The sequence below is a fragment of the Armigeres subalbatus genome, chromosome 2 (genome assembly GCF_024139115.2).
Source record: "Armigeres subalbatus isolate Guangzhou_Male chromosome 2, GZ_Asu_2, whole genome shotgun sequence".
In the NCBI taxonomy this organism is placed as follows: Eukaryota; Metazoa; Arthropoda; class Insecta; order Diptera; family Culicidae; genus Armigeres; species Armigeres subalbatus.
In genome coordinates this window covers 37,034,519-37,086,341 of record NC_085140.1, presented here as the reverse complement: position 1 = coordinate 37,086,341, position 51,823 = coordinate 37,034,519, and the positions used below count along the sequence as shown (strand labels likewise).

General features: G+C 36.5%; 1 protein-coding gene across 2 annotated transcripts; it reads right to left on the bottom strand.

Annotated features, from left to right (window-relative positions):
- Window positions 1–9,291: 9,291 nt before the first annotated feature.
- Window positions 9,292–35,239, bottom strand: LOC134214257 (mucin-2-like). 2 transcript variants are annotated; one of them, XM_062693664.1, is made up of 3 exons: window positions 34,963–35,239; window positions 12,813–12,984; window positions 9,292–12,755 (listed from the first exon to the last, which is right to left on the bottom strand). In XM_062693664.1, exons 1-3 carry the CDS (start codon window positions 34,963–34,965, stop codon window positions 10,267–10,269), a joined length of 2,664 nt encoding a protein of 887 aa, XP_062549648.1. In that variant the 5' UTR covers window positions 34,966–35,239; the 3' UTR covers window positions 9,292–10,266. The 2 variants fall into 2 exon arrangements, with proteins under 2 accessions (XP_062549648.1, XP_062549650.1); XM_062693666.1 differs by lacking the exon at window positions 34,963–35,239 and adding an exon at window positions 25,728–25,746.
- Window positions 35,240–51,823: the final 16,584 nt, after the last annotated feature.

Genomic DNA, 51,823 nt, shown 5'->3' with positions numbered 1-51,823 from the left:
AGGAATTTCCGCACGAATTCCTGGAGGAACTTCCGAAGAAATTCCTTGAGGAACTTCCGGAGGAATTCCTGGATGAACTTCGATTTCCTGGAGGAACTTTCGGACGACATCCTGGAGTAACTTTCGAAGGAATTCTTTGAGGAACTTCCAGAGCAATTCCTGGAAGGTTTTTGGAGGATTTAAAAAAAACTAATATAAACAAAATCCCATTACAAATGTGTGTCCTGAAATAATTACTTCCGAAGGCATTTCTCAAGGAACTTCCGTAGGAATTCTTGGAGGAATTTGCGGAGAAATTCCTGCAGGAACTTCTGTAGGAACCCCTGGCGGAACTTCCGAAGGAATTCCTGTAGGAACTTTCGAATGAAATTCTGGAGGAATATCCGAAAAAAAAATCGTGGAGGAATTGAGTTTCTGACGGAATTCTTGGAGGAACTTGCGCAGGAATCCAGGAGGAAATTCTGGAGGAGTTCTTAGAGAAACCTGCGGAGGAATGCTAGAAAGAACTTCCGACGGAATCTGGAGAAACTTCCTAAATAATTTCTTTAGGAATTTCCGGAGGACTCTAATTTGTGTTTTTATCGGAATTATGTACAACATAAAGGATAGCTTCTGGAGGATTTTCCGGAGAAACTCCTGGACGAACTTCCGGAGGACTTTTTGGAGAAACTATCTAAAGAAATTTTGGAGGACTTTCTGGAGGAATTCCTGGGAGGATCTTTCGGATTTGTTTCTTGAATGGATTAATATAATATTTGTTTAACCCTTTCAAGCACAAATTTTTCTAAGCGGTATTACCCAGTAAATTTAATATGTTTCATTTGTTTTCGTGATAAACAATGAAGAACTGACAAAACAAGTTGAAAAATATTTTTTCGAGCTGTACTAGATCATCCAAACTGTCCTTGAGTCTGGAATTTGCGATCTACAGTTACCATGCGAGCTTTTTTCGTCATTCTAAAATAAAAAAATGTTTTTCTAATTCTGTTTGTACTTTGTTTTTGTTTTTTTTTTAATTTTATATCGTTATTATTATTTTCATATTCAAATGGAACACAATTTTGTTACTCTCTTCGAGCGGGATTCGAACTCGCGCTCTTGCCACCTGACGCTGAAGTTGTCATCGCCCTTACCAACTACCCCATAAGAGAGAAGTGGTAGTGGGAATAATTTCAGTGGGAAAAATTTGCAATCATGCAAAACCATTGCAAAAAATGCAATCATCACAAACGTCATACCCAGGTGCAATGAAACAGCTACAGTAGTGCCACTTTAAAGCACCCATAGAGCATTGTGCAATGAAATAATAAAAAGTAGACAAACTATGTAACTAGTGATTGGGTAATGACAAATGCTTTTGTCAGTGATCGGAATAGTACAAAAATTTATGTACCGATTTCTATTCTATACTGTAAAGTTCATTGGACAAATAGTCCCCCTTCAAGTACATTCATTTTAACCTGAAATACTGCCGCATAATTACTTAGTTTTCAACAAACTTCATCGTAAACTATTGAGAAATTGTTTTCCAAGTCGTGAGTGTGACCCTGGTGGGAATATCTGCCGATACCCTAATATAGAGTCGTTGAAAAAGAATAACTTAATATTAGTTCTAAAGATTGTCCAATTGTATATGGTTCCATATTGGAAAACGTTCGACGTATGAACACTAAATGCTTTAAAGTGGCACTAATGTAGCTGTTTCATTGCACTTCACGAAAAACAACATTGTGCATTCAAAATGCTATTATAAGACTATGCCTCTCATGATTGCTTTGAGAATGCTTATTTAGAACAGCCAGGTTTTCGAAATGCTTATATACAGCATGGAGCATATGCAATGCAAGTATAATGCTGCTATAGTGCTTACTTTAATGCTTATTGGTTACCTGGGTATCCATAACAAATTCATGAAGATCAGAAGACATGGTCAGATGATTTTGGGATATCCCATCCCATCCCATCTGGGTAATCGAAACCGACCTTGAGCTCAGAACTTGTGTTCTGCAGCCGCGAAGCTAGCTTTTTCGGCACTAGAAGCATGGATAAGTATTCAACTCTGTCCATAACATATTCCAAAATACCAGAAGACATGGTAATATGGTTTTGGGATATCCTGAGTTATCCAAACCGTCCTTGAGTTCAGAACTTGCGATCTACAACTACCACTCTAACTTTTTTCGTCGTACCAAACTTGGATATGTATTCAACCATATCCATACATATTAGACCTCTTCATGTTTTCAATAAGTATCAAAAATTCAACCGGTCAACCCCAAATCACAATTCTTATGTTAATATAAGCCTCCTGTCAAATTTTCAGCTAATTCGGATAAAATTTCGAGGTGGCTCAAGTCGATTTAGTGTTTTTGGGCTATTTTCAATTTTGAAATAAATCTAAATCTAAGATATAAAAGCCAAAAACCATCGCATCAACCTCTTTGGTGTGCTCTACAAGTCTTGTGAAAGTTGCGATTCGTTCCGTTCATGTTTTGACCATGTTAAAGTGATTTTCAAGCTTATAAGTCTATAAAAACACTGTTTCCACTTAAAGTCATTGTTTTACAATATTCTTGAATTTATGACAAATCATTGCTAATTTAAAATATTTATTTTCCTCTTTTTTCCCTGGACATTTGAGTAATACAACTTCTAATGTCCGATTAACCGTTAAATTCTTAAAAATCAGAAGCTGAACATTAATCATAAATTTGCACGTTGGGATTTCGTCAAACAAATTGTTCGAACAAAGAAGCTTTAAATTCACTTGTTACTACGACGCACTAAATGCTAAAAGCATACAGACATATGGTGAAATGAACCAAATTTGGAAGTCGTTTGTTGCAAGCGTCAAATATCATATGATTTGATTTAAGTTTTGTTCGAATAACTTGTTTAAGGTAATACTAGCGTGCAAATTTATGACAAATGTTCAGCTTTTGATTTTTAAGAATTTAACGGTAAATCGAACATTAACAATTATAATACTCAAATATCCAGTGAAAAAAGAGGAAAATAAATATAATAAATTAGCAATGATTTGTCATAAATGCAAGAATTTTGTAGAACAACGACTTTAAGGGGGAAGAGTGTTTTTATGCACTTTAAAGCTTGAAAATCACTTTAACATGGCCAAAACGTGAACGGAACGAATCATAATATTCACAAGACTTGTAGAGCACACCAAAAGCTTCCATATAGAAATTGTTGCGATGATTTTCGGCGTTTATATCTCTTGTTAGATTTTTTTCGAAATTGAAAATAGGCCAAAAACACTAAATCGACTTGAGCCACCTCGAAATTTTATCCGAATTAGCTGAAAATTTAACAGGAGGCTTATTTCAGCATAAGAATTGTTATTTAGGGCTGACCGGTTAAATTTTTGATACTTTTTGAAAACATGAAGAGGTCTAATACATATTCATAAAGATCGACCATGTCTCCGGTCAGATGGTTTTTGGATATCATGGGTCCTCAAAACCGACCTTGAGTTCAGAACTTGCGATCTACAGCCACGACGCTAGCTTTTCTCGTCACTAGAAACTTGGATATGTATACAAGATGTCTATAACATATTCCAGAAGACCAGGAGACATGGTAAGTAGGTTTTGGGACATTCTGGGTTATCCAAACCGATCTAGCGCTCAGAACTTGCGATCTACAGCAACCACTCTAGCTCTCTAGCTTTTTTGGCTTGAATGTAAGCGTGAATATGTATTCAACCATATCCATAATACATTCCTGAAGATCAAGGGACATGTTTAGCTGGTTTTGGGATATCCTGGGTCATCCAAACTGTCTTTGAGTTCAGAACTTGCGATCTACAGACACAACAGAAGAATTTAAAAATCTGTTCGTTCAACTATAACGCTGTCACAGTGCAAACATGCTTCATACTGGCTTATAGAGCCTGGCTTATATAACTTTATATTGCCGAAAAGGCGAAATAGAATGCTAATAGTTACTTTGGGTTTCCGTCACTCAAAGCTCCAATATATCGGCACCAACATTTCAAAAGGGCGTAACTGCTTTTGAAATAAGAACTGCTCACGTCGCTAGTGGGCTAATTTGAACCCACGCACGCAATACTCTATTCTTTCATTAGATTGCGTGAGTGGGTACAAATCAGCCATCCAGCGACGTAAGGAGCTCTTGTTTACAAAAACAGTTTCCCAGAAGATGTGATGAGCCAATTTGACCATATTTCGAGACATTATGAGATAAGAAATGCTACCTTGAAAGCTTAATATCGTAGATTCTATGCTAAACGACAATTTGAATGACCTGGAATATTCCAAAATGGTGTCTATTAACCTTCCAGGAAATATTGTACTCATGGTTTTATACATACTAAAAATATATGTGACAAAAAATGCTTTTTAGATGCAGTAGATTAATAGTCCCGAACTCAAGGGTAGTTTTAGTGACATACAGTATAAACAACAATCAGTAGATATCTCGCTTAACTTTTCAAAAGGGCCTAAGTAACATTTTTTTCATGAATTAATTTGAGTACTGCAATCGAAAGCTTTCATGTTTTTCTGTTGATTGCGCTATTCAAATTAATTCATGAAAAAAATGTTACTTAGGTCCTTTTGAAAAGTTAAGCGAGATATATACAAGGATAATAACTTCGAAAAATTTTTTTCAGGAATGTATTATTTTTATTCGTTTTTGCCTTTCTCGTATACTAAGTATACGGTAAAGGCTATATGATCACTCCAAAAACAAACTTTTTATAGGAGACTCGGAGACCCATAGTGTTATATACCGATCGACTCAGTTCGACGAATTGAGGTGATGTCTGTGTGTATGTGTGTGTGTGTGTGTATGTGTGTTCGTCTGTGCGCACCCACGTACCAAAATGTAGCAAAAGTGTCACTCATTTTTCGGGCACTTATCCTCAACCGATTTCCTCGCTACAAGTTGCATTCGACGCAGAATTGTGTCCCATTATTTCCTATTGAAAATTGGCCAGATCGGACTATGGGATCGAAAGTTATGGCCAAAATACTTTTTGCCTTTCTCGTATACTAAGTATACGGTAAAGGCTATATGATCACTCCAAAAACAAACTTTTTATAGGAGACTCGGAGACCCATAGTGTTATATACCGATCGACTCAGTTCGACGAATTGAGGTGATGTCTGTGTGTATGTGTGTGTGTGTGTGTGTATGTGTGTTCGTCTGTGCGCACCCACGTACCAAAATGTAGCAAAAGTGTCACTCATTTTTCGGGCACTTATCCTCAACCGATTTCCTCGCAACAAGTTGCATTCGACGCAGAATTATGTTCCATTGTTTCCTATTGAAAATTGGCCAGATCGGACTATGGGATCGAAAGTTATGGCCAAAATACTTTTTTTACGGAATAATCGCGTAAAAAAGTGTCACTCATTTTTCGGGCACTTATCCTCAACCGATTTCCTCGCAACAAGTTGCATTCGACGCAGAATTGTGTCCCATTATTTCCTATTGAAAATTGGCCAGATCGGACTATGGGATCGAAAGTTATGGCCAAAATACTTTTTTTACGGAATAATCGCGTAAAAAAGTGTCACTCATTTTTCGGGCACTTATCCTCAACCGATTCCCTCGCAACAAGTTGCATTCGACGCAGAATTGTGTTCCATTATTTCCTATTGAAAATTGGCCAGATCGGACTATGGGATCGAAAGTTATGGCCAAAATACTTTTTTTACGGAATAATCGCGTAAAAAAGTGTCACTCATTTTTCGGGCACTTATTCTCAACCGATTTCCTCGCAACAAGTTGCATTCGACGCAAAATTGTAACCCATTGTTTCCTATTGAAAATTGGCCAGATCGGACTATGGGATCGAAAGTTATGGCCAAAATACTTTTTTTACGGAATAATCGCGTAAAAAAGTGTCACTCATTTTTCGGGCACTTATCCTCAACCGATTTCCTCGCAACAAGTTGCATTCGACGCAAAATTGTGTCCCATTGTTTCCTATTGAAAATTGGCCAGATCGGACTATGAGATCGAAAGTTATGGCCAAAATACTTTTTTCACGGAATAATCGCGTAAAAAAGTGTCACTCATTTTTCGAGCACTTATCCTCAACCGATTTCCTCGCTACAAGTTGCATTCGACGCAGACTTGTGTCCCATTGTTTCCTATTGAAAATTGGCCAGATCGGACTATGGGATCGAAAGTTATGGCCAAAATACTTTTTGCCTTTCTCGTATACTAAGTATACGGTAAAGGCTATATGATCACTCCAAAAACAAACTTTTTATAGGAGACTCGGAGACCCATAGTGTTATATACCGATCGACTCAGTTCGACGAATTGAGGTGATGTCTGTGTGTATGTGTGTGTGTGTGTGTGTGTGTGTATGTGTGTTCGTCTGTGCGCACCCACGTACCAAAATGTAGCAAAAGTGTCACTCATTTTTCGGGCACTTATCCTCAACCGATTTCCTCGCTACAAGTTGCATTCGACGCAGAATTGTGTCCCATTATTTCCTATTGAAAATTGGCCAGATCGGACTATGGGATCGGAAGTTATGACCAAAATACTTTTTGCCTTTCTCGTATACTAAGTATACGGTAAAGGCTATATGATCGCTCCAAAAACAAACTTTTTATAGAAGGCCCGGAGACCCATAGTGTTATATACCGATCGACTCAGCTCGACGAATTGAGGTGATGTCTGTGTGTATGTGTGTGTGTGTGTGTATGTGTGTTCGTCTGTGCGCACCGACCCAAAAAAAATGTCACTCATTTTTCAGGTACTTATCCTTAACCCATTTACTCGCAACAAGTTGCATTCGACGCAGGACACTCTGCCATTATTTCCTATTGAAAATTGGTCAGATCGGACTATGGGCTCGGAAGCTATGGCCAAAATATCACATTTATTACAGAAAAAAATGTCACTCATTTTTCAGGCACATATCCTTAGTCGATTTACTCGCAACAAATTGCATTCGACGCAAGATACTCTACCATTGTTTCCTATTGAAAATTGGGCAGATCTGACTATGGGCTCAAAAGTTATGGCCAAAATACTATTTTTATAATGCACGAGAAAGGCACTATTACCGATAGGTGGTTTAATCAGGGTTTTTAGAAACTACATACGTGCACGTCTTTGAAGAGCAATTATGGAGTGCTGCGCACAGTTTTCGCACTAGGAGTTGAGTTTTACCAAAAACTATTAATCTGTATCGAAGAAATCGAAAGATTCGGTCCAATTTGTTCAAAAACAGTTTATTGTTATTTTCTCGAAATTGGGTATAATGGCTATATCTAGGAACTTTTTTCAAATGGCCGTACATGATTCTAACCTTGATTTTTGGAACGGCGACTGTGCTCATCAATTAAACTATTTTGGTGAAGTTATGTACCTGTAAAAGAATAGATTCCGATCTATCTGGTAGTAACTTTAGCTGAACGAATTATGCTGAATTGGGAGAGTATTAGCCATGTCATATTTCAATATTTCAAGGTCAAATACAGTTACGCCTATTTGAAAAAAAGTTCCTAGATATGTAGTTTCTCAAACAAATGATTCATTTAGAAACTTTGAGTGAGCTGTAAATTTCAAGTCTCGAAATTAAGCATAGTTTGCAAGTCTCATATAATCTAAAAAATATCTTACGATATCCGTAGTCCTCCCAGAAGGTGTAATGGATATAATTGAATGCATATTGAAACTTTGAGTACCGAAAAGAGTTTCTAAGTAAAAGCTCATCTCATGAACTCAAGAACTGTCCAGAATATCTCAAAACTATCTTACGATATCTGTTGACCACTCAAGAGATGTGATGGATATAAATGAATGCATGTTGAAGCTTTTAGTAATGAAAAAGGATTTTCTTGCAGCTGTAGATCTCAAGTTCCGAACTCAAGGACAGTTTGGATTACCCAGAATATCTCAAAACTATCTTACCATATCCGTTGACCTCCCGGGAGGTGTAATGGATATAATTGTATGGATATTGAAGCTTTCAGTACTGAAAAGAGGAAAATGTGATGAGAGAAATGAGAGAAAAGATGTGATGGATATAAATGAATGCATGTTGAAGCTTTTAGTAATGAAAAAGGATTTTCTTGCAGCTGTAGATCTCAAGTCTCGAACTCAATGACAGTTTGGATTTCCCAGAATATCTCAAAACTATCTTACGATATTCTTTGACTTCCCGGGAGGTGTAATGGACATAATTGAATGCATATTGAAGCTTTCAGTACTGAAAAACTATTTTCTTGCAGCTGTAGATTTCAAGTCCTGAAATCAAGGAAAGTTTTGATGGCCTAGGATGTCCAAAGAAATTGAAAAATTGTTTATTGTACATCACAGTAACTCTACGGATATGTTTGAATAGAAATCTTATTTAGGAGCAACACAATCCACTGCCAATACACCTCAAATTTTATTTTTCGTAACTTCATCATGTTCATGACGTTCTAGCTTATTGTTGGGCCTTGATCCCCCTTGCCTGATATTTGTACCTGATAGGGGAGTTAATTTCAAGCAATTTTGTTGTTCACTTTTATCCATCGTGTGATTTTATACATCCATTTTTCTATTGGGGTCATATATGACCCCGTGGGCCTGAAAGGGTTAAAGATATAAACCTTTGTCAAATGGGATTCTCGATTTTTGAAAGTACACTTGGTTGTTAAATCAGATAAAATACTATAATAAATAGAGCTTCATTGGATTCTGAGATGATTAGAATTTTTACTGGTTTAATTTCGGATGAAAACACACCAAAAACCAATTCGAGCAAGAAAAAGTTTTTGTTAGAAAAACTTTTTTTTTGTCTTTATTTAGGAGACTTTCAGAAAAACTTTTTTCCTTAAAAGTGCCATCTATATTGAGACAAAATTTCGTCCAAATCAAAAGGGATGCTTTTTTTGCAAATCGACTTTTAATTTTAAAAATCGATTTTTTTTTCAGTATATGCCTCAATTTGGATTTTTTCCAATATTTTTATTTAAAAACTTGACTGATTTTGCGATAGTCACCCATACAAATAAGTGTTTTTGTAGGATGCGTCGTTTTACGATTATATCCTTTTGAAAAAAAATGTCACATTCCACAATTTTGAATAATCAGCACCTAAATGCAAGTTGATGACATTTCAATCAATTGTTTTTCAGATGTTTCGAAACAAAAACTGCTATTATTTTAAACAATTCGACCTAGTGTGTAAGTTTTTTACGAGTGGTTCGAAAAATTCGATACTTAGTATATGAAAATTTCAACATATTTGTAGCGCACCGCCAAAATTTCAGCTCAATCGGTCATTGGGGTAAAAAGTTACAAAAGCTTGTCAAACTGAGCCAATTTGTATGAAAATCGGCCTCCGCCGCCATTATTCTGAACACAGGGGTACGTATCTATTTCGTTCCCAACCATAAAACTTTTTCATTGTTTTGTTATCAGAAGTAAATGGAAGAACTAAGAGATTCCTGATTTTCAAAGGGTTTCATAATATATGATGCATGTAGGTACCATGCAAAAAAATGTTTTGTGATTTATGCAAATTGAGAAGTTGAAAAACAGAATATCAGAAATAACTTCGAAATTCAGAAATTAATTCAACAACGGACAGAACATTTACCCATAAACTAAAGGTACCCCAAGAAAGCATTTTCCTAATAGCGATTTGTGAAGCTTTCGTTAGAAAACCTTGAAATCGTTGCGTCTACCTACTTTTCGCCTAGTAATACTAATTTTAGATAAAAAAAATCAAATATCATATATGATGAAACCAACGTAAGCCACGCCAATGCATTTTCTTTCCCATCAAGCGCAAAAATGAGAAGAAAAAAATGTCCATCACTAATCACCTCAAAAAGCAGCATCGAACTGCTGTGACCCCAACGTACGCATTCGATTCGCGTTCGGAGAACCAACGACATATTGCATAACATCGTCACTTCAGCGGGTACCGCCAATAAGCTCATCTTCTGTGCTAAGTGTGCCAATCACTGCCAGTGTCTCCAAAATGTGAGACCAAAATAAAAAATAATGAATGTTGATTATGTTGATAGCAGAGTGGGAGAATTGTAGAACTAAAAAATGAAGAAACAGCAAATAAATTAATTATGCCTGATCGTGTGTTTTCAGTTTGATGATTGTCATGTCAGTCCCCGCATTACGGTTCAAGTTGGAGCAGTCTTCTAAGTCACTGAAATTCCGATGAGAAACAAAATGATTTGATGGTACATATTTCAACGTGAAGGGTACACCCCCGAAACATAACATTACTCAGCTAATTGATTAAACCTAGGTACGAAAAGGAACATTGGGGACTTTGTAGTGGTAACCGTTTTCATCGAGCGTATGCGACGGCACCACCGGAGCTGGCAACCGGTCGTTCGGTACTTGGTAGCTATAGCCCTCACTAGTGGATTCTACCAGGGCTACCCTTGGTTGGAGTTCGGATCCATCGGCTTCCGATTCTGGCACGGAACTGTTAGGATCGCTAGGTTGTGGCGTGGAGTCACCAACCACGATCCGTAGATCCGGACTGTTCGTTTTGTATGGCGGCAGATATCCATTGTTGGTATTACTGCCTGGAACTAGACCATTGATAGCAGTTATCATATCCATGACATTGACTGGCGCTTGAGGTTGATAAGGTTCGTGTGGAGATGGCGGAGTAGTTAGATTAACTATCAGACTGTCTGGTAGGATAGAAGGTTGATCGGGTTGGAAATCTGTAACACTTGGCGTTGGAAGGGATTCAATTGTAGCGTTAATCGCCGGTGGGTAATACTGGCTGGTTGAATTTTCGTCTTCTGGTGGAAGATATTCGGGAGCAGCAGTTGACGTGGAAACGTAATCGGACTCTACGGAAGAAGATGTAGTTGGCTGTCCTGAAGCTGGGAAGTATCCCGCACCAAGCGATTCGCTGGACGGAGTACCCGTCTGATAGTCGACAGCAGGAACAGTCGTTTGGGAAACAGCAGTGATATTGATTTCGGGAACTGCAGTAGTAGTGAACCCTTGGAAACCTGGATATCCACCAAATGTGGTTATTTCATGTTCAACAGTGCCAACATGATTTTCTACAGTTGTACCTTCTTGGAAAACTGAAGTAGTTGAAGTTTGCCGATCTACTTCAGGATAACCAGACGAAGTTGTAGTGTCACGATCGAGATATCCCGAAGAGGAAGACATTCCTTCACTGGGACTCGAATAACTCGGTGAAGCCGTTGTTTCGCGATCGTATACCGGGTAACTAGATACGGTTGTTGATTCTTGTATTGACACTGGATAACCAGAGGTTGTGGTTTCTTGACTTAAACTTGAGTACCCTAAAGTAGTGGTGTCACTATTTACAAATGTGGAGGTTTGAGGGTACGCGCCAGAAGTTGTAGATTCACCGAAACCGCCTCCTACAGCAGCAGCTTCACCCAATGGTTTCTCAGAAGTGTCACCATCTGGAGGCAGATATTCGGGAGCAGACGTAGATGACACTTGTCCGGGTACAACGGACTGTGTCACCACTTCCTCCAGTGGAGTGACGGGTTGTTCGGTTTGCTCAGGAGTTTGTGGAACACTTGGGAAATTAGGAACTACCAATTCTGGACGCGGTTTCGGTGGAATGAAAGCTCCATCAATTGTTTTTTGAGTGGTGGTTGTAGGCTGTGTTGTGGTAGCGAGTTCGTTGATATCAATAGGCTCACCAAGAACTTCGTTCAGGTTGGGTGGAAGAATTGGTGCGCTGGGTTGTGTACTTTCGGTTGTAAGAGGGGATACGATTTCAGGATTTTCAGTTGTAGAGGATGAAACAGGACCGTGTGTGTATCCACTGAAGTTTTCTTCTGTAGTTGTTTGAACTGTCATCGAATTTGTAGTTTCTCCAATCAACCCGGTCGATGAAGTGCTAGGTGAGAAAGTTGAGCTAGGACCATAGGAATATCCGCTAAACTGGGTTGTTGGTTGATTATCAGAATCTTGTGAGTAAACTGTTGAAGATAGAGTAGGCCCAGCTGTAGATCCTGTCGATGATTCTTGGTCGGGTAAAAATGTTGAACTTGTATGTGGGTATCCAGATGACGTGGAATCTTCATTGGGCAGGAATGGGGAAGAACTTGAACCTTGAGGATAACCGGAGAATTCATTCTCAGTGGTTGTTTGAGATTCGGGATAGCTGGTCGATGATGTTTCTTGTGATATAGGAATTTGCGTTGATGTTATGTGACCATCCGGCAGATTTTCTAAGCTCGTACTTGATCCTTGCGGATAAGCACTCGAAGATGGAATTGGCTTTAAAGTTGATGTTTGAGGATAACCGGTGAACATATCACCGGATGTGGATCCTGGCGAGCTATAACCATTCTGTGCGGACTGTGCCGGACCACTTGGTGAAAAGGGTTGCTCAGGTCGTATGGTAGATGAGCTCTGTGGTCCCTCAGGACTTCCTGCTATGTCTAGTAATTCCGGAGAACTGGTTGACCCACGTTCTGTGGTTACTACATCAGGTGCTATTCCTGGGTATGATGGTACACTTGGAGCTCCAGAAACCGCCAACGCCTCATCTGCTGGAATTTGAGGACCCTGTGCCACAGGTGGTAGGTATGCTGGAGCTTGAGTAGACACTGGCTTGATAAGATTTGCATCTGGATTTATCGGAAAATCGAACGGATCTGAAGGTTTTTCATATGTATAACCAAAGTCAACACTTTTTTTAAACGGAGATGGTTTCACAGCATTTCTAAATGATCGGCTTCCCGTTTGTCTACTTCCACCAAAATTCGATGATCTACCTTTAAAAAAATGGATATCATTCAATGCTACTGAAATATCAAATACACTGTACTCACTCGCAATTCTGGCACCAAATTCACTGCCAAATCCCAACTGTTGACTGAGATATTCCAGCGGATTAAAGGTCTTGCTGTTCTGGCGTTGAGCTTCCTTCTTCAATATATGTGAAACGTCGGGTCGCCCAAGGCCGTGTTCCACCAGACATGCCACTATCAAGAGTTTCCACATCTGGAAATAGAGTTAAAGCACGTGAAAACTAAAATTAACAAACGGATACTTGGACCTATTGAAGCACTTCTAGAATAATGATAGTTCAAAGCATCGAGCTCCATACAGTACAAATTACATCAATAGTTTTCCATGCCACCAACCGAGGCTTCGACGATGTGTGCGTGTAGTGGCCTTTTAACCTTCCGGGACTGTTGTAAAAAGTACAACAGTTTGAGTAAAAATGTGATATCTTTTCAGTCAGTTGACCAATTTGCACCATGTATTCATCTCAAAATTAGTTCTTTATCAATTGATAATATATGAAAAGTAATTCGATAGAAGGCTCGGGTAAATATAACTAAATAGAAGGCCCAGGCGTACGGGGAAAAGTGATCAATAATGAATAATTTATTTATTTATTTCATTACCAATTTATGCTAAGGTAGCGCAATTTTTTTATGTCATTTCTGTCAATGACCTTGGAGTAAATTCGCAGTTCTCACTAATTTATTATTGTAGGTGGCCACCAGATGTCCTTTCGGAAAACCTAGCACGTTCGTAAAAATGGTCATTTTAACAAATTCGTCCCAGAGCAGCGCATTTTTTTCTAAACCATTTTTGACGGTGTCCTTAGAGTTAATTCACAGTTCTTAGTCTTCTATGACCGCATGTGGCCACCAGGAGGGCTTCCAGATAATCCAAAACGTCCGTAAAAATGATCATTTAGTTAAGTTCGTAGTAGCGCCGCCTTTCGGTTGAATTCTAAACCAAACAGTTTCTCAAAATATTGGTTCCAATCCTCGAGCAACTTTGTAGAAGACGACAATTTTCAAAATCACAGATCCTTTTTCGTTGTTTATGTTGAGGACATGGTTAAGGATCATGTTTCACCCATCAATCCTTTCTCTAGAATTAGCCTTGGAAGATGAACAAAAATCTTACCTATTAGATGAAAATCCTTTTCGGTTTCTACCTCTCACTCACTTCTCGTGAGAATTATCGCAGAACAATTACAAAATTGTATGGTCCACCCCGGGATTCGAACCCAGAATAGCAACAATAATAGCCGTAGGGATGCGCTCCCTCTAGCCACACCACCATGCTATCTGTATGAAAACATTAAGTTATTTGTTTCACATAAGCTACAAAAAAGACTCGAATATGAAGGAAAAAAAGCAAACCAACGCAACTTTTGGCAGCAATCGAAGTGGGCAAAAATGGTTATCACCCTCCAGGCCGTTTTTCATTCCCGAAAAGCGATTTCTCCCCGTAAATTTTCGTGAGGGAGCATCCTGTGCTTCTGAGATTGAGTGAGTATTACGAAACCTGTACTTTACAACAACATGCGAGTTCTCGTGTTATGAAAGTTGAAGCGAGTCGCGGTAGGTTAAGAGCAATAAATAGAATTTCAGATGTTGTCTTTGGTTATTTGTGGGCTACAAATTGTAGCATAGAGTTAGAGTAGCACTAGATTTAAACGAATTAAACTTCAAAACATGATGCTTTCCTAAATCACATTGACAACGCCCGTAGCGTGCGGATGACCCCGAAAAGGGCGCCAACCTTCAGGGGGAGAAGGGCCGTTTGACCGAAAGTTGTTTGGCCGAACAGACCATTATCCCAACAGTAATTTGGCTGAAAGGGTTATTTGGCCGAGAGGATCATTTGGCCGAAAGGGTCATTTGGCCGAAAGGGTTATTTGGCCTAAAAGGTCATTTGGCCGAAATGAAAAGTGAGAAATAGGGTGTGAAAAGTGAGACGTCTCACTTCTCACTACTTATTTCCCACTGGGGCCGTCCAGAAACCACGTGGTCATGTATGGGGGGAGGGGGGGTTTGGAAAATGACCACGATAAGCCACATGGGGGGAGGGGGGTGTTGCTCTCGAACCATGTGTTTTTTTTACACGAAAAACTTTTGGTGAATAACAATAGCGGTGAAAAAAATACAAATGATTAAAATTTAATGATTTAATTAATAAACGCTAGGCGCATCTTAGGGCCGATGCCCACGTAGCGTCTTTTCAACTCAGCGTTGAAAAGACGTATGTAGGTGTACATCGAGGAAAACCGGTAACGCAGCGTCAGTCGTAACGCCGATGCATATCTGCGTTATTTTACCATCTTAGCCTTAGATCCTTTTTCCATAAAAAAATTAACGAAAAACCAGGTTGCGATTCAGTCTCAATTCCCACAAAAAAAATTGGAAAGGAAAAATGAAAAAAATATTTAAAAAAAATTCCGCCGCGCATGGTTTTTGGCATCACGCCGCCGACACTTTTGCATCAGCGTACGCAGCTACAATTTTGAAAAATGTTCATGTTTTTACAATAATCCAAGAAAAAAACTTTCAAAAGAATTTCTTGTGGATTATCAGTAAAAATCCAGTAAAGAAATTTCATGTAAAAACTTTGACTTAATTCATATAATCCTGATAAAATTCTGACATTCAGAATGATTTTCTCTGAAAAATTTTGCTACTGAGGAAATTCTAATAGAATATACTAAGTTGAAAAGCAGACCAACTTCCAGTTGGAATATGGAGCCATAGAAGAGAAGAAGACTTTTAAATTTTTCAAGAAAAAATCTTCTGAATTTCCAAGAGATATTAAACAGCCAATGCCACACGAAACACTTTTTCTGTTGATTTTTTGTTTTTGGATTTTTTCAAATTTGGAATTTTGAAATGAAAATTTTTCGGAATACTTTTTTACGCTCTTTGTGAATTCTACACATTTTTTTTTAATTTTCCAAGTATTTTTTTTATTCGAGGCATTATTTAGAATTTCCACGGAAGAGTCTACGGATTATCTTCAAAAAATTCTTTGGATTTTCAAAGAAAAAATCTTTAGAATTCTCAAGGTTAATGTTTTTTTCAATTTGCTCCATAAATTCTTCCAAAATTTCACCGGGAATTCATTCTTCTTCGGGAAGTCATTTTGATTTCTTTGTAGGTTCAGCTAAACATTGCTTTCAATCTTTACGATGCAAAGATGCACAGGAAATGATTTAAAAAATTTAAAGGAATTTTCACATCAGAAAATCTTTAAAATTTTGATTTAATTTTTCAAAAGTACAACCTTTACAAGTACTACAAAAGTACATTTTTTTCGTTATTTCCACTTGTAAAAACATCGGAATTTCGTCGGGAAATTCATTATTGGTGTTTCAGATGAACTTTTTTCGATTTTTCTACTGGAAAATCTTAGGAATTTCCATCGGAAATATTTTTGCATATTCCGAATAATTTCTTTTGGAAATTAAAAAAACTGCTGAAAATGTCTAAAAATTTCTTTTGGAAAACGAAAAAAATTTCCTTTGGAAATTTAGAAGAATTTTCTTTGAAGATTCATTAAAGTTGCCCAGGATTTTGAAGAAAATCTTTAGAGAAAAAGTAAGCTGGATTTTTTTTCTAATTTATATTGGAAATTCTTCGGAATTTGATGTTTATTGGAATTTTCATCGTAAATATGCATTTCGGATCCTTCTACGGATTCTTATAGTTCTTCAAATTTTCTATCGAACGTTTTCGGAACTCTTCCACAGAATTTCGGAAAAGAATGTCGTTGAAATTCTAAAGATTTTTCCGTGGAGACTCCGAAGAATTTCTTGTCAATATTCCGAAGGGTTTCCCCTGCAACTCCAGAATAATTATTCTTGGAATTTAAAACTAATCCAAGCAATAAATATAGGCAATAATTTAGGCTTAATTGATAATTGATATTTGATCGATAAATATTTATCGATTGATCGAAAAATTTAATAATTCACCTAAATGTTCTAAATGCACAAAATTCTAGTAGTGCGTATGAAAAAGGTTATGACATAGAGAAGCTTGAATTTAAAAAATCAACATGAAATTCTAAATAAAATGCTTTTTAAATTCATAAAAGGGTCTTAGAACTAAGGAGATTCCTGCGATATGAAAAAAGCGGCAGTGTTCCAGAAAAAAATCCCTCCAATTCCTTAAACAATCTGGGATAAAAAACTGTATTATAATAACGATTGAAATTGAATTCCAAAACAAATCTCAACCCTTTCAGGATGGATGGGTCATATATGCCCAGCGTTTTAGATTGTCTATAAAATCACAAAAGAGAGCTAGGCCACCATTTTCTTCAGTAAAATTGTTCGTCAAGATATTGGCTTTACAGAAAAAATATGGGAGCTTAGATTTGGCTGTCCCTGAAAACTCAGATATCCGAAACCTTGGGAAGATTTCGATTCTAAGAGCATGCAAATGAAGTTGAAATGTTTGAATCATTCTGAACACTCAGATATTAAGATGGGTCATCCTGAACGTTAAGCCAGTGATTCATATTCAGGAATACGATATGCTCAAGGTTCTCTAAAATACCCTTAAGTTCAGCCCACGATACTGGTAGATATTTTTGAATTCATGAAAATTTATAATTTCCATGCTGGGCTTAGCTTGATTTTGAATCAGTTGAAATTGTCCATCTTCAAAATTGATCGGATTAATCATATGTTTTAGTTACATAGAGTTTTTTTTTAAAGTTTTGTACTTGAAAAAAACCACGTGGTCATAGGGGGGGTCTGCAAATGACCACGATAAGCCACATGGGGGAAGGGGGGTTGAAAATCTTCAAAAATATGACCACGTGGTTTCTGGATGGCCCCGACTTCTCACTGTGAAAAGTTAGTAGATCGGAGTGAGAAGTGAGACGTCTCACTACTCTCTTCCAGCTTCTCACTTTTTAGTGAGCAATGAGGGGTGAGTAGTAGCAGCGGCCCTCCTTAGCCGTGCGGTAAGACGCTCGGCTACGAAGCAAGACCATGCTGAGGGTGGCTGGGTTCGATTCCCGGTTCCGGTCTAGGCAATTTTCGGATTGGAAATTGTCTCGACTTCCCTGGGCATAAAAGTATCATCGTGTTAGCCTCATGATATACGAATGCAAAAATGGTAACTTTGGCTTAGAAACCTCGCAGTTAATAACTGTGGAAGTACTTAATGAACACTAAGCTGCGAGGCGGCTCTGTCCTAGTGTGGGGATGTAATGCCAATAAGAAGAAGAAGAAGAGGGGTGAGTAGTGAAACGTCTCACTTCTCACTCTTTATTTCTCACTTTTCAAATATCTATTCTGCCGAATGTCGTATTCGATCAAATGTTCTATTCGGCCAAACGTCCTAATGGACCAAATGTCCTAATCGGCCTAATGTCCTATTCGGCCAAATGACCCTTTCAGCCAAATGACCCTTTCATTCAAATGACCTTTTCGGCTCGGCCAAATGACCTTTTCGACCAAATGACCCTTTCAGCCAAATGACTTTTTCGGCCAAATAACCAATTCGGTCAAATGACTTTCGGTCACATGGGTTTCGACTTAAGGGTTTGTTTCGCCTAGAGGCATTCGGCCAAATGGGTTTCGGGCAAACGACCCTTCCCCCTTCAGGGGCGCCAAAATCAATGTTTGCTCTATAAGAAATAGAAAAAAATAATTAGAAGACATGTAATAACCAAAAACTGACTATTATTGGTTTGAAGTTGCACAATCAAAATCCACTAGCAATCTACAATGATTAACAATTTAAGCACATTTGCTCGTTTAATTATTTAGAGTTTCAATGACGCTTTCGACCATCGACCTAACCACGTCAGAATTGCATTTTGTTGACCCAACGCATAAGTAAGCTAATCAAGAATTGGATTTTCCTCGATCCAAAAAGACCCGATGGTGATTTCAACCAACAACAATTGGGAGAGTGGGATTTTATTAATCCAATCAAATCCAATCCAATGAAGATTTTTATATATAGTAATGCCGTGCATAGACCGATCCACTTCAGAGTTCAATTTATCGACCCAATAAGATCTAACAATGGGCCCTCCTTAGCCATGCGGTAAGACGCGCGGCTACAAAGCAAGACCATGCTGAGGGTGGCTGGGTTCGATTCCCGGTGCCGGTCTAGGCAATTTTCGGATTGGAAATTGTCTCGATTTCCCTGGGCATAAAAGTATTATCGTGTAAGCCTCATGATATACGAATGCAAAAATGGTAACTACCTCGCAGTTAATAACTGTGGAAGTGCTTAATGGACACTAAGCTGCGAGGCGGCTCTGTCCCAGTGTATGGATGTAATGCCAATAAGAAGAAGAAGAAGAAGAAGAAGAGATCTAACAATACGTGTGTTCAGGATTTTTAAATAAAACAAGCAATGATTATCGCTTTTATAATTTTCGATCATAGATTACAGAAGATTACAAACACTATAAAGGAAAATGTTCATTTAGTGCATCACCTGAAAATAATGATTTTGAACTCCTCTTTCCTTGACCACTTGGGCACGCTATTTGTTTTGAACAAATTATTTTTCTTAATTTTTAAAGCTTCTCAAATCCTTTCTTCTCTGTGATCTACTCTCTGATCTGACCGTAAAGAACAATTAGTAATTTTTATGAACTTCTTCCAAACTTCTGCAAAGTCCATTACATTATTTGCGTCAAAACCTATCACAAAAATAAAAATAAAATTACGGGCAAAAGTTTTGAAAATTCAATGGCACAAATGAATTAACATTCCATATTCATTCAAATTTGACTAAATTTCATAAGCAAGCACAGTTTCAATTTATTTCGATTTAAAAAAAAAGTAAAATTTATTGAATTTTGCGTTCATTTCCAGGCTCCAAACATGTGCATAAAAATTAAAAATACGTTTAAAATCACATCATGTTTTTATCGGTGAGACTTTCATGTATATGGTATCTGTAGGGGAGACTGGGGAGACTTGATCCCCTTTTCTGATTTCCGATGTATCACAGACAAAAATTAATAAACATACGCGATTTCCACACAGACTCTCCAAAAAATATAGTATTTAACTTTACTGATGTATGACAGTCCTTAAATTATTGTTGTTATTGATACACAATCGATTTTTGGAGTGCTGTCAAAAATCGACTATTAAAATATTCGGGGGAAATTGATCCCTCTCCAAGCACTTGCTTTAATAAAATTAGAAAAGTGCTCTCAGATTTTTAAAATATTTTTCCTTCAAAATACGTGGAATTTTCGAATTGCTGTGCGTATACGTGAACGATTTTTGTTATCAAATTCGACAGCATATGCAATTTTAAAATTTGGGGAGACTTGATCCCCTTTCTTTGATATCCACGCAATAAATAATTTTTCCTGCCAACCCTTCATCAAATCAACAAAAAAATAGAGGTCTGAGAACAGATTTATATTTGTTTGAATTTTTTCGCCAAATTTTTGTATGGGATCAAGTGTCCCCATATTGAGGCAATAACTTCAAATCCAAATATCCTAAAACTTTGATGGAATGCTTTCATCAGTTCAGATCATTAAGCATATTTATGACTTTGTGCTGTGAAAAAAAAACGAAAGCATTTGATCATTGTTATGAAAAGTTGTTGGCCAATAAACAAAACTTTAGAAAGGTCAAAACATACAAACTGCCCTGCAGAATAAATAAGGTTGTCAATCCAAAAAAAATAACTCATCACATAAAGGTCATTTGTCTTGAGGATCTATACTAAAAATACGCTAGAACAAAACTACTTTAGTTCTCGATAAAACACGGAGTGATCAAGTCTCCGCGGGGATCAAGTCTCCTCACCCCCCCTGAATATCGAAAGTTATTCAAAGCATCTTTAAATCAATAAATCATCTCATATCTCATATTTCTTTTAGGTAAGATTCAAATTGTTCTCCAAATATAAAATTTGCGCATTATATTTCCTCTTCGTACAAGAGGAGCGTTTCGCCAAGAGCGCTTTTGGAGCTCACACTACGCGGCTCTGCACATGATTTTTTTTTTGTGTTACGATCATTTCCCCTCATGTTTAAGCACACGGCATCGATTGATAACAACACTTTGCAACCGTCGAGACTTCGTCAGCTTCGATTGAAATCGAAATCGAATATGGAAGCTGCTAAGATGCGATCGTGATTTATAACGATTGATTATCACAACAAACTTCGACGGACCGCAGCCGGTCATCAGTCGAATATATCGCATCTGTTGAGCCCGACTTCGCTTGATTTCGGCGACCACAACAGGAGCAAAGTGTGAAACGATCAATGTGATTGGGAGAAGATAGATTGTCTTTAATGCTATTAATATTGTTCATTAATAGATATGCGCTTTAATGGTTTTCGATATCGCTGATGCTTGATTTGCATGAGGCAATCCAATTCTTCTAACTTGAACACGTCCAATGACTTGGACTTAAATATAAGTAGTGCCGAATGTAAACCACGCTTAACAGGGGAGGCATGATGAACCATTTTTGGTAGACGCACATGTTCGATAGTAAATTTCAAATGAGATTCCACTACCGTCGCTGTTTTCGGAATAAATTTCATCACGTTAATTAAGTCTGGTTAGCTACCAGACAAAAAATGCGTGATTCACTTTTCAGTTTTTGCGGTCATGTAGGTCATGAATTCGAACGATAATCCCGCATGTAGAACTAACATCGATTCGACAGAAAAATGGGAAGGTCACTAAACCGCAATTTGAAAATGAGGGTACCTCTCTCAACCGCAATTTGACCAGTAGTAGCCGACCGAAGATGACCCATCGCCGATTGCGTTGAGAAGCTGAACGGCGGCATGACGACGTCGTTGCTTTATTCGAAAAGTTCAAAGTTAGTCCGAAATACTTTTTCCATTGTGAGCGCCGCACTATCTACAATCTCCTGTTTTGGTTCGGCTTCAATGGTGATGATTGTTGCAATTGCGACGACAAACACCATCATCAACACCGGAGCATTAGCGACCCAAACCATCTAATAGATAGCTGCGCAGGCACAGATACCTCTAATTGGATGGGGCGAATGTTGGAACACTGCGCGCGAAATAAACCCTCATAAAGCTCATGATCCCAAATCAATGCTCGGTCACTACCGAGAGTCTATTACTATTATACTGATGTTCTGGGTCTGTTATTTACCAAATATTGGGCAATTGTGATAATGCCTTTCTCGTTACTGAACTGAATCGATTTGTATATGGCTTGTGAATACAGTCTGTCCCACATTAGTAGGTACACCTTATTTTTTTAGGGATAACTTTTTTCTGTTGTATCGATCATCACCAGCAAAGTTTGGTCAGCCTACTCGATTTGTCCATTTACACCCGATTCCTTTTTTACACGGTTGGGTTTTATTCGATTATGACCTCCAGCGTCCATGAAACTATGAGTTCACACCACGAAAAAAATTCACAAAAAAATTCACAAAAAAATCAAAGAAAATTTAGGTGGTTGAAATACCACCAGAGATGCATCCTGAACAGAACATGAACCAAGAGCGTGCCTTGGTGTTCTTAGTTTTGAACTCTGAACACTGTTCAGTGTGTACTGGGTTGATACGCAAGCAAAACGATCATGGTAACTAAGATTCCTTAGATTTGGAACTATCCAAAAACATACGAGCATGATTTCTATCCGTTAGATGCCCACGTGTTCCATTACCAGCCGAAAAATGTGTAGCATGCCGTCGCTTGAATTTGTTTTCCTAGGATACAAGTTGTTAAGTTGGGTCAGTGCTCTTGAACAAAACGTTTTGAACACGAACACGCGTTCTCGTGTTCAGATGCATCTCTGAATACCACCTAAATTTTCTTTGAGCTTTGCTTTGAGCTTTCTTTGAGTTTAGGTTGACCGAGGAATTACTAAATACCAACCGTGTAAAAAAAAATATTGGGTACATTCAAAATTTATTATGTGAAAAATCCGGTGTCCCACATTAATAGGCATCCTTCGCGAAAATATGTTTTATTTTTGTATTCAAACATGTTCCCGTGAGCTTGATCTAACATTTGAAAAAATAATAATCATCATTTTTCTAATCTTTTACCGCTTTAAATGTAATTTACTTGTAGCTTAGCTTAGACTAAATGTACATATTAATGATTGCTAGATATTATTTTATAAAATGGTACGTTAGATAAGTGAATATTAGCGCTTGCGCTATAGATCAGAATTACCTTCAATACCCTGATTTTTATATACTTACACAGTAATGATATTGTCCAGCACTACATCCCCCACTGGTACATTGCCGCCTCGCAGCTTAGTGTTCATTAACCACTTCCACAGTTATTAACTGCAAGGTTTCTAAGCCAAGTTACCATTTCTGCATTCATATATGGCTAACACGATGATACTTTTATGCCCGACAGTCGAACGTACGAACGCCCGAAGTCGAGACAATTTCCAATCCGAAAAGACCGGCACCGGGAATCGAACCCAGCCACCCTCAGCATGGCCTTGCTTTGTAGCCGCGCATCTTACCACACGGCTAAAGAGGGCCCTTACTGAACAACTTACTGAAATTTATTCTACAAATCATCATCATCACTCCAAAATACTTTCGAAAACACTATACTATGCAAATATTTAATTTTTTATATAACATTATATCACGTTCTTAATCGATGCAAATTGATTATAATTTTGCATAATATGTTTGTCATCAATTAAACATCAAGTCACATCTACCAGGGGGAATATCGATGCATCTCCACTGGGATTTGTCACCACCAGTCATGTCGACTTCGTGCGCTTATGAAGATGCGGATCGCAATTCAAATTATGTCACAGTGCCGCCGAGTATCGGTTCGGGATTGACCTTTTCGCACCGCGTTTATTTCACCAGCTAGCTGCAGGCAATGCAATGTACGCTGGCTGGTAACGATTATTTGCGGTGATAGTACTTAGATTGGAAATGAAGAAGACTCGGTCGTGGGGTCTTTAGTTGGAACCAATTGACGGGAATTTTCTCTCACGCAACAGTGCGGTTGCCTTGGGTGTTTAGCTCCAGTTTTTTTTAGAAATAGATGCTCGTGAACGACAATTTCTTGCGCAGGGGTAGTTCTATGTGAGAAATCGGTTTTTGGAATAACGGCGCACAGACAAGTGGATGAATGGGTCATAAATCAAAATAGCTATCATGCGGCTAAAAGCCGATGACGAAGTCATCCAATGGATGTCGGTTGCAGTGCGCAAGCCAAAGTATCCGCAAAAAGCGATTATGTCAAACAGATTGGAGACGTCAATTATCTGCCTTGCACATTCAAGCACATGGACAAAGAATGCAAAATGTGCGTATGACCATCCATACAACGCCAGTTTCGGGAATATGTACATCTGTTGTGGACTTAATAACTTACTTCAGAATTTGAATTTTAAAACATAATGAAAATGAATCCAACACTGCGTTTCCTAATTGAATAGTAGTGAAGCAATGCCACACATGGACTATCTTGGCTTGTTTTTCTATAGCATAGAACTCATAAACAGTAAGCTAAGCTAAGCAATATGGCACAAACCTTAACCAATTATGCGTTGGTTGAGCACATTTATTGATTTGTTGTACATATGATGTATAATGATAACCTAAATTATGCTTACTGTTGGTTATTACGACAAGAAAAATAAGAAAAATTGTACACAATTTCTTATCAAAAGTGTCAAGCGAAATGGATACCTACAATTTTGGCAAATTTTCCCAATATGAGCTTCTTTAAGTGGATGCTTTTTGTCCGCACACTTGGGACACGTGGTTGTTGATTCAACAAGAAAATCAACTGTATTAATGTCACTCCATTGTTTCTAGATACCGGAAAAAAACCTAAAAGATTTCCTTTTACTCAGCGGGTGCAAGATTTCCTTACAAGTCTCTGAAAGTATCTCCACCATTATTTTCTTTGTTTTGAGTTTGCCAAAAGTTCTAGAGTACCTGATCACCGACGACTAACATAAACATTTCATAATGTTTTTATTTGATAAAAAATCTTTGGAGAGGCGTTGATATTTTGTGTTGAATTTTAGAAAATTGTTGCTCTATGTACGATGAATATCTTGTAGCTCCTTAAAAACCACTCACGTGCTATCTTGAAGAATTTCTAAACCACCGAAGTATTCCTGGTGAAGGTGATAAACAAATGTCACAAATAAATGAGAGTTTCAAAAATATATTTAATTAATTATACAACTGATTATACTCCGACAGGGGAATTTTATTTTTATTATCTGGATTTTTCAGTCTGAGATATTCAAACTGGTTTACATTTAGATTGTCCGACATTTCGGCCTGTTCAATGTTTTTTTTTAGGGGAAAAGCTGTCTGCCGTTCTTCGTACATAACACCATATATGTTTATAGTTGTTAACTGCACGAAATTAGGAAACAGCTTTTCCCTTGAAATATAGTAAAAAACGGGCCGGAACGTCGGTCAATGCAAATGTAAACCCGTTTGAATATCTCGGACTGAAAAAGCCAGAAGATAAGAATTAATTTTACAACCAGCTACAAGAAGGAAGGCCCGAGAAGGAAAACAAAGCAATAATATAACACAAAAATAACAGCTTCAGTTTTTTATAACAAACAGTGATATAAATAAGGGGCTGTCCATCATCCAGGGATTCCCTAAAAGTCTACGTTTGTTTACGAAGGGGGACAGGGGGGTCTACCAAGAGTCTACGTAAACTTTTCTTTTTTTATTTTTTTTTTTTAAATATGTGCGAAGATCTTTTTATTTAGATTTTTTTAATTTTTCCGGATTTATTTGCATTTTTCTGAATTTACCCAAGAAACTCTTCTGTGTTGAGCAGGAAATTTCTTCTAAATTTTATAAAATATCTTTTGTATTTCCACTTGAAATTCTTTGGAGATTCCATGGAAGAATCTTAAGAGTTTTCACAGGAATTTCTATGGAAATTTAAGTTATTTAAAGACAAGCATCTCAGAATCCAAAACAAAAATCACTCACGATTTCAAGGGCACACCACTCTATATAAAAGCATCGCACAACTGTCATCTTCATTATTCCACGCATGCTGCGACGCAGCAAAGCTGAAATCTAGACCAACATTTGAAAAGGGCGTAACAGCCAAAATTCATTCCTTCTGATTCTTCATCCACATATAAAGCTATATACGTAGACGAAGAATCAGAAGGAATAAATTTTGGCTGTTACGCCCTTTTCACATGTTAGTCTAGAAATAATAAAAACAAAAGTTGTCGCTGTTTCCGTATTGAGTGGTGTGCCCTTGAAAACGTGAGTGAATTTAGTTTTGGACTCTGTGATGCTTGTCCTTCAGTTATGATTTTTAACGGATTTTTTTTAGGGTTACATCTTTGATATTTCCGTAGCAAATTCGTTGGAATTACCACGAAAAATTCTACAAATTTTCCAGGGTATTTCAGTATTTTCAGTAAGTTTCAGTAAGCACCGAAAAAAAATTCTTCGAATGTTGCACCGAAAATTCTTCAACATTTGTGGCGGACATTTTCCTACATGTCCGTGGGAAATTCTTCGTTATTTTCACGAGAAATACGAAATTTCCAAAGAAAGTTGTTTAAAAAAATTACAAGAGTTTCTATGAAAAAATCGCAATTTCCGCAGGAAATTGTAGTTTTCATGGAAAATAATTCGGAATTTTCACGAGAAATGTACCGAAATTTTCAATGGACATTTTCCAGAATTTCCTCGGAAATTTATTAATTGTAATTTCCTTGGGAAATTGATAAAAAAAAATCTATAATCTATCTATTAGATAGGAAATTGTTCAAAATAATCTAAAATGCCACAGGAAATATTTCGGAAAATCCGTTAAAAAATTCTACGAAATTTCAACGAAATATTGTATGGATTTTTTAAGGAAATTTTCAAATAATTCTATGAAATTTCTATGGACAATTCTGTGGAAATTCGATCTGAAATCAGGCTGACCATACGTACCGTATTTAACGGGACAGTCCCGTTTTTTAGACCTTTTTGTGCTGTCCCGTCGTAATCTGAAAAAAATCCTCAATTTGTCCCGTTTTTTCATTGATTCTGCCAAAGAGCTGCAAAATATTATTAAATCAAGTTTTAGGCCGGAATCTAAAATCAAATACCTACAAAGAAAGTGTTTTATTGTGTTTTCATTAGAGTCAAAGAAAATGGACGAAACCCATTAAAAAGTGTGAGAAGTTATGTTATTAGAGTTGTTTTTAAAAGAATATTGTTATGCCGTTTTGTATTTTTCATTGATCGATTTTTCTCAGGGTTTTTCACAGTTATAGACAACATGTGCTTCTCCAGGGGATTTTTCCATACAGTTTCATTTCAATTATTTTTTTCTGCTTATTCCGGAGGCATTGAAATTTGGTCAATTTCATCAGTGAATTGAACGGAATTAGTAACTTGGTAGGCAATCATTTCCTGAAAATCAAGTCAAGCCTTAACATCAATAAAATAAAACACATCTAATTTTCAGATGAGGCTCATTTTTGATAATTCTTTTTGTATCTTCCGAAGTACTGTAAAAAAATGACGGCATGAAAAAATAATGTATATATCAACTGAACAAAATCGAGTTGAATGCAGTTTCAAACCGAGGGAAAATTTAGTCGGACTAAATGCTAGATTTAAGGTCCGCACGTACTATAAGGGCAGTTTACACATCAGGAGCTTGTCTCAAATTTCGTTACCATGTGTATTAGGGTGCGGCTTATTTTTCGAATGTTTCCGAAACCTGAAATTCGTGTGCCCAAATGGCAAAAAAGAGTAGCCTCAGAATTTCAGGCTAAAATATTGAAGTTTAGAGGTCGCGCAAAGGGCTTTAAGGTGATTTTTTGACCATCAAGTTTAGACTTTTATAAAAATTATCATAACTTTGGCAATTTTCATCCGATTTACAATTAATCACTTCAGTATTAAATTTATGAAAACTTTATGCAACATCATATTCCTTGAAATCAGCTCCAAACGTTGGTAATATGCAGATTTTGATAAAAATTTCATCTTTTTTATGGAAAATCAGTTTTACAGACGCTCTAACTTTGTCAAATATCCAGGCCATAATTTTATTATTTTTATAGTATACTAGTCGACCCGGCAGACGTTGTCCTGCATAGTAGGCGAAAACGCGCGTTGTGAACCGCCCATGCGAAATTCCTATACGATTCTTAATTTTATTATTTCACGATTTCCTCAACCTTATTTGTGATTTTTGCATAAAGAAATATCATATAAACCCGTCGGAAACGATAACGAACGTAACTGCTGAAGAAATGAAGAAAATCCATCCAGCCGTTTTCGAGTTATGCGGTTACGAACACAGACCAACTCATTTTTATTATATCCAGTTTTCCGCGAGCGGTAATGGCCGACAGCTTGGCTGCGGGTTAGTCTCTGATTTGACGTCTGTGGAGGTCAACTGCACCCACCGCTCCGAGCATTCTAACCAATGTGGCATATAAAAAGGTGCTGTATCAGTGAATTCTTTCCTTCTTATATACCACATTGATAAAAATGCTCGAATGGTGGGTGCAGTTGACCTCCAGAAACGTCAAACCAGAGACTAGCCCGCAGGCATACTGGCGGCCATTACCGCTCGTGGAAAACTGGATAGATTTTGAATATAATAGTTCCTTTTCATATGGAACAGAACTGATTAAGTACAGTAAATCAGCAGAAAACTGGATGATCTGTAAGAATTTCATTATGCTTTGCTGTTTTGAAGTTTTTAAAATGTTATATGATATAATGAAATGTTGTTTACAATGATGATTATAGCACGAGTGAAATGAAATTGTAATTATAAATAATCTTATTAAATTGGTGACGAACTATTTTTCTGAAAAATCTTTTGAAGTAAATCTACTTATCATTTGAATTAAAATCAACAAATAGCCTTTATTGGAAGTCTTTATTTCATAAAGGTCGTAAGCTCGCAATTCAAAGCGATAGCTGAACTATGATAGAAACGGTTTACATTCCAAATTGTACCATAATCATAATGGTATTGAGTTAAATTCATGCTGTAGTCTGATTTTCTTTACACATTTTTGGAAGATGGATTTTAATATTATATTTTTTTTTTTGGTCTTTATTAAAGTGATTTTTTATATATCAATAAGTTCATCATTAACATTAATATTATATTGATTATGTTGCGAAGACGGTAAGCCTCATTGGTTTAGATTAATGCAAGAGTTTTCCATTAATTTGTATTGTTTGAAGAACTTAGTGTTAATAGGTAACGGTATCAATCATATCCTCGTTCTATTTGTAGCTGTACAAAGAACGGTAAATAATTATGCTGGAAGGCTCGATTTACTCATGGTAAATCCGGGACAGTAGATTCATAATAGTTGTACCTTAATCAAAAATGTTTACTGAACTGCAATGTAGTTCGGCAATGTTTTGATCATAGTGACTACGGTTTTAATAGACCGGACTGTATGAGCAACGGTTTGTTAAGAATGTTCTCCGTTTGAAAAAGTAATTTTGACATATATTTTATAGGAAGAATTCTATCAATATAAGATTGATTGTGGTACGTAGACCGTTAATAATGAGTTATCCTCATTTAATAATGTAAATGTAATCGCTGAAACATGTAGGTGTTCGAAGAACTCGAAAGTCTAAAAAAACACAAATCTCATTCAATGCACCTTTAAATCTTTATGGAATTGGTTAAAAATGTCCGCGAGATTTCTTTCAAGCTGCCCATTCAAATGGAGAGGTGACATTTTGAATCTGGAATACTTGAAAATAGTAAACAGTTCTATTAATTATTAACTGATTGAAGAGCGGTAAATTATACTGCGGGTAAGCTCTCATTATAAACAGCTTTTCATTATGGCATAACATTTGTCAAAACAATCATAAATATAATAGCCCTGTTTGTCTGTCCGGTGACTAGCCAACCAGACGCAGCACGCGGGGAAATTCTCACAAAAAATAAAATATTTGACAATTCTTTTTTACTATCAGATGCAGAAAACAAAGCCAGTGACAACCTTAGACAACCAAACACAGCATTTGATGAAAAAAATCACAGACAACAGACGTTGAAAATTTTGATTGAACAAAAAACACTTGCTACGGGCGCTACTGCGTCCACAAATAAACTAGTAAAACATAATGAAATTCTTACAGGTAATGCAGTTTCTAGTAAATTTACTATACTAAACCAGTTTTACGTCAACGGTATAATTTCATAAGAAAAGAAACTATAAAATTTAAAATGTGCTATAAAAATAATAATATGATGGCCTACTATGGAGCGTCTTTGTTCAATAGAAGAATTGGTTTGCAGTATTTGGTCTAAAACATTGCCAAATAATGTTGTTAGAAACTCAGTTTGTTCTAAGAAAAAATAGAATACAAATTTCTTTTTGATTTCATATAAAAATATCCGGATTCGGCTGATATTTGACCAAGTTAGAGCGTTTGTAAAACTGATTTTCCTTAAAAAAGAAGAAATTTTTATTAAAATCTGCATATTACCAACATTTGGAACTGATTTCAATAAATATGATGTTCCACAAAGTTTTCATAAATTTAATACTGAAGAGATTAATTACAATACATTGTAATTCGGATGAATATTGCCAAAGTTATGATTATTTTTATGAAAGTCTAAACTTGATGGTCAAAAAATCACCTTAAAGGCCCTTGCGCGACCTCTAAACTTCAATATTTTGGCCTGAAATTCGGAGGCTACTCTTTTTTTGCCATAAAAAAGCGTTTAAGCACACGAATTCCAGGTTTCGGAAACATTCGAAAAATAAGGCGCACCCTAATGTGTATGGACGAGATTTATGGGATTCCATTATGAAAAAATAAAAAATAAACGTCCCGATTTAAAACACATCCAGGCGAAAATATCCGGACTCTCTGTAAACCTCTCTGTAAAGCTGTAAACCAGACTATAAATCGCTAAGATTTTTTTTTCTTTCGCTACGAAATTGTATGAGTCCCGTTTTTTGGGAGCACATGGGCCAAGATTCCCGAGGTTTAGGCTACTTTTAGCGTCATTTAAATCAATTTTGATCAAATTGGACTATGAATTGGTTAGATTTGACAGGCGCCAACCATATTCATGAAAATAATTGAAATTACATTTTATTAATGTTCTTTCCTTCTTGAGATTCTTATTATTCTTATCCTAACATTTTTTCCCACTTATATTAATGAAAAAGGGATTTGGCACAAGAAATCAATTATCCCACCCTATTGCTCTTTTCGCATTTGTCTTTTGACATTTTTTCTTGAAACTATTTTTTCTTACCCTTCTAATGCCTAAAACCGGCCTTAGGCAGGGTAGTTTGACTATTGTTTATTCAGTTCAATGAAAGTTGCCTATATTCCGGGGATTAAACCATCCGACTTGGACATTAATTTACAATGTTATGAAAACTCATATGTGAATATGTACATTATGTGGAAGATAATGATTTGAAAAATGTATTGGAGGTAACCACTTTCCCTTCGGTGAGACTCGAACCCACGACCCTACAGTACGCTAGACTGGTGCTTTAACCAACTAAGCTACGAAGGACCTCCTTGAAGAGTGAAATATTTGTAGTTTAGTATTTTTCCACAACTAACTTAATACAATAGAAAGTTATGGTGATGAATGATTCATTCTAAAATATTTATAATTTCTTACACGGAAAATGAAAATTAAGCCCATCAATTTTGAAATTTCCACAGCTCTTGTTTTATCACAAGGTTTTTTGACATGTCCCATTTTACAAGCGCGTTTGTCCCGTTTTTTCACTGAAATTATCTCAGCCTATCAACAACAGACTGGGCGGACTTATATAGAATGCGAATCAATCGCACTCTGCTGTGCCAAAGACTTGCTTGGCTAAAGCATTTGATGAGTTTGATTGCCTTACGTGTGCGGTCGCGTGTACTCAGACGACTAATGACGGTGAAAGACCGACACTTGATTACTATCAAGCATCCGAAAGATATTCAATTTGCAAAAAAGAAAGCTAACCGCGGTGGAGGTTGGTACTCGGATTCTGATGGCTTTTCCGCAAACGTGACCTTTAAGTGGTCTTGTTGTGTAGGGGTTATCACGCCTATCTAGAGAGTAGGAGTTTGAGGGTTCAAATCCCTCCAAGACACGTGGATTCTTTTTCTCAAATTTCATATCAATTTGTCCATTTCGAAACATGTGCTGTGCATATGCACAGCCAAGATATTTAACAAAAAAAAATAGAAAATTCCCAAAAAAAATGCCAATAAAGAAATCAGGGTATGGGCAATAAATAAATATTAAATTTCCATAAATAAACAGGGTTTCGACTTTTCGTTTCAATGAGACCAAAGCAAGCGTTTTTCGGGCCAAAGGATAATCTTTTTCGTTGTTTATGTTGAGGATCATCTTTCATCCATCAATCTGTTCTACAGAATTAGCCTGGGAAGATAAACGAAAATCTTGCCTGTTAGATGAAAATCATTTTTCGTTTCCTCAGTTTTACTCTCTCACTCACTTTTCGCGAGAATTATCGCAGAACAATTACAAAATTGTATGGCCGCGCCGGGATTCGAACCCAGAATAGTAACAATAATAACTGTGGGGATGCGCTTACTCTAGCCACACCACCACGCTATCTGTATGAAAGCGTTAAGTTATTTGTTCCACATAAGCTACTACCATTTGCATTTATGGTGCCACGAAAAAACTCGAAAATGAAAACAAAAAAGCAAACCAACGCAACGTTTGGCGGCAATCGAAGTGAGCGGAAAATGGTTATCACTCTCCAGGGTGTTTTTCTTTCCCGAAAAGCGATTTCTCCCCGAAAACTTTCGTATCGGAGCATCCTGTGCTCCTGAGATTGAGTGAGCATTACGAACCCTGCAAATAAAACAAAATTTCCATCAACAATTAAAAAATTTCCACAAAACAAAAATAAATAAGCACTTTTAAAAGCAAAAATTGCAATTATAAAAGAAGAATTTTCCATAAAAAAATCAAAATGTTTCACGAAAAAAATACAAAATTTCCATAAATTAATCAATATTAGCAATAAAAAATTACAAAATTTTCCACAAAGTAAATATATTTTTTCCATAAAAAAATAAAATTTTCCACAAAATGATCAATAAAGAGCAATAAAAAAATAAGAAAATTTCTATAAAGAACTATAAAAAAGCAATCAAACTGTGCTTTTTTTTCATATGACCCCTTCTTTAAAAGCGTTTAAAGTTCATGTAAAATTTCATCAGCTTCATTGCTTTCTTGTATTTTTTATGGAAAAAATATTTATTTTGTGGAAAATTTAGTAATTATTTATTGCTAATATTGATTTAATTATGAAAATTTTGTATTTTTTTCGTGGAACATTTTCATTTCTTTATGGAAAATTCTTCTTTTTTAATTGCTATTTTTGCTTTTAAATGCGCTTATTTATTTTTGTTTGGTGGAATTTTTATGTGTTTCCTGCCTTTAATATTTGGAGTATTTCCTTTATTTCCTCTTGACGGAAAGTATTATAAATTTCCACTATAATTTGAACTGAATTTTCAATTTCAATTCTCCTAAATTTAGACAAGAAATTCCTCATCGGAAGTTCTCCTTATTTTACACGAAAAATTCTTTTAAATTTTCACTGAAAATTCTTTTGAAAATCCACGGGAAATTCAAAGAGTTTCTTGACTTATGTTTAGAGGAATGTGGAATGATGGAATGAAAATGCCGAATAGATCAGATGAATTCAGAAGGAATTTAGAAAAAGAATCTGGCTCTAGCTCAACGGTTGAATAGATTAAATCTAGTCATAGAAGAATTCAGTCTGAATTCAGTCCGATGTAATGATTGAAATACCTTTTTACAGACACGTCAAAAAAGCCGCCGCCGCCAAGGAAAATTCAGACGAATGCTTCCATCGGAAATATTTTAACCAGCGCACAGCTCAAAGCTAAGGGTCTAAGGTATGAGGTCTAGAATGCGTTACAGTTATCAACTGGCTAGTGTGAATGTATTTTTATGTTTGAGATTCTAAGCCCGAGACAAAGACTATTATAACTTTTGTAATATTTATATAGTTTACATAATAGAGGTCGCAGAATTTGTAAGTCAGTAATAAAATTGTATTTTCTATTTGCTGGTTTATTGATTGTCTTCGTATTTTCAAATAAGTAGATAAGTCTTCAAATATTTTTAAAAGTCTTCAAAATGTCTTCACGGAATAAATGTCTTCACAGAGATTCAAATGTCTTCAAATTGAAGACATGTCTTCAAGTCTGGCATCTCTGGTCCTATTATTACGGTAGTTTGTTTTTATTGTGATAAAAACAAAACAACACAAGTTCAACACAATCGACGCCATATTTACGAAACTAGAGTTAACGAGGATCCTATTCGACTGCTGCAATGTAAAAAAAAGATAAACAGTTCATTTTTAAAGAATTTTCGAAAACAATTTTGTTTCGACGCGGCGCTTAACCCCTCCATAATAGGTCGTTTTACCCTAGTTAACTTGAAATCTATTTAATTACCAAGCAATATAGAAGCCAACCACCAATCACCCAAATGAAGTTCCTACACTTGTTCCTCTGTCGAGTAATATAACAATATACACTATACAGGTATAGATTTTTTTATTAAAATTCGCGGATTTCATCACTTATGTATCCTTGATACTTAATAGTTACACCTCTATAGTCATTCTTTACCATTCAGTAAATTTCTGTTTCTTCCTCTATGTTGAGTGGACATTTTTCAAATAATTATTTGAATGATTTTTGAAGTACTATCTCGGATGATATCACAAATTCAGACAGTTACTAAACCCTCCACTCAATCACAAACTCCCCGTCGATCGATGATACATTGATCGCTGCGTTCCAAGATACTGTTCTATCGTTCTCTCTGCCAGCCACTCAAGACACTTTGAACTCCACAGTTAGATTGATTATCATAGAAAGTGAATTAACGATCACAATCATCGTTCAAACCGCAATTTAGATCACTACAACCATCGTTCATCACCAGTGGCCCCTTCTTGGGTTTTGCAAAAACATGAGATGGGGTCAAAATGTCACTTATGTAAGCGGCTCCGATATCGAGTTAGTATCGCAGCCAATTGGATAAACTGCAGCGCATTTGCGTGGGGATCTTGTACCATCATCCATACTTTCGGCGAAGTGGATCCTCTCATTCACTGGAGCGCGCTGACCTGACTTCGAACGCCCCCATCGATGCTGGACTCACCATTGCTCGCTCGTTTATTGTTGATGCGCACGCCAGTTAAAGATGCACACCATTCACCAGGGGTCACCCCAAGTGTCACGGGAGGCCACCGCTAAGAACCGTTGACCATTGACTTTTCTGCGCCAAATGCTCTCTTCCACAATGTCCTTTTTAGTTGTCACTAAGTAAGCATTCAAGTTTATTTTACACCAATATTTTTTTTCACTGTCGAGTTTCAATATCCATCAATCATACACCTTTTAATCACAGTGCCTAATTGTTTTGTTCACCAAATCCTTTAAAACTAATTGTGGCACACGCGTTGTCCTGAAAATTGAATTCCCGAATCGAAAGAAACCAACCGAACCGGCACTGATCTCTACCCAATCAAACAATTATAGTGAATGAAGTTTAGGATCCATCAATCGATGTTACTTATATATACTACTACTAAGTCTGCTAGCTAGAAGAAGGGGATGCGCCGTCCGCTGCATCCCAAAAACTCCGTGATCACTCAGCAGCCAAACCACCCAGCATCAGATAGGGAGAAGAGATCTTCTCTTGTCTCTATGCTTATGCCGCCGGTTGAGTAGGCGGTTGATCACCACGTGCTTCTTTCGGCAGACTGGAAGCTCGCGCGCTCTTGCCGTGCTCATTCGGTATGAACGCGCTCTAAACTTTTCTCGCCACTAAACGGCAAACCGTTTTGAAAATTCTTCTAACAATCTTGCCAAAAGGACCGAATTGGGACATGATCAAATCGTGCGAGCCACGAGCAGCACCCGGGTGCACCCGTCATCTGTCTAAAGGAATCACGAGCGTGCCCATTGAGCTATTATTGTCAAATGCATTTAGCATAAAAAAAATCTGTAAATCTCCGCTTTTAGCCAAAGCTGGCGCGTCCTACGTGTGTTGTTTTTATTTTGGACTTTTCGGGTCTACAAGCAACGCACGAGCGGGTGGTGTAGTAAAATTCTTCCAACTACAACCGGCCTCGGATAAATGTCACGCGGTAACATTTTGCATCCAAACTAAATGCACCGACTAGCAAGTATAAGTACATAGATATGTGCAATGCAAAAGAAGACGACAACCATTTTTGTCAACAATTTAAATCATGCTTCTGCTTGAGAACGGTTGTAGATATGCAAGAACTGTCACCATTAACTGGTTGACACATTGTTAGTTTGATGTGATAATGCGCAACTATCGAATGAAACGGCATCAGTTTTTGCTCATGCGACAGAATAACATGTCTAATACTAGTACTAATTGGTAGGTTTTTGCCTTCTTCATCACGAGCTGTCTCAATTAGGCCGATATTTTTCGTTTGTCGTTGGTCTATAATTGTCAAAATTAGCTAGGAGAAAATAGCTTTGATAAATCCAATAAGTTGTTGAATTTATGTGTTTTAAAATTCATTTTTAAAAGAATACTTAATTGTCATTACTAAAAATCTACCAATATAAAAAAACTACTCCGAATAATGATTATTATTTTTTTTTTTTTAACTAATTTTATTTGCTAATTATCTAATACATGCATTCATCTCTTAGACTAGGTGTTCCGTGTTTTCTTAACACTATCATCCTTATTGCTATGTTATATTTTTAGTTATTATTAATACATTTCAATTGCCTCTGGCGGTTAGAATTTTTCCTCTGGTTGAATTGAACCATGGAGGAATTACAATGTTTTCAACTTAAACTAATCTTAACCTATTTTATACTAAGGGTATAAGGAGTTAATCGTTGCAATAGAAGATTGCAACGATTTTTGTCTAAAATTGGAAATTATTTTGTTGGACATTTGTTGCAATGTCTCAATATTAGAAATTCTATGAAGTTCATTGGTACTATACCACGGAGGCAACTTCAGAATCATTTTCAGAATTGTATTTTGAATCCTCTGAAGTGCCTTCTATCTGGTATTGCAGCAACTAGTCCATATTGGCACAGCATACAACATGTCAGGTCTAAAAATTTGTTTGTAAATCAAAAGTTTGTTCTTAAGACAAAGTTTTGATTTTCTGTTTATAAGTGGATATAGACACTTAATATATTTGTTACATTTGGCTTGAAGGCCTTCAATGTGATTTTTAAAAGTTAATTTTTGATCTAGCAGAAGTCCTAAATATTTAGCTTCGCTAGACCAATTAATTGGAACCTCATTCATAGTGACAATATGTCTGCTAGAAGGTTTCAAATAAGAAGCTCTCGGCTTATGTGGGAAAATTATAAGCTGAGTTTTGGAAGCATTCAGGAAATTTTCCATTTTGCAAGTAAGTGGAGAAAATATCCAAACTTTTTGAAATCTACTACAAATGACACGAAGGCTTCGCCCTTTGGCTGAGAGACCTGTGTCATCTGCGAACAAAGATTTTTGACACCCTGGTGGTAAATCAGGTAAGTCAGAAGTAAAATGTTATACAATATGGGCCCCAGTATGCTGCCTTGGGGACACTAGCCCTTACAGGTAATCTATCAGATTTAGAATTCTGATAGTTTACCTGCAGTGAGCGATCTGATAAATAATTTTGGATCAGTTTAATGATGTACAGAGGAAAATTAAAATTCATCAATTTTACAATCAAACCTTCATGCCAAACACTGTCAAATGCTTTCTCTATATCAAGAAGAGCAACTCCAGTCGAATATCCTTCAGATTTGTTGAGCCGAATTAAATTCGTAACTCTTAATAACTGATGGGTGGTTGAATGCCCATGGCGAAAATCAAATTGCTCATCAGCAAAAATAGAATTGTCATTAATATGAACCATCATTCTATTTAAAATAATCTTTTCAAACAGTTTGCTTATTGAAGAGAGCAAACTGAACGGGCGATAACTAGAAGCCTCAGCTGGATTTTTGTCCGGCTTCAAAATTGGAACAACTTTGGCGTTTTTCCATTTATCTGGGAAGTATGCCAATTGAAAACATTTGTTAAATAAATTAACCAAAAAGGATAAAGAGCTCTCAGGAAGTTTTTTGATAAGTATGTAGAAAATACCATCATTATCCGGTGCATTCTTATTTTAAAATTTTCTAGTAATAGATCTCACTTCATCCAAATTAGTTCCCAACGAAGGGTAAAAAATACTCTTGATTGAGAATGTCTTCGATGTTCGAAGCTCCGTGTAATCTGATCCTCAATTGGTTTAGTGAGACCTAGACTGAAATTATGGGCACTCTCGAACTGCTGAGCAAGTTTTTGAGCCTTTTCGCCATTTGTTAATAAAATTTTATTTCCCTCTTTAAGCGCTGGAATTGGCTTTTGAGGTTTTTTAAGAATTTTCGTTAATTTCCAAAAGGGTTTCGAACTGGGATCCAACTTCGAGACATTATTCTCAAAGTTAGTATTTCTCAGAATAGCGAAACGTTTTTTAATTTCATTTTGCAAATCTCGATAAGAAAATTATTTTGAGCTTTTTAGTGGAATGTTTTCACCTGTCATAAGACGAGTTTGAACAATCCCATTGAATTCCACCACTTAATTGTATCCTGACAGATACGTATTTCGACCTCAACAGTAAGGCCGTCTTCAGTGTCTTGTACTTGACTCGACTTAAGTCGTAAGTAAGTCGTCGAGTAAGTCGAGTCAAGTACAAGACACTGAAGACGGCCTTACTGTTGAGGTCGAAATACGTATCTGTCAAGATACAATTAAGTGGTGGAATTCAATGGGATTGTATAAACTCGTCTTATGACAGGTTGCAAATCTCGCCAAATAACTTTCAACGCGGGATCGCGAGTTCTTTGGTATTGCCTTCGCCTCACATTTTTAAGACGGATCAGTAGCTGAAGATCGTCGTCAATAATAATGGAGTTGAATTTAATTTCACATTTAGGAATTGCAATGCCTCTGGCTTCGACAATTAAATTTGTCAAAGATACGAGCGCATTGTCAATATCACTTTTGGTATCCAAAGGAATATTAACATCAAAATTCCTATCGATATATGTTTCATATAAATCCCAATCAGCTCTATGATAATTAAAAGTAGAGCTGATTGGATTATAAATGGCTTCTTGTGAGATTTCAAATGTCACAGGAAGGTGATCAGAGTCAAAGTCAGCATGAGTTACCAATTGGCCACACAGCTGACTTGAATCAGTTAAAACTAAATCAATTGTAGAAGGATTTCGACTGGAAGAAAAACAAGTAGGGCCATTGGGATATTGAATAGTATAATATCCCGCAGAACAATCTTCAAATAAAATTTTGCCGTTGGAATTGCTTTGAGCATTATTCCATGAACGGTGTTTGGCATTGAAGTCACCAATTACGAAGAATTTTGATTTGTTGCGAGTCAGAATTTGAAGATCAGCTTTCAACAAATTCTTTTGCTGCCCATTGCATTGAAAAGGCAAATAGGCTGCAATGAAGGAAAATTGACCAAAATTTGTTTCAACAGAAACTCCCAAGGTTTCAAAAACTTTGGTTTCAAACGAAAAAAATAATTTATGTTTGATACGTCTATTAATGACAATGGCGACCCCACCACAGGCGCTGTCAAGACGATCATTTCTGTAGATAAAATAATTTGGATCTCTTTTAATGGAGAGTCCGGGCTTTAAATAAGTCTCTGTTATAATGGCAATATGTACATTATGAACTGTGAGGAAGTTGAATAATTCATCTTCCTTACCCTTTAGAGAGCGGGCATTCCAATTTAGAACTTTCACAAAATTATTTAGATCCATTAAAACGGAGTCCGATAACAATTTTTTGTGTGTACTTTATACCAACCTGAACAGCTTCAGGAATGGTGTTTGCTTTGAACATTGCGTCAATCATGTGATGCAATTGTTCAGTTAAAAAATAAAAATCGGAAGCAGTCATGCTACCTGAATCGGCAACATGACCGTTATTTTCCGTTGGGACATGGGTATAAACCACATTTTGAGAAGAGAAATTTTGTCTACCAGCAGCGATGTTTGCATACGTAGGTACATTGGAAAAATTGGAATTTACTGAAGTGCTTGCTACCCGTTGACCAGCGGCAAAATTTGTTTGTGAATTGTGGTGGGTATGAATTGCTCGACCGGTAACCGGTTTCGAAATTTGAGCGTTTGAAAAATTTCTACCCGTCGAATCTGGGATCCGATTGGAATTTCCCGTCATCAATTTTGCACGGGAATTCAAAACTTTTTTGCGTGAAAGGCATTCCCAGAAATTGGAATTATGATTGCCCCCACAATTTGCGCACTTAAATTTATTGGATTCTTCTCTCACAGGACATGCGTCCTTGGCGTGAGAGGTTCCACCACAAATCATGCATTTAGCATCCATGTGACAATGTTTGGTTCCATGACCCCACTTTTGGCACTTACGGCACTGAGTGAGGTTTTGGAAATTTCCCCCAGGCCTGCGGAAATGTTCCCATGTAACACGGACATGAGACATAATACAGGCCTTTTCCAAACTTTTTTCATTATTTAGTTCACTTTTTGTTAAAATGAACTAAATAAAATTCTTGAGAAATGCCCTCTGGGAAGTACCAGAGTGGGATTTCTTTTTCATCTTAATTACTTGGACTGGTGAAAATCCAAGTAATTGAGAAATTTCAATTTTAATCTCATCCAGTGATTTATCATCACTGGGGAGACCTTTCAAGACGACTTTGAACAATCGCTCAGTTTTGTCGTCGTATGTGAAGAATTTATGGCGCTTCTCAGTTAAATACTGAAGAAGACGTTTGCGATCGTCAAAGGATCCCGGCAAAACGCGGCAGTCACCCTTCCTAGCAATCTGAAATGAAACCTTGATCCCCTGAAGGTTACTCAAAATCTCATTCCGGAAGCCAGAAAACTCGGCAACAGATACCACAATTGGCGGAATCCTTTGCTTTTTCGCATGAATCGAATCACCTGGGCTAGAGGTATATTCGATTTGCTCAATTTCATCATTAATCAAATCGAACTGATTGCTCAGTTCGATTGGAGAAGAATTATTTCCGATATTAGATTTAGAAGGAATATCTGAATTCTCCAGCTTCCTTCTATTTTTTCCGCGCTTGGGCAGGACGGTCTTGAAACCTTGTTTCTTTGAAGGAAGTGGAGAATTCAGAGACTCCCCCTTCCTCTTGTTTTTATTAATGCTCATGGCTGAGCGTGGAGACGTGACCTTCTAAGAGGTTTTTTCCCAGAACGGTGTCCCTGCAGGATTACCACCGCTTGTCGGAATTTTACTTCCGCAAACGGGTCCAACGTAAAACGAAGGCACGGGTCCTTGCAAAGATCGTAACGCGATCAGTGGGTACCAATAGCGCTAAGAAGCACCGTTGAAATTAAAATAGCTTCGGGTAGTATTAAAAACTTCCTTCCGCAAAGAGAGAAAGAACCGCACAGCACGAAAGCACGATGCGGTCTGAATAATGATTATAATTAAAGGTATCTAACTGCGTAAGAAATATATTTTTCAGACCATATAAAATCAAATCAATTCATCTAGTACTGATACTGCCTATCTTGAAATTAGTCTATCAAGTCGAGTCAAGTGCGAGACACTGAAGACGACTTTACTATTGAGGTCGAAATACGTATCTGACAAAGGTTTGATACAAAATTTTCGTCGTTACTCTTACACGAGAAAGTCTGATATGAGACGGTATTGTGCCTTGCATCAAAATTACACCTTTCGTGATCATTTTCCAAGGCTCTCATAAATATGCAAAATTTATCCGCAGTACAAATAGCACGTGCTATCAAAGCATTCATCGCCACAATCCACCACGTGGGAGTTGAGTTTTCAAAAATATCAAAGTGACTTATTTTCTGGAGGTATATTTTTGTTAAGCGACAATCTGGCTCTTATTTTTTGTTGCGATTAAAAATAAGCGGAGGAGTTGATTTTTTTATGCGCGGTACAATATTAAGTGCGGAACCAAAATCCGTAAATTCACAATAATCATAACATTCATACTCTTGATGAAAAACATTTCGCTAATTGAAATTAAAAGTAGGCCTTGAAATTAAAAAAGGAAAAACACACAAAAAAGACTTTTCATAAGACGAGTTTGTACTATTCCATTTAATTCCACTACCAAATTGTACCTTTGAAAGATACGAATTTCGACCAGTTAGGTCGTTTTCAGTGTCTCGTACTTGACATGACTTTAATTGGCTCAAAATGGAATAGTACATACTCGTCTTATTTCAAGAGAATACATTTCTTTAAATAATTTACATAATAAAGAACAACCAGATTGATCCACCTAGCAGTGATGATGCCATTCAGATTCATTATTAAATGTGTTGAAAAAATCGCATCAGAAAGACTGATAAAGCATTCTAGGGAGATGGGTTCCATTATTTTTAGAAAATTACATTTGTTGGCATTCATTTACTGTATCAAACAAATGTCCTTATGCGGATATAAAAAAGAATCGTAAAATATATAAAAAGAAAGATGTATTATATTATCCTTGAAAGAAGGCCTCCTGTCCCATATCTTTGAATAAATGTAGGGGAAAGTGGGGTTTAGCAGAAAATCAAAGTAGTTTTGTTCTAATATTCCTAAAACAATTTCCCTAGGTATTCCTGTTAAAATTCCCGAAGGACTTTCCATTGGTATTTCCGAAGAATTTTCCAAAATAATTCCAAAAGGAATTTTCATTGGAATTTATAAAATAAATTCTAAACATTCATTAACATTCTAAAATTTCTGCAATTTTCTTTCATGTAATTTCTTTGAACATTCTTCCAAGCATTCTTCGGTAATGTGTTGGGTATTTCTTCTGGAAATCCTCCGGAAATTCCATCGGAGATAAGTCCAGAATTTATTCTAGAAGATTTTTTCTGAAATTTATTAAAGAATGAAATAGAAAATCCTAAAAGAATTTTCAGAAGAGTTTCTAACGGAAATTTCAATTGAGTTTCCAGATGAAATTTTCGACGGAACTCTTGAAATAATTTTTGAATGATTCCTAAAAGAATGTCTGAATGAATTTCTGATTTCTGGTAAGAGAATATTCGAAAGCCTTAAGGAATTTCTAATTAAACTTCCGAAGGAATTTTTAATTAATTTTCTCAAGAATTCCTGAATGAAATTATGAAGATATTCCTAAGAGGGATTTCAAAGGAATTCAAAAAAATCCTAGGGTCTCTGAAAGGATTTCTTAAATAATTACTGGAAGAATTTGTTTGGGAAAATCCTGGAATAATGAAAATCATAAAAAATAAAGGAGTTTCTAAAGCAATTTTCAAAGTAATTCATTAAGAAATTCAAAAAAAATTTCTAAAGAAATTTTGGAAGGTTTTCCTGAAACAATTTTCCTTATAGGATTTCTAAAACAATTTTCCGAAGGTATTCATAAGACAATTTCCTTAGATATTTCTGATAAAATTTCCGAAGAATTTTCCATAGCTATTTTCGAAGAATTTTCCAATAGAATTCTCTTAGGTTTTTTTTCCAGTGCTTACAACACCTACGGAAATTGTTTTAGGATTACATTTGGAAATCCTTTTGGGAATTTCTTCGAAATAAATTTTAGGAACGCTGCCAGTGCTTTCTCAATAAATCTCTTTGGAAACTCTAGAAAGATGTTCTTAAGATTCCTTCGAAATTTCCCTCAGGAATTTCTTCAGAACTCCATCCAGGATTGCTTTCCAGAACTCTTTTATGTATTCCTTCGGATTTATTTGGCAATTCTTACAGACATTCGTTTAGACCTTAGGTATTCCTATTTCATTCTTCCATTATTTTCCGGATGATTTTTTTCAACAAAAATTCCGGAATAATTCCTGCATGAATTTTGGCATTACATTGGAATTTCTGGAGAAAATTACAAAGGCCTTTCGGGAGGTTTTACGAAATAATCCCTGGAGAAAGGTCGAAACGAACTACAGGAAGAATTTTATAAATTATTTCTGTATGAGTTCTCGAAAGAATTTTTGGAGGATTTACTGGAGACATTTAAGAAGAAATTCCTGTAGGCATTTCCAAATGTATTTCAGGAAGAATTTCCTAAGAGCAACCTGAATAAATTTGAGACAAGAATTTTTAAACGAATTTCTGAATGAATTATTGAAGGAGTTTCCTAAGGAATTATTCAAAGAATCTTCGGAAGAATTTCTAATGGAATTTCCAAACATATTCCTAATGGAATGTTCATATAAATTTTTAGATTTCATCAAGAATTCCTTCTGGAGCATCTGAAGGAATTGTTTCGGGAATTCTGACAGAAGTTTCTCCGGAAAATCCTTCGAAAATTCGGACAGCAGTAATTTGGAATTAAGACTTGCCAAAAAAACAAAAATATCGGAATTTCAGTCGATCCATCATACTTCTTTGGATATTCTCGAGAATTCCTTAGGAATTTACTTCAGGAGTTGCTTCAAAAATTTCTTAAGCAATGTGTTCCATCGGAAATTCCATACCATTGGCTTCTCAGAATTTTGCGAGGAAATTTCACCTGAGTATTGCTGTCGGCCACACAATGAACTACAGCAAAACCGCAACACACACCATCGTTGAGGTTGAACTCTATGCAGCAACCATCCTGCCAGAAGCGCTTTTCACGCTATCATCGGTGGGATAAAATTTTCCTCAGGAAGCACACCGACCTCCTGCTGATGATTTACTGTTTTACAACAAAACCAAAATCAAAGCTAACGACGTCATCATTGCCATTAGATTTTCTGTCACTTAGAAGAAAACTCGTCTCAAATCAACTTTCTTGCGTTTGAATTGCTGGTCCTGAAAACAACCGATTTTTGCTTACGATTCGCTTGTGTACTGATGATGCTAACGACCTCCACAGGATGATTCACAGCAAAACAGCTGTCTGCACCATTGAGGTAAAATTCTTTGCAGCAACCACGTCGACGGCCGCCACCGATTCCGATGCTGGGACCGCTCTCCACGGCATGTCAAACAAAATTACTCGGGCGCGCAGAAAAGCAGCTTACGTGTATCCAATAAAGTAAACACATTAGCTCCGCCCCTTTGTTCATCGTTATGGATGCCACAAAGATTAGAAATTAGAGCGACAAGTACGAAACTTTAATTTAATAGAAGGAAAAAGTATGTAGAAAGTATGCAAAATGTCAAAAAGAAGCGATTTAACTAAACAATGCGCTTTTGCAATCACTAACAGCATGCGAGAAAACTTTACATGAGTGCTGCTGCGTAATATCACCATTTGATGAATTAAAATTGAATAGCAAAAGGCGCCTTCATGTCCGTTTTAATTTTATTCTCTTATTTTCTCATGTAAACTGTTTGGCCCTGGAAAGAACCGACTTACTTTTAATGATGCATAGTTCCGATCAAAAACTCATCCGCTGCCAACTATTTGCCCGAAACCCGCGAGAAAATTTCACTTGGGAGGGCTACTGCTGGCACCATCGTTGAAGTAGAATTTATCACAGCAAACACCCGGACGAGACAACCACCAACTTGTGTCCTTTTTTCGTGAAATTCTGTTCGAACCGAAGATTGGTATCAAACCGACTAGTTGTTCAATTTTGATTTCTGTGCTACTTCTAAACATAAATGTTCGATAATAAATAATCGAAAATCAATATAGAAAATCAATACAGAAGCGTTGACTCTTCCTTGATCGATTGGTCCAAAAAAATTAAAACCTATCGAGAAGCGGCTGAGACATAAACTGTCAAAGTTAATCATATCTTTGTGACGCTCTTCAATTTTCGCAATCGCAAACTGTACCTCTGTATATAGAAAGCACAGAAGTAGTCCAACGTCAAAAAACGTTTTGACGTTTACAATATTCAAGGATAGATGGGGCTTAGGAATTGGGATCAGGGATTTTCATCTGTTCATCGGGGCATTTGACGTCAAAGACGGTGTGGTGTCGTGCTCGAAGTATGGTTCAACTGGGAGTGATGAAATGTGGGGGATCTAAATGTCAAATTATCACCAGTATTCGTCTTTCAACCGTACGGTAAGTATTATCGACGCCTGAAGTATATAAAGGTAGATATCTGCCCAGAATAATGAAAACATTTTAATTGTTTGTAAATGTTTAATAACAATTCATAGGAATCTTATGTGCAAATGTTTAGATTTTGACACTATTCCGATTGATGCTAGAACCCCATCAAAAGTTGCTAATACTTGCCATACGGTTGGAAGACGAACACCGACGAAAATTTCTCACCCGGATTAAACAAATTCATCACTCCCAGTTGAGCCATACTTTAAGCACGACACCACGCCACACCGTGCTTGACGCCAAAAGTCCAGAGGAGTAGCTGAAATTCCCTGATCCCAAATACGTCCTTAAATATTTTAAAAGGAAAACTTCACTTGTCAACTGTATATGAAAGTAGACAGCATAACAAACCATATGTTATCTTATGAGTAGAACAGTAGACAGCTTGAAAACAGTTAGATTAATAAGAAAATTATAATCCCTCTGTTTTGGCTTCTCTGGTCATAGAATTTATAAAAAGCGGAGTGATTCTACTGCATCCGACGTTTCGACCCTTGGTTTGGGCCTTCTTTAGAGAGGTTATATATATACGTCCCTGAAGAAGGCCCAAACCAAGGGTCGAAACGTCGGATGCAGTAGAATCACTCCGCTTTCTTTAAATTCTATGACCAGAAAAGCCAAAACAGAAGGATTATTTGTTATCTACCCTGGTCGTTCCCAATATAAATAAGAAAATTATTTTGAGCCTTTAATGAAATTTCTTTACTCATTATAAGACCAGTTTTTACTATCCCATTTCATCCCACCACATGATTGTAACTTTAACAGATAAGTTAAACGACCTCGACAGCAAGGCCGTCTTCAGTGTCGTCTCTCTTCTTATCTACAAGTGAGTTAAATTAAGTCAACAAAGTGTATTTATAATTATCAAAACGGTCTATAAGCCAAGTTACCATTTTTTCATTCGTAGAAGATATTGGTATTCATGCATTAGAAAAGTCGTCTCAACCCGGAAGTTTTCTAGACCAAACCGGAAATTTTACCCAGCCACCTTCAGCATGGTCTTGTTTTATAGCCGCGTATATTTTGGCTAGGCTACGGAAGATTCAATTTAAAAATATGTCATGTCTGGAATCTACTCCATGGAAGAATAGCATCCTATTCGGGTTGAAGCTTGGATAAATTGCATAGCATATTGAAATTCGTACTATATCATCATTAAATAGATCTGTTTGTTCTGGATTTTGTCTGCTTCGCTTGGTAAACTTGGTTTTTGACCTTTTCAAAACATTGGCGAAGCTTCTTAAATGAAAGATATGCAATAAAAATATTTGCTCAAATAAACATATTTAATTCGAACACCCATTATTCTCAGTAAATAAACGTGAGTGAAAGACGGATCTCCCAGTCCAATAGCAGTTGACAGAATGAATAAACACATCTGTCTACATAGCTTCATGAGCGCACAAATCACTTGCAAACAATTAAATGGAAATTAGTCACATCATCATCAAGATTAATTCTCTGTGGCGCATGACATTCTCGCTTCGTAACTTCAGGAATAAATTTCGCCAATTGCATCCCTCTGCATAACGAACACGATTGATGCACCACCAAAAGACGCACCTGGTTTACGAAAAAAAATCATCGAAAACGAAATTTAAAAAACATATTTAAAAAAAACTTGACGCTGAATGTGGTCAAATCTATACGCCTTCCAATATCGCAACATTCGTCCATGGCCCACATTGTAGAGCGTGTCACAGGCACAGCGAATCGACTGCATCGTTTCTGGTTCCATCCTATGATCCTTCACTTGGTCAGAATTCGACAGCAGGTTGTACTATGCACTTCCTTGCCGGGTAAATATGTGTAAATTTGTGTCAGATTATTGTTTGCTACAGTTAAATAGTTATTAGTGGGAATGAGAATACAAGCATTGCATTTATTTTAAATTATCAAGCCCGTTGCAATATTATTATATAGCCAAAAATGTAATGTATGCAAATCAGTTTACCGGCCGAAGAAAGAAGAATCAAGAGAGAAATGAACTCTATTCGACCGATGCATTATTGTGTATATGCTAATATGTATAGAAAAAAACTGGGATGTTAATAGCTGCATCAATATTCAAGCATCACTATTATGATGTGATATAATTCATGGAACTTTTTGATAGGAGAGTTGATGAATCGATGGGGATTTCAGTTTTTTTTTCACTATTACGTTTTGGGGCAATGACCAAATAATTGTTTCTTCGATTGGTGGAAAATATATGCATTTTGTTTCTTTATAGAATAAACGGATTTACCTATCTCCCTGAAGTATTCTTTTGCCCCTTCTAATATAGCATTCTTAGGTCTTGAAGTAGAAGCTTTTTTTATATCCTCCCGTCATTTTTTTACCTGCAAAAAAATTATTGCTTCTTCGGCTAGATTGAAAAAATCTGCTAATTCTGGAACCTGAGAATGCCAGAGAACTTCTTCTAGATTGGATTAAAACCCGTAAAGCAACAGTTAAAGGGAAGCAAATTCCCCTTGAGGCGTATAAATTCCGACTGCAACTCTGCGAAAATTTTAATGAAAGCGCACGGAATTAAGAATTGCAAGGACGCCAAGGATGATCCGGATGATTGTGAAATATTCAATCTAAACATCGGTGCTGTCTCTCCTGTTCAGGTTTTTGGTATTGGAAGCTTGAATATCTCAAATTTGAACACAAGGTTGGAGATCGGTTTATTGGTGGACATGGAACGGAAGTATGATGATTGGATACGGAAAAGATGGCGCTTATAGTATGTATTACTACCAGGATCACTACATACTTTAGTAAGTACGTTCTTTTTCTCTTTCATATTTCGGTTGACGGATTTGTCCACCGAGGAATATTTTCATTCTATCGTCCTATCTGCAATGTTATAGAAAGTTGTTTTTGGACCATTGTTCAATGTGAAAGAAATATGCATATAACTAACTCGTCTTACAAGCCATAAATGATTTGCAATTAATGATAAAATCTTGCTATTGGATATTGCACCCAATTTAATTGATTGTGATTTTATTTACATTTGTGTTGAACAAAATTTTATTCTTACATGTCGCTATGAATATTTACTCTTTTGCTCATTTCGGTATTTATTAGGAATTTGGTCGGTGTGGTTCAAAACCTATCCTCATGGACAGCACGAATATAATTATTTTCACATTGCTCCATAAATTTTCATATAAGTAAGCTGTAGGTATTTCCAGTAGACTGTTATATTTCAGTCGTACAAATTCTTCTCTAAGAGAATTTAATTTTTTTATTGTAAAAAATACTGGATAGATCGATTGCGTTTCGACTTAGGAAAATTAATATGGGGCAGGCTATTTTTTCTTTATTTTTCGTTTCAGAGAGCGAGCAATGGCGCTTAAGCCTAGGCTTATAAGCCAGGGCGAGTTTAGCTTCGCCCCATCCCAGAGAACCATCAGTCACGCGGAAGGAGTGATAAAATTCTTAGCATGGTCACTCCCAACGTCTTCAAAATATGTGTAAGTTGTTCGCTTATTTCCCCTAAATGGTACGGTTGGTACGGCTGTCCCAGTTTCTTCCTTTCGTGAATTCAAAACTGTTCGTTGATCATGTTATTCATTATTGAATTACTGAATAAACTGATTACTGATAAGTTACGAATTATCTCCCAATTCCAAGCCAGCATGGGCCTGGCCGATTTAATATTTGTGTCATATTTCTGATATTCTGCAAATATTGATGCTGACAAGAAAATGCTCGGGAATACAACCGACATTTCCAGGATGCTTTTCAATACTGGCTATGCATGTGCTAAGACAAGACAAGACAAGACAAGACAAGACCCCTTCTAATATAGCATTCTTACATTTTTTAATGCACAAGGCTAGTTTCCCATAAAAAAACTCCTGTTTAAGTTTTGTTAGCTTATGTATTAGCAGGCTGACCATACGTACCGTATTTAACGGGACAGTCCCGTTTTTTTGACCTTATTGTGCTGTCCCGTCGTAATCTAAAAAATCTTCAATTTATCCCGTTTTTTCATTGATTCTTCCAAATATTATTCAAACAAATTCAATATTTTAGGCAGGAATCTAAAACCAGATACAAAGAAAGTGAACGAAACACATCAAAACAGTGTGAGATGCTATGTTATTAGTGTTGCTTTTAATAGAATGCTATTTATGCCGTTATGTATTCACAGCAAATAATTTCGAAAATTCAACGACGTGTAAAATTGTAACTGATCCCAACAAACGAATAACAGTAAGATCGTTGAATGTTGCGTTTATTTGCATGCTCCAAATATGTGCATGAAAATACATTTAAAATCACAACATATTTTTATGTGTGTTCAGCATGGATCGACTTTTCTTAAGGTTTTTAACAGTTAATGACAACAGGTGACAACGGGAGATTTTTTTACGCAGTTTCAATTCAATGAATTTTTCGAAGGCCTGATTGATTCTTTTCGAAACATTGAGAATCATTCAAAGTCTTCTGAATAATTCTAAATATTTCAAAATTGACGACGATATTGAAAAAATATTTATACATCAGCTGAACAAGATCGAGTTTAAGGCAGTTTCAAATCGAGGGATTTCAGTTTTCATGTACTTTACGGCTAGTTTACAGATCAACAGGTTGTCTGCGAATTTCACTTACATATGTATGAGCGGGATTTATGGGATTCCGTTGTAGAAATTTCGGTCCGATACAAAATACAATCCGACGGAAATCTCCGAGAGTCCGAGCTGTAAATCAGCCTATAAATTAGCCAAGATTTGTTTTACTTTCTGCGACAAAATTGCATGAGTTCCACCTTTTTGGAAGTGCACATGGGAACAAAATCAATGGACAAGATTCCCGAGGCGTGAGGCTGCTCTTAGCGTCATTTAAATCAATTTCGATCAAAAATAACTGTGAATTGATAAGATTTGACATTTATTCGCATGCACCAACCATGTTCATGGAAATAATTTAAATTGCATTTTTTTATGTTCTTTATCTGTTGAGATTCTTGATATTCTTATCCGTAGATTTTCTCTCACTTACGTTTATGAATAAAGAGCTGAGCAGAATGGATACGTTTGCGTACGTTTTGACAGTTTTCCCATGGTAAAACTAAGTAAGAGTTATAGCACGGGAAATCAATAATTCCACCCTATTGCTCTTTTCGCATTTATCTTTTGACATTTTTTAAAATGATTTTTGTTGAAATGAAAATAATTTTGGGGCTTTGACACTTTGACTATTTTTTGTCATTTTCAATTGTTCAGAATTGCAAAAATTTTGGATTTTGGTCAGTAATAAAATCCATGTGTAAGAGCAGATTTAAAAAAATTCAAACTTCCACAATTTTTTAAAAATATTTTGAAAAATGCGTAATTTTTTGTTACTTTGTGTTTTTTGCGCTCCTAACTTAATGCAATAGAAGGTTATGGTGGTGAATAATTCACTCTAAAAATTTTCTCTAACTTTTCACACGGCGAATGAAAATTAAGCTCATAAATTTTGAAATTTCCACAGCTCTTGAATTTCGTCACAAGGTTTTTTGACATGGCTCGTTTTACAAGTGCGTTTGTCCCGTTTTTTTCACCGAAATAATCTGGTCAGCCTATGTATTAGGAACTACAGGAAAATCAGAGTTCATAGATCACACAAAGCTCATGAATTTTTTACTTTCCAGTAGTACACAGATAGAAAAATCCACTGAAATTTACGCTAAAAATCATGCACATAAATGGAACGTCATTATTAGCGTAATTCCACACGGGATATAGCCTAAATGTACACAATATTTGACGTGAATCGTCAATATTGCATACAAGTTGTAAACAATCTTGTTAGGAAGAGGACCATTTCAGCGTGGAATAGCGTAAATTTCCGCATGTCAGGTTTTACGCGCTGTTTATTTTTCATTATTTTTCTCTGTGTAGCTTATGAATGAATAATCGTAGCTTTATGATTTTG

Excerpts from the sequence above, each read along its gene's own strand:
- LOC134214257 (XM_062693664.1), bottom strand. Across the intron at positions 12,756-12,812 it reads ATTTGGTGCCAGAATTGCGA|GTAGATCATCGAATTTTGGT; the intron begins GTGAGTACAGTG and ends ATTTTTTTAAAG.